Genomic DNA, 71208 nt, shown 5'->3' with positions numbered 1-71208 from the left:
ATTTCCTTCTAGCCAGCTTCTGCGGCTCCCTTCCCATTTCTGCGAGCTCGCACCTGCGGTGCCCACTCCGCAGGTGCGATTACACCAGCAGTCCTCAAACTTCAGCAGCTCTTCAACTTCAAACCTTGATCTTTTAACCACCCGAAATCAACCCGAGGCCCCCGGGACCTCAACCAAACATACCAAAAAGTCTTAAAATATCATACGAACTTAGTCGAGTCTTCAAATCACCTCAAACAACATCAAAAACATGAATCGTACCCCAATTCAAGCCTATGAACTTTGAAATTTCCAAATTCTACAAACGACGTTGAAACCTATCAAATCACGTCCGATTGACCTCAAAATTTGCGCACAAGTCATAAATGACACCGCAAACCTACTCCAACTTCCGAAAATCCAATCCGACCCGGATATCAAAATGTCCACCCCGGTCAAGCTTACCAAAAATTCAACTTTCGTCATTCCAAGCCTAATTCAACTACAAACCTCCAAATCACAATCCGAATACGGTCCTAAGTCTAGAATCCCCCAACGGAGCTAACGGAACCATCAAAATTCAAATCCGTAGTCGTTTACACATAATTTAACATCCGATTAACCTTTTCAACTTAAGTTTTCCCTTATGAGACTAAGTATCTCAATTCACTTCGAAATCTCTCTAGACCCGAACCAACTAACCCGGTAAGTCATATAACAACTGTAAAGCACAAAAGGAACAGTAAATGGGGGAACGGGACTACAACTCTCAAAATGATCGGCCGGGTCGTTACATCCTCTCCCTCTTAAACAAACATTCGTCCTCGAACGGGTCTAGAAACATACTTAGAGTCTCAAATAGGTGTGGATATCTGCTTCGCATCTCCCGCTTGGTCTCCCAAGTAGCCTCCTCGACTGGCTGACCTCTCCACTACACCTTCACTGAAGCTATATCTTTTGACCTCAACTTCCGAACCTGTCGATCCAAAATGGCCATCGGCTCCACATCATAAGTCAAATCACCATCCAGTTGCACCGTGCTGAAATCCAAAATATGAGACGGATCGCCGACATACTTCTAGAGCATAAAAACATGAAATGCTGGATGCACACTCAACAAGCTAGGTGGCAAGGAAAGCTCGTAAGCCACCTCTCCAATCCTCCACTGAGGAATCAAGTTGCCCTTCTTGCCAAATCTTATAACACTCTTCATGGGTGAAACATTCAGCATAACCTTCTCCCTAACCATGTAAGACACATCACGTACCTTCCTATCGGCATAGCTATTATGTCTAAATTGCGTCATGCGAAGCTACTCCTGAATCAATTTAACCTTGTCCAAAGCATCATGAACCAAGTCAGTACCCAATAGCCTAGCCTTACCCAGCTCAAACTAACCCACCGGAGATCTACACCGTATCCCATACAAAGCCTCATACGGAGCCATCTGAATGCTTGACTGGTAGCTGTTGTTGTAGGCAAACTCCGAGAGCGGCAGAGACTGATCCCAAGAACCCCAAAATCAATAACACAAGCGCATAGCATGTCCTCCAATATCTGAATAGTGCGCTCGGACTGCCCGTCCATTTAAGGGTAAAATGTTGTGCTCAACTAAACTTGAGTGCCCAACTCTCGTTGTACTGCTCTCCAGAATTGTGATGTAAACTGCGTTCCCCGATCTGAAATGATGGACACTGGCACACCATAAAGGCGAACAATCTCTCGGATGTAAATCTCAGCCAACCGCTCTGAAGAATAGGTAGTACTAACTGGAATAAAGTGCGCGGACTTGGTTAGTCGATCCACAATCACCCAAATAGCATCGAACTTTGTCGAAGTCCGTGGGAGCCCAACTACAAAATCCATGGTGATCCGCTCCCACTTCCACTCTGGAATCTCTAAGCTCTGAAGCAATCCACCCGGTCTCTGATGCTCATACTTCACCTGCTGACAGTTAAGGCATCAAGCTACAAACCCCACTATATCCTTCTTCATTCTCCTCCACCAATAGTGCTGCCTCAAGTCCTGTCACGGTACCCGGATGAATGGAATACCGCGAACTATGGGCCTCCTCAAGAATCAACTCTCGTAGCCCATCCACATTGGGCACACAAATCTGACCCCGCATCCTCAATACCCTATCATCCCCAATAGCCGTATCTTTGGCATCACCGTGTTGAAATGTGTCCTTAAGGGAAAGCAAATGGGGATCATCGTATTGGCGCTCTCTGATGCAATCATATAAGGAAGACCGAGAAACCAAACAAGCTAGAACCCGGATGGGCTCCGAAATATCCAATCTCATGAACTGGTTGGCCAATTCCTGAACGTCAACTGCAAGAGGTCTCTCTCCAATGGGAATGAATGCAAGACTACCCATACTCAACGCCTTTCTACTCAAGGCATCGGCCACCACATTGGCCTTCCTAGGATGATACAGAATGGTAATATCATAATCCTTTAGAAACTTCAACCATCTCTGCTACCTCAAATTTATATCCTTTTGTTTGAACAAGTGCTGGAGACTCCGATGATCCGTAAACACCTCACAAGACACACCATAGAGATAATGCCTCCAAATCTTCAATGCATGAACGATGGCAGTTAACTATAAATCATGAATAGAGTAGTTCTTCTCATGAGGATTCAATTGGCGCGAAGCATAAGCAATCACTATACCCTCCTGCATCAACACACACCCAATACCGATCCGAGAAGCATCACAATACACTGTATAAGAGCCTGAAGCTGTGGCAAAACTAGAACTGGAGTTGTGGTCAAGGCAGTCTTGAGCTTTTGAAAGCTCTCCTCACACTCATCCGACCATCTAAAAGGAGCACCCTTTTGGGTCAATTTGGTCAAGGGCGATGCAATAGACGAGAAACCCTCCACAAAAAGAACATAATAACCCGCCAAGCCGAAAAAGCTCTGAATCTTCGTTGCTGAGGACAGTCTGGGCTAACTCTGAACCGCCTCTATCTTCTTCGGATCCACCTGAATACCCTCACTAGATAGCACGTACCCCAAGAATGCCATTGAGCTAAGCCAAAACTCACACTTAGATAACTTAGCATAAAGTTTCTCCTCCCTCAACCGCTGCATGACAATCCTCAAATGTTGGGCATGCTCCTCCTGGCTACAAGAACACCAAGATATCATCAATGAACACTATGACAAACGAGTCAAGATAAGGCTGAAACACATTGTTCATCAAATGCATGAACGTTGTTGGGGTATTGGTCAGCCCAAAAGACATCACAAGGAACTCATAATGACCATAACGGGTCCTGAAGGTTGTCTTAAGAATATCCAAGTCCCGAATCTTCATCTAGTGATACCCCGACCTCAAATCAATCTTGGAAAACACCCTCGCTCCCTGAAGTTGGTCAAACATATCACCAATACGCTACAAAGGATACTTGTTCTTGATTGTAACTTTGTTCAATTGCCTATAATCAATGCACATCCTCATAGTACCATCCTTCTTCTTCACAAACAGAACTGGTGCACCCCAAGGCGACACACTAGGCCAAATAAACCTCTTATCAAGGAGTTCCTAAAGTTGCTCATTCAATTCCTTCAACTCAGCTGGTGCCATGCGATATGGTGGAATAGAAATAGGCTAAGTGCCCGGCACCAAGTCAATATCCCTGCCAGGCGGCATGCCCGTAAAGTTTGTAGGAAATACATCCGGAAACTCCCATACCATCAGAACAGAATCAATAGCGGGAGTATCAGCACTAACATCCCTCACAAAGTCCAAATAAGATAAACAAATCTTCCCAACCATTCGTTGGGCCTTCAAGTATGAAATCACTCTACTGGGAGCATAGTCTAGAGAACCTCTCCACTCAATCCTCGGCAACCCTGGCATCGCCAATGTAACAGTCTTAGCGTGACAATCTAGAACAGCATGACATGGAGACAATCAATTCATACCCAAGATCACGTCAAAATCAACCATACTAAGCAACAAGAGATCAACTCTAGTCTCTAGACTCACAATGGCCACTACACACGACCGATATACACGGTCCACAATAACAGTATTGCCCACCGGCGTAGAGACATTAACAGATGAAACTAAGGACTCATGGGGCATATCTAGATAATGAGCAAAATATGATGAGACATACAAATAAGTGAAACCAGGGTCAAATAATACAGAGGCATCCCTGTGTCAAACTGAGACAATACTTGTGATCAACGCATCTGAAGTAACAGCATCTGGTCTGGCAGGAATAGCATAGAATCAGGCATGACCGCCACCTGATCGGCCTCCCCCTCTAGGGCGACCACTAGCCGACTGAGCTCCACCACAAGCTGGATGGGCGGGTGGCAAAGTAGCAGGTGCTGAAGTCGTAGGCTGACTCCTCTACTGAGCTGGACCTCCCATAAGGCGGGGATAATACCTCTTGATGTGGCCTAGATCTCCACAGTCGAAACAACCTCTCTCTGTGAATGGAAGTGGGGACAGGAGGGAGCCCCGAGCACCAGAATACCCGCTAGAAGAACCCGGTGTTTATGAGCCCTGAACTGAAGAAGCAAGGGACTAACTCTGAGCTAGAAGGACACTGAGAGATGACTGACCCTGATGAGAAATGTATAAACCATGGTAGAAGATGCACCACGGTGAACTGGATGAGCCGTTTGAGCATGCCTATAAGGACGATACATTACGGTGAACTGTTCGAGCCGCCTGAGCATGCCTATAAGGATGACCCTTGCCGTGGCCTCCCGCTCAACCCGCTCCTGGCTGCGGACCATCTCTATCTGCCGAGCAATATCGACAACCTCATCAAAAGTAGCACCAGATACCATCTCCCTAGTCATAAGAAATCGATACTGATATGTGAGGCCATCGATGAACCTCATAGTCCTCTCCCTATCAGTGGGAACGAGCCAAACAGTGTGACGATCCAACTCAGAAAACCTCATCTCGTACTGTGTCACAGACATGCCATCCTGACGAAGCTGCTCAAACTGTATTTGCAGCTCCTCTCTGCGAGACTGTGGCACGAACTTCTCCAAGAAGAGAACGGAGAACTCATGCCATGTAAGTGGTGCTGCACCGACCAGTATGTGCCTCTCATAAGCCTCCCACCATCTGAAGGAAGCCCCAGAAAATTGAAAAGTAGTGAATAAGACCCCACTAGACTCCAGAATATCGGTCGTACGAAGAATCCACTGACACTTTTCCAAGAAACCCTGGGCATCCTCCGACTCTTCCCCACTGAAAGATGGAGGTTGGAGTCTCCTGAACCTCTCTAGTCTCTTCTGCTCATCCTTAGTCATAACGGGGGCTACCGGGGCCTAAGCAGCTGCAATCGGATGGGCTGGTAGTTCCCTCGGTATCTGAAGTCCCTGCACTATCTACTCTGGAGTATGGGCAACAGGGGTATGAGTACCTCCCCCGGACTGAGAAGTGGCAGGTGCGGCCTGAGCCGAAACCACCTGAGCAAGGCCAGTGCAAACTGTCAATATTTGGGCCAAAGCCTCCTGAAGGCCTGGTATCACAATGGGCACAGCTGGTGCCTGAGCTGGCCCCACTGGCTCAATTGTATCTAGTACCTGCTCCTAAGCTGGAACGACGGGTAGATCTATAGGTGATGCCCTAGTTATTGTACGAGTTGCCCTCCTGCCCCTACCACGGCCTCTACCGCGACCTCGGCCTCTCGCGGCCCTAGATGGTGGTACTAGTGGTTGTCCATCTTGCCCAGTAGTACGTGTCCTCACCATCTGTGAGAGAATAGAATAACAGAAGTTTAGTTGCCAGAATCAACAAATTAGCACGACAAGAATACAATAATGTGAATTTCCTAAGGGTTCGGCAGCCTCTCGAAGATAAGTACAGACGTCTCCGTACTGATCTGCAAGACTCTACTAAACCTGCTCATGATTCGTGAGACCTATATAACCTACGCTCTGATACCAACTTGTCACGACCCAAAACCAACTGTCGTGATGGCGCCTATCGTGGAACTAGGCAAGCCAACTACTCAACCAGTTCAACCAGATAAAAGCTTTGAAAATTATACGGAAACAGTTAATATTTAAGAAAAACCTTTTAAAACATAAATAAATCCACAACGCAATACAAATCTATCCCAAAATCGGGGTGTCACCGAGTACATGAGCATTTATACCAGGATACAGCCTACTACAATATTTGAGGAATAAGAACTGAAATACAAATAAAGATAATGAAGAAGAGTCAAGGCATGCGAAGGCCATGCAACTACCTCGATAGTCTTCGAGATCTTGACCCCTCACTCAGTAGCCGCCATAATCGGAAGCAACTGGATCTGCATACGAGGTGCAGGGTGTAGCGTAAGTACAACCAACTCAATAAGTAACAAATCCAAACTTTGGACTGAAAGGTAGTGACGAACTCAATCGGCACAGTTCAATAAGGAAATAACAGTGCAGAAACGTAGGCATGCTTTTAAGTTCAACAGATAAACTTAAACCAGTAAAAATAGATCAAATATGAAGGATTAGAAGAATATAACTTCTCTACTTCTACATGCCAATGCACATGTTGTATGTGACGTGCCATGTTGACGGCCTCATGTGCTCACACTCTCAAATGCCCAATCACTCAGTACTGTATATGGCCCATACGGCCTAGGGAAGATCTATCCCGGAATATATACATCATTGGCCATCAGTCGCCCGCCAATCCATCCCGTAGAGAAGATCCATCTCCAGGTATATAATGCTTCAGATAAGATCCATGTCCAGAGAAGATTCATCCCTCAATATAATCCACCACGCTCACTAGGGGTGTGTGCAGACTCCGGAGGGGCTCCTTCAGCCCAAGCGCTATCATAAATCAGTGAAACCGCTGCGGCGTGCAGCCCGATCCCATAAATGTCACTCATAATCAGGCCCTCGACCTCACTCAGTCATCAATCTCTCCAGTCTCTCTCTCACGGGATCACAATGTCATGATACTAGCCCGAAAATAATGATATAATGTATCAATAAATAACAATAGAGACTGAGATATGAAATGAATGAATATGACTGAGTACGAAATATCAATGAAATCAGTAAGACAAAAGCAAGAAACGACCATTATTTGCCCCAACAGTACCGGCATAAAGCCTAAACATGATATCTAGCATGAGTGACAGCTCAATTACTTTATCACATGATGAAAATACGGATATCAACAAAATAGAACCACTATAAATTGCCATGTAATCGACCAGGACATAATTCTCATGGTGCACGCTCGCACGCCCGTCACTTGGCATGTGCGTCACCTCATTACCAACCACATATTATATAATTCGGGGTTTCGAACCCTCAGAACCAAGTTTAGAAGTATTACTTACCTCAATACGGGAAGAACTCTACTCCAACATGCCTTTGCCTCGCAAATCGGCCACCAAATGACCTGAATCTAGCCACAAACAGTACAATACAATCAATATGGGCTAAAGGAATCAATTCTATAAGAAATTACGGAGCTACAACTCAAAATCCAAAATTTTCTCCAAATCGGCCCCGGGCCCACGTCTCGAAATCCAACAAAAGTCACAAAACCCAAAAGCCCATTCGACTACTTGTCTAGCCATACCAAATTTATCAAAATCCGACATCAAATCGCCACTCAAACCCCCAAAATTAACTTTCCAAATTCCTAGCCTCAAACCCCCAAATGTCACCCCAAAAACACACCAACTAGGTGGAAAATAAATGGAGAAATATAATTATTGAAGAAAAATGAACACAAAGAACTTACCTCAAGAATCCCCTTGAAAATCCTCTCAAAAACCTCCAAAATCCGAGCTCAAAATGTTAGAAATGGTGGAAATCTTGGAACCCTTATGTTTATATGTTCTGCCTAGTCAAACTATACCTGCGATTCCAAAATCCGCTTCTGCGGTCCCGCTTTTGCGGTGAAAACTCTGCACCTGCGGAGGTCACTTAACTTACCTGGGCTCGCACCTGCGCTCCAGGTCTCGCACCTGCGGAGGCGCTTTTGCCCCCCATGATCCGCTTTTGCGGAAACGGCCTACACCCCTCAACTCCTTCACGCTCCACTTCTGCGCCCTCTCTGTCGCATCTGCGGCCTCGCAAGTGTGGTAAAGACCTCGCACCTTCGACCTCTGCCAATTCCTTCCTAGCCCGCTTCTGCGGCTCCCTTCCCATTTCTGCGGGCTCGCACCTACGGTGCCCACTTCGCAGGTGCGATTACACCAGCAGTCCTTAAACTTCAGCAGCTCTTCAACTTTAAACCTTGACCTCTTAAGCACCCGAAATCAACCCGATGCCCCCGGGACCTCAACCAAACATACAAACAAGTCTTAAAACATCGTACGAACTTAGTCAAGTATTCAAATCATCTCAAACAACATCAAAAACATGAATCGCACCCTAATTCAAGCCTAATGAACTTTAAAATTTCTAAATTCTACAAACGACGTCGAAACCTATCAAACCACGTCTGATTAACCTCAAATTTTGCACACAAGTCACAAATGACACCACGAACCTACTCCAACTTCTAGAATTCCAATCCGACCCCGATATCAAAACGTCCACCCCCGGTCAAGCTTTCTAAAAATTCAACTTTCGTCATTCCAAGCCTATTTCAACTACAGACATCCAAATCACAATTCGGACGCGCTCCTAAGTCCAAAATCCCTCAACGGAGCTAACGGAACTATCAAAATTCAAATTTGTGGTCGTTTACACATAAGTCAACAACCCGTGAACTTTTCCAACTTAACTTTTTCCTTATGAGACTAAAAGTGTCTCAATTCACTCTGAAATCTCTCTCGACCCGAACCAACTAATCTGGTAAGTCATATAACTATTGTAAAGCACAAAGGGAGCAGTAAATGGGGGAAGGGGACTATAACTCTCAAAATGAGCGGTCAGATCGTTACAATAATATCAACCCACCTCAATATATCTGGTATCAGAGCACACGTGTGAGACAACATAGTTTTACTCAATATATATCAGTAGATATTATACAACATAGCTTTACTCGACATAGTTTTACCCACGTCAATATGCTTTATCAGTTGCTAGTTTGATAACTCAATTGCAATTTTGGTATAATATTTATGTGACTTTTTCTTCTTTTATTGACTTAGCTAAATAAGATCAACAATTGTCATTTTTATTAACTTATACTCTTTGTAAACTTTAATTTTATAACTCAAACATAACTTTCAATATAACATTAACGTAATTTTCAAAAAAATTATTTAAGGGTTGAGTGATTATGCGAGGGATCAAGATATCAACTACATAAATAGGTAGTAAAATGATTATGGACCCATGATGACGAAAAGTGAGTGATGTGTCGGGCTTGATAGGGGGATATGGAAAAAGAATCATAGTGAGTCATTTATTCTCAAAGCTGGTCGGGAATCGATAAGAAATCGAACGGGTATTGAAGCTTGGACTCAATTTGTCTGGGATAAAATCATTTCTACAATAATTAGTATTTTTGCGTGGAAGCTCTTATTTCTTATTAGTTGATACCTCAAGGGGACTTTAAGAATCAAAATGGAGTCATGAAGCTTTAATTACTGAATCGCTTCCCAATGGTCTGTTCCAAATTCGTTTAGATCTGATTATAAATTATGTTTAAATTGGGTTACACGCGTAACCGTGCGTACTTTAAAACTAGTAATTAATAAACTATGAGCATAGTTCAAACCATAAGGAGTGCTTTCAAATGGAACTATTTCTGAGTGTTGGCTCAATATAGGTAAGAATCGAAGTTTTATTACATTTTTAATGACAGTTATGTTAAACGATGGGGATAAAACTTACCTTTTCAAATATCTGAACATTTTTCAATAAAGTTGGAGCTTGCAATATCTTTTTATGATAGAATATAGAAGTCTTAGAGAACTACAAAGTGGATATAATTATATTTATATCTATTTATATTATTATATTATTATATGTATGAATACAATGTGGATTGACCAAAATATTCTTAATATTTTTTTGATGAAAACTTACAAAGCTAGAAAAGACAACTGGAAATAATACATGTTAGGATGAAGAGTTGTAGTACAACTTGGTATAAACTTAATCTCCAGAAAGATGGTATTTTCACTTCAGGTTATCTCAATTAATTTTTTTTTAATCTTGAATCTTGATCAAAGTACCTCCTCAACTTTTTCTTTTTAAATTTCATGTTTTAAATCTTTAGGGAATAAAGTATGTGTATATATCTATTAGTTTTTTCTTCTCTTTTTCTCTTTTTAATGGATATTTGCTGGTATTTTTTTATATTCTGATTGTAGTTATGAAATTCTAAATTATGGAGATATTATGTTTTTGAAATATTTGAGTGAAAATCACTTCTTTTGATTGTTCCAACTTCTTAATGTTGATAAGTCAACTGAGAACACGGGATTAATTCAGAATACTCAAATATGAAAATTATGGTAACTTTTTGTTCTAGACTGTTACATGGCGTTAATTTAATATACAATGTATTGGTTCTTGATATGTACTCTTATGTTCATTCTGATTTTTTTGGATAAAAATTTTGCTTCAGATTACTGAGCGTTCTTTTTGTTTGATTTTACTATTTTTTTTATATAAAAAAATTTAATTCTTGTGCTCAAATATAAAATTTGTTTTCTTCCTATTGTAGGATTTTTATTAATATATGAAGTTCGCTAGGATGATTATGAACAAGCTAATTTGGCCTCCAAAAACATTTATCAATGTTATGAGGCCGCGACTAGATATAAGTTAATACATTTTTATCTCACATAATCTCTATTTGAATTAATTTAAATGTGTCATTGGCTTCTTTACGAACTTTTTCTTTCCATAATATTCGAAAGAAGCAAATAAGAATCGAGAAACATCTGCTTAAATATCAAACATTTGAAGAAATTAGATTCCACAGGGATTTGACCTAGGCCAACGTGGAAGATATTACAATGTAATGGGATTTAAAATTAAAGGGTAAATCTAATTTGTTCGTTTTGGAGTTATCTTACTAAAATATTTTAAAACTTTATATTTATTAAGGGGTATACACGCAACAAGCAATCGAGACCAAAGACATTTTTGCGAATAAAAATTAAAGAAATATATGGTAAAATATTCAAGCATGAAATTGAGGAAGAAGAGGATGTAACATAAGTATTCTCGCAAGCCCTTCCGCCTACAAAGTGCATTTTTTATTGACATTTCTTTCTTTTTCTCTTTTTTCCCTTTTTATGTCATTTGTTCATTCAAACTTAATATCTTTCAAAAATAACAATGTTTAGAATTTTCATTTTCCATATTATATCTCTGTTACATTGGTTAAATCATAAAGAAAAAAAGAGAGATATTATCCAAAGAGTTCCAATGTATGCTATATAGTGAAATGTGCTAAATTATTTTTTTAAAATAGTTATTATCTTCAAATAGAAATTTTTCAATAATTGTTAAGGCTTCACGTGCGAGACACGTGAAATAGAGACTAGTACTATATTAAAGGCATAAAATTTAGGGGTGTACATAGGTCGGGTTGGTTTGGATTTTTTAATTATCAAATCAAACCAATGGTGTCGGGTTTTTAAATTTATAAACCAAACAAAATCAACAAAGTCGGATTTTTCAATCTCGATTTTTCTCGGGGTTTTCGGGTTTTTTCGGGGTTTTGGATTTTTTTCGGTAAAGTCTTCATGCATAAAATATGTAACTTGTGCTCCAAATATTTTTTAAGTCCTAGTAAAATACAACTATATAATGTATTTTTTAAGAAACTAACACAATAATATGAGATAAGTAATAGCATTATACTAAAATATTCAATAACAAAGATAACATAATAAAATTACATAAAATAAATATTGCTAATTAATAAGCCATAATGAAAATTAACATAATCTAAAAATACTACATAGGTCATGTTAAAATAAGTATAGCTAATAAGTACTTATATTAATTACATAACTAAGCACTAAAGAAAAAGATAAACTAAGTTATGCATTTTCATTATAAACCAATGTAAAACTAAAATAATTATCCAACACTATCATCATTCCTAGTATTGAATTGAATTTCTTTTGTTAGCATTAGTATTGATTTGAATTTTGTTTGAGTTACTACATTTATGGGCTTTAAAATTTATTTATCATTCAAGAATGTTAAGTCTAAACTTGAAATAATACGTTAAAAGATAAAAGTGTGAAAAAGTTTAAGAAATATTTATAAATTACATTACAATAAATATTTATATGTATAACATATTTTTAAAAATTATATAAATGTACTATCGGGTTGGTTTGGTTTCGGTTTGACTTTTTTTTATTTAAAATCAAACCAAACCAATTATGGTCGATTTTATCTTCCAATATCAAACCAAACCACATCGGGGATTTTTTCGGTTTGACTCGAATTATCGGTTTGGTGCGGTTTATCGGTTTTCTTTGTACAACCCTAAACTCTTAGTGAAATGTCGTTCGTCTTTTTACCCCGTAAAATCTGATTTCACATTCGATGAAATTAAAATTTAAGTTAATTTCCTAATATTTAAGATTTTAAAATCAACTAAAATTTTGGTCATTAAATATTTACTTATTGAACTAGATAAGAATTTTGAACTTTCAAATTAATTATAATATTATCTTATATAAATCAAATAATTAGGTTATAATAGTTTTTCTTTTTATTGTACATAGGCCTGCAAAGTAGGCGCGTACATATCCAGTTTCACCGTTAGTATTTGAGATAAGTTGATATTCAATTAATTCTTTCTTCATGCTCATTTTTTTCAAATATTCCTTTAATTAATTTTTTTTTGTGTGTTCATTTTTTCTCAAGAAATCTTTGGAAGATCTATTAGTTGAGTGGAATTCTTTGTCCCCGTTTTAGATGCATAGAGATTTGATATTATTAACAATACATATTAAATTAAACCGAAAAGGATTAAAATTGTACCTATACAATCGAATATTATTTAAAATTATCTTTTATTATACTAATTGGTCAATTAAATCCCTAACGTTATATTTTTGCTCAAATTTACCCCTAATTTAGACAGCTGACCACGTGTAATACCATAACTTAATTGATTCATCCCTAATTTTAAAACACCCGAATCTAAACAACCCGTTACTCGACTCTAAACCTCACCCCACTGACCAAAAAGTCCCATTCTTCATCTCTCTATCCGGAAAAACCAAAGAACCTCTTTAACCCCGAAAAATTGCTGTTCTTCCAATATTTCAACTTCAATGTTCTTCCACTTCTATGTTAGGTGGTGGTTTTGGGGCGGTTGTTGGTGGAGATGGCGGAGTTTCCATGAACGATGGTGACTGACGTGGCCGTCATTATCGGAGGTAAAACCCTTACTGCAGGTGCACCATCGGCGGCAAGCAAAAGTTCGATCACGGCCAGTCAAAGTCCATTCATGTGACGGTCAAACAAAAAACAAAGTAGAAACCAAACACTGGCGCCACAGAGAATCAGAAACGCGTCTGAAAATTGGAAGTTTGAAGATAGAAGACAGAGTAAAAAACTTTAGATTTTGTAAAAAAAAAAAAATTAGGGTTGAAAAATTAGGTTCTTCCAAGTTGTTGAATTGATTTCTGGTCATGTTGTCAATCAATCATCCAAAACTGTGAGCATACCAAAAGATGTAGGCGATTGAGAAGTGGAATTGACCTGGGCAATTGTTACTGCAGTTGGGTTTTGTCACTAACTATATCGTGAAAGTGGAACTGAAGTTTTGTCATTTTTGGTTTTGCGTGGGAAGCTTTTACAACCATTGTTCTACTTCTTTGGATCCATGTTGTTTAGTAGGAGTAGTTGAACGCCAATTATAATTATTCTCTTCTTCTTTCTATTTTGGTGTAATTGCAATGCGAAAGGAGATGTTCAGATGGGCCGGGGCGGTTTAGAGGGGATTCGGGTTTTTAAAGTGAAAATAGCGAGCATTTGCAAAGTCATTGAAAAGTAGTCTCTATTTTGGTGCAATACAGAAAGTTCCAACATAATATACTGGAGATTGGTGCACATGTGTATGAACTTCCAGCATATTACGCTGGAACTCCAGCACACGGAAAGTTCCAGCATAATATATTAGAGACTGGAGCACCTATGTATGAACTTTCAGCATATTATGCTGGAACTCCAGTATATTATGTTGGAAGTTCACATGTAAAAAATTCGAACTGGAATATTTTTCGGATTTTGAACAGTATTTTCGTTCAGATTTATCTTTACATAAAAAGTGATTAAATTTTGATTACTTTTTAAAATATGACTATTTTTCAATTACTACTTGTAAATTTAACTATTTTTTAATTTTACCCGTTTTTTAAATTAGGGATGGGTCAATTAAGTTCTGGAGTGACATGTGGCCGGCCGTCTAAATTAGGGGTAAATTTGGGCGAAAGTATAACGGTAAGGGTTCAATTGACCAAATAGTATAATGGAGGTTAATTTTAAATAATATTCGAATTTTGACCATTTTCCGTAAACTAAAAAAAAGCACGAACATATGTGAATTTGATAAAGCAATTTAAAGTTTCATTTAATGTTCACTTTCTTTAAAAGGAAAAATATGTCAGTTTATATAATTATATTCTTGAAAAATATACTTATGTTATTAAAAACCAGTCCATCTTTTGATTACCTATAATTTTTAACCCTTTTCTTTGGTTATTTTTATTTTATTTTTTACCATCTAAAAATTATGCATACTATGAAAATTTTAAACACCAACTCTTGTAAAATATTAGCTCAACATTAGTCATTTTTAGAGTTTATATTGTTACTTATTATTTTATTTTTTTTGTAAGAGTTATAGGCGAAAAGGTACCGTGGCAAAAGTTTTCTAATTTATTAATTTGTTTTCGGTATTGGAGCACAAAAATAACAATAATTATAACAAGATATATATTCCTATAAAACGTTGGGAACTTCCATGTGGTAGAAATTTATCCTTCATATCTACAAACATATTTTTATAAAGTTACACTTTTTTTTATAGTTCAAACACAACTTTTAATATTATTTATGTTATTTTAAAATAATTATTTTACTCATTGGCATGAGAAACACTCGTAAAGCGTTTACCCTGAGACTAGTACTGATAAATTAAGGAGCATCACTTATTTCTTGTTACTAAGTATCAAGAGATTCTTTTGGTTTGAAGACATGTTATGGTAGGATTAATTATGGTGGGATTAGTTATACTGTATTAGTTATCCTGATATTATTTTCTTATTGACAGTTTGATATGTTATATTAATCATGGGATTGTTAACTTATCCTAAGATTACTATTTCATCCTCTGAAGGCCATAAGTTATCCTAGTACTATTTTTAATTCTGGGATAACTTATCCCGAAATTAGTACCCAAACACAGGATAAGACAATATTAAATTTTTATTCCAAAAATATTTTTGCTTATCCATCTTACCAAACAACTCTTGCACATCTCAAAATTAATCTTGCGTACATGCATTGCCTTTGTTGGCCTCTTGAAAAAAGACAAATGAATTCATCTCTAAATTAATGAGCCGATGATTGTTAGAACAAAAGAGAGGTTTTTTCCCTTAGGTAATTATCTTTCATTTTTATCGCAGTATAATATTTTATTTGTCAAAATTAGAATATCTTTTAAATATTCCATTTGAAGTTGAAGATAATTTACGACTAGTCAACTACTCCATTAGACGTCCCACAGGTGTCTTGAAAAAGCAAATTTTTGCCCTAACGTGCAGCCTTGTAATCTAATAGTATATTAATATATGTGTCCTAAAATACTCCGAATATTAATTGACATGAAAACCTGAAAGATATAGCAATAACCTTTTTTATAATAGGTGTAAAAGAATTATATTATCGATCAATATTTATAAATTATACAATCAAATTACTTGAAAGATAAACGAAATTAATTGTCTGCATAACTTTTTACGACAGTATATTGACAGTGTAAAATGAATAATCACGGATACAATGTTTATTGTCCATTTACTTTACGAAAGAATAACTCTATTTTACACGCAATTTTTTTTAATTCAATTTCTTAAAAATTAAGAAATGAAAGGTAAGCAAATAAAGACATGGCGATACAAGACCAACCTAAAGAAGTAGATGAACTACTGCTTGCCGGATAACCGCGAGGTAACGGCCGAACCCCACTGTTTCCTCCAATATTTCTTCCACCGCCGCCGCTGCCACCACCGCCGCCTCCAGGACTTGTTCCTCTATTGTTTGAGCCACCACCTCCCTTTACTCCGCCACCACTACCTTTGGAACCGCCACCAGATTTTCCACTGCCACCACCGCCGCCACCTTTACCTCCACCGCCACTGCCACTGCCACCGCCACCTTTACCTCCACCGCCACTTCCACCGCCACCTCTTCCTCCTCCTCCTCCGCCGCCGCCGCCGCTTGGAGGAGCAACTGCTGATGTTAGGAGGAGAGAAATGATAGAAAGCACAAGGACAATCTTTACGAGGTTCCTCATTCTATTTCACGCAGATTTCTAGTAGTGTAATAATCACGTATTTTACTTAGGAGGAGGCTATTTGTGAGAGAAAGTTTGGACAAGTTTTGGCTTTCGTTCTTTGTTTTATAGTGTAAAAATGAAAAAAAAAAAAAATGGAATTTGACAAGTCTTGATCCTAATGCGATTGTAGTTATGTTCGACAAGTGCGTGGTTAGAAGAAAAAAATACTCCAAAAGATAGAATAAGGGTCTGGTCTTTTTACATATAGGATGATACAAGTAACTATAATATAAAATCGACATTTCTATTGCACGTTATAGTTTTGAAAATTCAAAACTGGCTAATCAATCATTCGAAAAGATTAAAAGAATAAAAATTTGTAAGTGGTCTTGAACAGGCTGGATTCACTGTTTTTTTGTATAGCCGATATACACAAGTATACACGCATTATACAAGGTTATAACTATATCAAATATTGATTATACATATGTGATATATTCGCCAACTAATTTTAGTTTCGCCAACTAATTGTAGTTTAAGAGGTTGGGAAGATCAAATCCCTCTAGGATAACCAAATTAGTCCAATTAATGATTTTTGACCATTTCTACATCGGGACTAATTCTAAATACAACAACAACAACAAACTCAGTAAATTCCCATAAGTGAGGTCTGGGGAGTATATTGTGTACGCATACCTTACTCCTACTCAAGGAGGACAGGTTATTTCCGATAGACCGTCGGCTAGAATAAAAAAATAAACTCTTTATTGCCTCACAGTAGACTTCTTCTAAACTTGACTCACATTTCCCTTATTAGGAGGAGTTCCCAATTCCCTTGAACACTCCTATTTTTCTTCAATCAGATTAAACAAAGTGCAAGAAAAATCAGACTTCAGTAGTCAACTTATACATAATTTGTTACCCTTTAATTTGCTGGTTTCCTCTGTTTCAACAATGGGCAGGCAGCTTTTGCTGTTTGCAAAGAATGCTACACACCACTTTAGAATATCAGTCTACACATACTTGAGAATGTCAGATACAGAATTGGTATAGTATTCTGGTTGGACTTGGAGTTCCTTGGATAAATCTTGAAAAGCTGATTCATTAACTACACCTGCAAATCATAGCAGCAAAGACAATATTTTTTTTACAAAGCTATTATTGAAAGTTACAAATTGGTAAAAAGGTCAAAATTGCCCCGTCCTATCCGAAATTGATCAACTTTGCCGGTTCCCCTCGGTTAGACTTCTGGTCTAGTATTACCCCTGCCGTAAGGAAAAAGTCTCGTTTTTGCCCCTAACCCCTACGGGAGCTCAAAGCTAAGAGTAATTTTAAACCATAGTAAAAAATTGACAGGTAAATTTGGACTTTTTTCTCGAAGAATTTGGACACGTGGAGTCTACTCATTTCATGTTGGAGCTACGTTAGCGACAAGAGATAATAAGAGATGATTTGGTAACGGTAAGGGTATGAACTATGAATTGACCAAAAGTGTATGAAGAGCAAAATTAAACAATATCATATAGTAAAGGGGTAAATTTTGGGCCTTTTCCTGAACAAATTTGAGGAAATTGAAAGCATTCATAGACCTGAAAAAACAAGGAGAGTTCTACACCCGGCGTTCTGTCCAAATAGAATATCAGTGTCCAATCTGTCGCCCACCATACACATCCTGGATGTAGTGATGTTATATCTGTTGAATGATAAATGGAACCAATTTAGAATGCAAATAATTTTGCAACTCTCAAACTCCCATGACATCTACTCAATGCTAGAGCTCTTCCAAACTCATCGTTCAACTACAATCTGTGTCACCAACCCAGAGGCCATCTATTCATAACTAGCTTTCTCAAATAGGTTAATTTACTAGGCTGCATAAAACTTACTTCTGCAATAGAAAGTCCATTAGAAAGGTCGACGGCTTCCCAACTACAATAGGCTCTTTTTGGGTTGCTCCGCATACTGCAGCAACCATACATCCCGCACCTACAGTCACAACCAAAAAGGATCTTTACAAAAGTAGCAAGCATTTGCAAGAACACTGAAATTGAAATCAATCTTTATTGATGGACACTAAAATGAAATTCACCAGGCCACTCTTGAAGATCAGTTAAATGTCCCGATGCATCACGGTTAGTCGCAATAAAGAGGCAACCAGGATTCTCACGGATGCAAAGAGCTCCATACCTACATGCAGCCACAACAATGCCATTTCAAGGATCACTTTAGCAAATGGCAAAGATGCCAGAGATGAATTTGTCTTTCAGCTTTGCTTGAAGTACCTCATTTGAAAACATATTTTCCAATTTTCAAAATTATTAGGAAACAGCATTCTTTCATACATTTACTTTACCAAACCCCTTCAATAACACAGACATCATATAAGAATCAGAAGCTACAATTCAAGTATATCAAAAAGGGAGGCCTAGAAAGAGACATACTGTAGCTTATAAAAGTTGATATATTGGTCAAGTCCAACAACAACAGCTCCAACCTGAAGATAGAAATAGCATTGTCTGTGCTCAGTAGACAATAATGGAAAAAGAAACCTGTATTAGTTATTGGAAAGGTGTACTTTACGCTCTTATCATGCTCAAAGAGGCAATTTGATTTCAGTTCAGGGTTCTTCTTTCCATCTGCCTGCAAGAATGTTCGAATTCAGCTGCAATGCCTAAAAATTATACTTCCTATCTAAAGGGTGTCTATACATATAACAGCACTTTAAAACTCCCAAAATATGTGATGTTCAATTATACTAAATTAAAGAAAGGGGAGAGAGGCTATTGCTGCACAAGTGCTCAGATGAAAAAAAGGATGAAGGGGAGAGAGATACAGAGAGTTAGAGTGACTACCAGATGTTTCAGACTTCCGATATGTTATTAGGCTAAATTATTATTGAAAATTTGATATCAATAAAACGTAATGGGAGGACGACAGCACCTAAATACCCCACAAGATGCTCTTCTAATCCCAACATTATCCAATTCCGTCACACTACTTACTAAGAATATGAGAGCACAGAGGATCACATACCGGGCCACCTAGTGCTGTAAAACCAGCTAGCTTCAGTTCTTCCAGTATGCCTTCCTCGCCTATTACATAAACCTGCCAAATCAAGTTCAGGTCTAACTTAGATGAGCCGGGACAATTAGTGAGGAGTTAGGCGATAATGAAGTCACAGTAGACTATGCTTCTGACAAGATGCTTTGGTATGACCTCAATGCGGAATGCTTTTCGGGAAATAAATGAAGATGTAAATAAGCTGCATAATCAAATTTTGGGCAATGACAAAACTTGTGAAATTTTTTTAACTCTGCCGCAACAACCCAGCATCTCCAATTACAAGAAAGAAGTTAATGCGAAAATTGGGAAATCTATTGAAATTTGAAAAGAAACAAGCAGACAAATTAATATTTTGGATTTTGAGATAGAAATGACAAGACCACAATCACGCACTATACAAGATACAACAAGAATTCCTATGCAACAATGAACTACAAAACTTAGAAACTCTCATTGTCTGACATATGTAGAAAGTGATCAAGTACAAAGGAAAAACTCTAGCACGTTGGCAACAAAATAGTGCATAACCCTTGGGATCTCAACTTCGCCACTTACTGGTGATGTTACAAGCAGGTTAATGGTGTTAGCTAACCCCATTGGACTCTTCCAGTGTAGTTTAGGAGATTTGGCTTAAAAGGTCTAGCTCATCAAAAAGTTTCAGATCATAAATCACAATGTCTTTTGCGGGTTCATTTCCCAAACATTTTGGTGTAAATAAAGAAATTATCATTATGAAGACGTAAGATCACTTCAAACATAAAATTATAAAGATGGTGGCACAAGTAAATGAATCCTTTAAAAAAATTTATCAGTGCATTCAAACTTTTTGTCCTTTTTTAAATATTTCGTCAAATTCAATAGGGGTAAAGATTCTTTTTAACAAGGTGAAATATTGGAAATTTGTATCCAGATTTGTTAATATCTATAATAAATCTATCCACTTATCTAGCTCTACTAGATTTCTAACTTTATTACCTTACATATTTCTTTCTCTTTTGGTTTAATTGCACTTTGTTTAGATGAACGAAATTACCTTTATTAAAAATTGAAGGAAATTACAAAGGTTTTCCATCCGATGGAACAAAGGTTATTGAGACTTCAACAGTAACATTAGGAATAACACTAATGCTTAGTTTGGAATCTGGTCTCTAAATTGTGGGAGGCAACAATATAGTTGTGTGCCACTTGGAGCCTCGTTAATGTTTTGCAACATATTTCAAACCATAAATACAAACCTTCAGTTAATCAGCAGAACAAATCTTTGATTTAAACAGTACCGCATGTAATTTGTATAGCAAGTGAAAGTGGATTTCAGAAAACTTTTATCCAGATCATCAACGTTTAACATTGCACAACTAGAATACTACTTACCATACATCAGATCAGCAAATTTCAAAGTGTCCCCTTCTGATCAGATATTTATTAGATATCTACCCATATACACTCAGGTGAATACTCATGATAACTAACCTTCTTTTCTCTTGGAAAATCATTGACTTTCAGATACATTGCTGCAGCAAATGAGGACGAGAATATCTCATCCTGCAGAAACAACGAAAATTTACTTCTACAAATTGACAGAAATGTAGTTTTGGTATTTGTAATACTAATAAAAACTAGAATTGTAAAACCTCATTAACAGGAATTCCAAGGGAATGGAACTTCTCAGCATATTTCTTTCTTGATTTTGTTGAGTTATTTGTTACAAATACCAGCTTCTTACCCTGCATATCAACAGCATCTCAATCTCAGTATACATCATACACAGTCAGTTATACAAGCATAAAAAATCCACATGAAAGTGCCAACTTTGCTGAGGGCATATGCATCTCAAGATAGACACATAGCTATTACATGAATACACATCCACACAAAAGCATATAACTTTTGGCTGTTGTGAATTTGCGTCTCAATTCATGCATATGCACACCCAGAGATGTGGATGGCCATGTCCACAAGAAAGCAGATAACTAGGCATTTTCCCTAATTATAGCACAACAATGTTTGCCTTAAAAGATAAACTATAGGAATGAAACCAGCATCGGATACAAGATTTTAACTTAATGAGTTCAACCATTAAAATTCCCGGCACTGAACTCACTATGCTTTTAAAATTATGGGTTCAGAATATTTACATTTTTGAAAATTGGCTGTTTTTCACATATAAATCTATGTTCTGTATCAAAAATACTAGTTTGATTGAACCCGTAGAACTAAGGTTCTTCCCCTACAGAATTAAATGGGTCCAAATAGATAGAGGATTCGTATATAGCAGATTTAAACATTGTTGTTTCATTATGGTGTTTCCAATCAGAGACGCATCCAAGATTTGAACTTTATGAGTTCGAGTTCAAAATTCTACCATAGTCCATTTGATTTTCTAGATTTGAAAATCTATAATTTCTACTTATTTAGTGGAAATCTATTATTTCTACTTATTTAATTTGAGCTAAAGTTACTTGTTCAAGTGGACCCATAACTTGTACCCTAAATCTGCCCTATTTCCAATAAACCCCGGGTCCCCATTAATCTTCCTCTTGTATCCTTTTATACAAAATTTCACAAAAAAAAAAAAAAAAAAAAAAAGGAAAATGAAGAGAATAATAATAAGGAATTGGAAATACAAGGGAGCGAAGCATGTCAAGTGTTTGGGGAACGCCATCAATCAATTTATCGCCTTTCCAAATTACACCTACAAAAGGGTGAGAAACAGAAATTTGTAAAAACAAGAATCTCTTTTAATACAAAATGACATAGTAATAGAATATATAAGGTGAGTGATTACCATCGCAGTCGAAGAGAAAGGCATCGACAGAATTGAGGAGCTGTTTAGCATTCTCAATAGACAGCTGCTGAGAACTTGATTTTGAAATTTCCCCGTTCATCATTCTTGTCTTTGATCAGAAAACCAGAACTCAGCTAATTAAATCCACTGCCACAAACTAATTAGAGGGGTTTGGCTAACGTTATAATTAGAAATTTTTAATTTATAATCTTTTGTATTTTAGTCATTTTAATAAAAGAATAACTTATTAGCACTTTTTAATCAAACAATCAACTGTTTATTATCAATTTCATCACTTTTATCCAAACGCGTAAATAATTATTTTAAAAATAAGTTTCAGAACTTAAAAAAAAAATTAGCACTACAAGCTTATTAGCTATTTAAAATCAGTTAATCCAAATACTATAGGTAGATTCACGTTCACTATCTCCCTCGTTTCCCTTTACCTTATCTTCCAATATATATTCTTTCGTCTCAATCTATGTGATGATATCTGATAAAAAAAAAATATGCTATTAAGTGATTATAAAAGCATATTATTAATGATTTATTTTCAAATATATAACAATAACAATCCAGTAAAATATAAAAAATTATTTGATTTAAGAATAGAAAATTAACTTAAATAGTTGTCTATTCTAATGCTTAAACTTGAAATAGTCGACGAATATATAATATATTATAATCCATGGACAATATATGTATAATTATATATAATCATTATAAAATCTACGGCAAAGGGTCAAATATACCTCTGTACTTTCGAAAATGGTTTAAGAATACTCCTCGTTATACTATTGGGTTATATATACACATGCAATCATACTTTGGTTCAAATATACCCCTCATTTAAACGGAGGGACACGTGTCATCGTCCTATTGTTCAATTCTAAATATCTCCTAATTAATTAAAAAGACTCATTACCCCTACCCGAAATTTTTTTATAAAAAAAAACTGCTTTCAAAAAACTGAAAAATATTTTCAAAAACAATATTTTTGTAAAAACACGAAGAAGAAAAAAACCTAAAAATCAATTTTCTAAAGCAACTAAAAACTGGAAAAAACTGAAATATTTTTAACTAAATATTGAAAAAAAAGAAAATATTTATTTATTCAGTTTTTACAAAAATATTGCTTTAGAAAATTTCTTTTTAGTTTTTTTCAGTTTTTACAAAAATATTGTTTTAGAAAATATTTTTCAGTTTTTTTAAAAGCAGTTTTTTTGTAAAAACTGGAAAAAAATATATTTTTATTTTTTTCAGTTTTTAGTAAAAACAAATTCAATTTTTTCAGTTTTTACAAAACAAAATTGCTTTAAAAAATTGATTTTCAGCTTTTTCAGTTTTGACAAAAATATTGTTTTAGAAAATATTTTCAGTTTTTTTAAAGTAGTTTTTTTTTTGTAAAAACTGGAAAAAAAAAATATGTATTTTTTTTTTAGTTTTTAGTAAAAAAAAAAATAGTTTTTCCAGTTTTTACAAATAAAAAAAAATTCGGGTATAGGTAATGGATCTTTTTAATTAATTAAGGGATATTTAGAATTGACCAACAGGACGATGACACGTGTCCCTCCGTTTAAATGAGGAGTATATTTGAACCCAAAGTATGACTGCAGGGGTATAGATAACCCAATAGTATGACAAGGGGTATTCTTAGACCATTTTTGAAAGTAGAAGAGTATATTTGGCCATTTACCGTATAATCTATGTATTCTGGCTAGAAAAAGTAAATAGTGAATTCTACCGGCTATTTGTGTAAACTAATAAAAGAGCATAATGTCAAGAGCCTCTGCCCTTTCTACCCTAAGCTTTCGCGAACAACTAGCCCCAGACTTTGGGTAAAAATTCAAAAATAGCCAGATTTACAAATGGTCATTCAAAAATAGTCACAGTTTCAAAAGTCATCAAAATTTAGCCACTTTTCATGTAAAGATAAATATGAACGAAAATACTATTCAAAATCCGGAAAATACTCCAGTATACTTTGCTAGAACTCTAGTATAATATATTGGAGTTCATACACAGGTGCACCGAACTCTAGTATATTATGCTGGACCGGTCTTTGTTGCAGCAAAATAGTAGTTATTTTTTAATGATTTGGCAAACGCCGGCTATTTTTGAATGACCGGTCCGAAAACTGGCTAACCCGTGCTATTTTAACTAGACTTTGACAGTCTTCTCTTTATAAATTTGGCCCATTTGACAAGTGGAAATGACCTTTTTTTCTTATAAATTTTACATGCTATAGCTAAATAATGCACCTTATTTATTATAAAGGCAAAATGACCTCCGGGCCACTTAAACTTGTACCCATTTGTCATCCCGATAAATTATAACGACCCGACTAGTCGTTCCGAGAGTTATAGCCTTATTTCCCCATTCCTGCATCTTTATGTGTTGTTCAGTGGTGTTGAGTTGTATCGAGTTGGTAGGTTTGGGTTCGGAGTAGTTTTGGAGTGAAATGAACACTCAGTCTCTTAGTTAGAAAGTTAATTAGAAAAATTAACTGGAAGTTGACTTATGAGTAAACGAATTCGGATGTGGATTTTTATGATTCGATTAGTTTCGTTTGGTGATTTTAGACTTAGGAGTGTATCCGGAATGTAATTTGAGGTCATTTGGACGTGGTTTGATAGGTTTCGGCGTCGTTGGCGAATTTTAGAAGTTTAGAAGTTCTTAGACTTGAATTCGATGTTGATTTGGTGTTTTGGTGTTGTTTAGGGTGTTCCGAAGGTCCGACTAAGTTCAGGTAGTGATATGTGACTTGTTGGAATTATTGGTTGAGGTCCCGAGGGCCTCGGGTGAGTTTTGGATAGGTTTGGGTTGTGTTGCACTCGTTTTTCTTATGTTTCGACGTCGTTTCTTCATGTATAAATGATATCATATTGAACAATTGAGCTCTGATTATGGTTAGATTTGGCATATTTTATAATTTTTATTGTGGAATTCGATTCGTTAGCCTATGTTGATGGTATTAATCTGATTATGGTTAGATTTGGAGCTTTTGGAGACCGAGTCCAGAGACGAGGGCATCCCGGAGTAGGATTTTACGTTGTTAAGGTAAGTAACAGTTTTAACTTTGGCTTTGAGGGTATAAACTCGGAGAATTTGATATCGTGTGACTGTTTGGAGGTGATACCCATGCTAGGTGACGGGCGTGTGGGTGTATACCTCGAGGGATTGAGACTTGATCCGTCCCGTGAGGCCTCATGGCCATCATCTGTTTTTACATAGTTACTTGTTGTTGAACTTGTATGTCTTCATGTTAGAGATCATGTTTAGGCTTTATTCATGCTCACATTATTTGTACTCAGTCATAGAAATTATTGTACATGTTTACCTCAGTCTCTATTATTTGCTAATATGCTGTGATACTTGATGTGGGTTGTGTTCCCTTATTTGTTGATGATGGTGAGGCTAGTGAGGTACATGATTGAGTGAGGCCGAGGGCCTGGTTGTGAGGATATTAATACCATAGCGCGTGAGTTGTCCGCGTAGCACGTGAGTTGACCGTGCGGGTCCAGGTATTGATACCATAGTGCGTGAGTTGACCGTGCGGATCCAGGTATTGATATGATGGCACGTGAGTTGTTCGTGCTTAGCGCTTGGGCTTTGGGAGCCCCTCCGGAGTCTGTACACACCCTCAGTGAGTGTTGAGTGTTGAGTGTTGAGTGCTGAGTGCGAGTGATGAGTGATGAAATGACACTGCTGTGAGGCTGTATTTATTTGTGTTGTTGCTGCATTTATATGTTAAACTTCTTTGTGGCATTTAATGAGTTATGGAATTTACCTGTTTATTTCTGTTTATTTTTAAATTGTGAAAATAAATAATTGGACTGTTTTACTTAGCTCGTCACTACTGCTCAGTTCCTTAGTTATTTCTGTTACTTGCTGAGGTGGTTGTACTCATACTACACCCTGCACTTTATGTGTAGATCCAGGTGAGTTAGAGCGCGGCGATCGTTGAGTTCAGGCCGGCTATCTGTGGAGATTGTAAGGTAGCTGCTAGCGTCCGCAAGCCCTTGTTACTCCTTTTGTCATTTCTTCTTTTGGATAGTTAGACAGTTTATATATCTTAGTTTATAGTTTTAGACGCTCATGACTTAGTGACACCCCGATGTTTGGGGCTCATTCCCGTATTTTTCTATATTATATTTAGAGTTGATTTAGTTTATAAAAATTTTAAATGTTGAAATATTTTATTAAATTCTTATATTCAGTTTAGTAGTAATATTTTGGGAAGTAGGCTTGCTTTGTAACACGATAGGCACCATCACGCCCATGGTTAGATTTTGGGTCGTGACATAGATAAACTTAGAACTTTTCCATTTAAGCACCTCAACTTAACTAAATGACTATAAATAAACACCCACGATCATGAGTGTTGTTCAGTCGCTGCTGACATGAATAAAATTTAATATTTTCTATTGCCGTGTCTTCCACATTATATTTTCTTGACACTTGTAAATTATGGATCCCGCTTTTTTCTTTTCTTAATAATTATTTTTTGTCAGATTCTTTGTAATTGTGTGCACTCCTTCTTCTTCTTTTTAGAACTCGGCGGAAACCTTCAAGTATCACTAAAAAAAATTCTGGCATCTGTCATTTTTTTTCACTCCACTACCTTACTCTTCTATATTTCGTCCCCTTCTCACTAACAAAGCAAGAACTATTAAAAAGAAAAATCTACAGATCTGACCTTCACCAAGCGTTGCTTCGAATGGGCAAATCAATAGTAGTTTGATCTTATCTACTAACGATTTGATTTATTTGAACTTTGACTTGAAGATCTGGTTGCAAGATTGATCGCCAAATAATTTTTTTCTTCATAAAAAAACTTGTCTCTGCAATTCTAAATGATTTGCACAGGTAAGAGATGAGATTGGGGTAAAGAGGTGGAAAATGGCTAATATTGATCTTATTTACTTGTCCATCAACCTTCTATTTTTTTCAGTAATTTTATTATCATCTCCATCTCCATCGATGTTCCACCCATTACAGTTATTCCTTCGCCTCCCATGGTAATTTTTTTATTATGGTAAAGGAATGATCTTTGGTTTCATTGGGTACTGCATGGTTAAAGGCACTTGTGGTGAAATGGAGATGACAAAAATGGTGGAGCAATGGCAAGAAGTGAAATTGGGAAAGAAAGAAAAGAAAGGAGAGAGGAGGCCGGCGGTGGGAAGCGGGAGGGAGAAAGTGGGTTGAGTTTTCTTTTCTCTTTGCTTTTTCTTTTCATTTGATTTATGATTTATTTATTTTAGTATTTTTTAATTAAAAAGTATTTCCACGCTCCTTTCTAGCGTGAGCATCACACACTACTACGACATCGGTTACCTTGTTGCCACATAAGTATGGTAACGGCCAGAGGTGTGTATTTATATGCATTTTATAGAGTTGAAGTATTTAAATGGGAAAGTTCTAAGTTCATCTACCGGGTTGACAAGCAGGTACAAGTTTAAGTGGCCCGGAAGTCTTTTTTCAGTATTATAAATTAAAACACTTTCAAAATATTATTATTTATAGCCATTTTTTATATTTTATCGCAAAATACAAATATATACAACTTTTTCCTCAAACCTCTCTCTTCTCCTTCGACTCTCTCTGTTTCTTGGTATCTCGAAGTAGGAAAGAAGATCTTGGTTGTCGAGTTTGATCTGCTGGAATGAAATAATTTTTCATTACAACCCTGGTAATAAAGCTAACTTGATAAATGTTGGTATGTCATTAAAAATCTCAATACAGCGAATACGGTGACATATATCCATGACAAACAATTATTAGCTACGGAATATAATTAGCTAAATTATAACTACGCTCAATAATAAGTCTCCAAACAATAGTTATTCATGAAAGTTCGTTTTTTTTCTTCGGTAATTGTCACAGATATTCGGCTGATAGTGGTGATGCACTCTCTTTTTTCTTTTCTTTTTTATACATTTTATTTTAATTTTAGTAGCACGTGTGGAGTAATATTAAAATAATACCTTATCCTGACCCCACGCTCAGAAGAAAAAGATTATTCTAAGTAGCCGTTTGGACATTAAAAAAAATGTGAGATTTGAAAAAGGGAAAAAAAAATTGAAGTTAAGTTGAAAAAAATATTTGAAAATCGAAATTGTGTTTGGACATGCATTTTACTTGAAAAAATATTGTAGTTTTGTGAGAGCTAAATATTGTTTACTTGAAAAAGAGGTGAAAATTAATTTTTCAAAATTGAAACTAAGTGGGCGTTTGGACATAAGAATTGTAAAATTCCAAAAAAAAGTGAAAAAAATTTCAAGTGAAAATGATATTTGAAAATTAGAGTTGTCTTTGGACATGAATATAATTTTGGGTTGTTTTTAAAGTTTTGTGAGTAATCTGAGTAAAAATTTTGAAAAATAGTTTTTTGGAGTTTTTCAAAATTTCGAAAAAATTCAAAATGCATCTTCAAGTAAAAATTGAAAATTTTATGAACAAACGCTGATTTCGCAAAAAAGTAAAAAAAAATTAAAAAAAAGAAAAAAATTCTTCTGTCCAAACGGACTAACTTTTTAAAACTCATCTTCAAAAGTTCAGTTAAATGTATAACCAAACAATGATTTGAAAATATTCTTTGGAAAAACAAATACTGTCCAAACGGCTCCTAAGTAAGTTTGGATTTATGTGAATACAATATGAGTCATAGGAGAATCCAATGTCTCAACAAAACAAAAATTGTTCATAAACCACACAATGAGACGACTATTGAGTAAAAGTTTGTTCTTTTTTTGCTGCTAATTTATTTCATATTGTTAATCTCCAGAACATCTAATATTTTATACTTGTAATTTATTAAACAAATTTTAAATTGTTTTATGGAAAAAACCTGTTGGAAGTATGCTTTCTATTTACGCTTATTTCCACCTTTTCCTTCAATTTAAGGTGGAATTCTCCAATTGCTTTGTTTTCTTATTGTTTAAAGATTCTTGGTAGCTAGTTCCTCTATAGGATCGAGGACGAACCATTGATGCAAATAATTACTAAATAATTGTGCTTATTTCAAGTAAATTGAGATTGACTATATAAATTCTCAAACTACGCTAATGTTATGCAAAATGAGAAGAAAAATAAAAAGTACTACGAGAAAATAAGAAGTAATTAATACTACTGGGATAGTGAAGAACCATTTGATGTTTTTCTAAAATATTGTCTTATCTTATAAAGTTTGGATTAATTATATCTAAGAACGCATAATGCAACTTATTTAATTACTGAGATTTTTGTGATTCTCTTTTCTTTTTTTTCGTATAGAAATCGTTTAGCCCCACTTGCATCTATTTATAAATAATTATTATTTATTGCTGCTTGATATATTTAACTGAATTAATTAGAGTTTATGCACTTCCATTATTATATTCAAATTCAGCTATTATACCCTTTCAACAACATCCCTTCTACTTTTAATTAATTTATCTTTAATCCAAATTATTACATTCTACAACTGGCCATTATTAATCTAAAAGTTGCCTTCTTATTTGATTTTCTTGCAACTGATAACTCTTGGCTGGGAAATTTAATGGATAGGTCAACATTGACATTTTATCTTCTTTTTAATGCATTATATTTTTATTCGTTTTAGCAGACTAAGCAGAAGGCAGAAAAAAGGCCATTATTTAAATGTAGTTTGTCTAAGTAAAAAAAAAATATTTTTATATTATCGGGTTACTTCAAAGCCATTTACATGTAAGTTTTACAATATTAAATTTAAAACTTAATAAAATAATTTAGTAGCCATAGAAATATTATGATTTGTTTAGACCAAAAAATTTCAAAGATTGTTTTATTTTTATATTCGTTTCCAATTAAACATCGTCACTTAAAATGAAAAAAAAATTCTTATCATATAAAAAATATTTATATAAGTTACCCTTGATCAAACCGTGAAAATAATCTCTCGCATAAATAAGGGGTAAAGCTGCGTACACTAAACCCTTGTGGTCCCACTCTTTCTCAAACCCGGACATAACGAGACATTAATACACCGGAGCAACCATCAAATCAAGTCAATGCAGTGGACCTCCTTATAGGACCCCAGTTTTCAATTTGGTGAAAAATGTGACCGGCACATTTATTTCCTTACATTTTTAGTACAAGCTTCTTGAATACTGTGTTAGGTGAACAATATCCTAATTAGACCCTAACATTCAAGAAATTAATGGAACTTTTTCTTTCTTAATCTCTCTATTTATTTCATTAATTGTTTAATTGTGATTATGAGGGTCAAAAGTGTCAAAGCCTACTAGACTAAACCAAAATCATTGGCAACCGTGTTTTTAGCTCTTTCACAAGTTAAAATGACCGTTTTTCTGCCATCTAACCAATAATAATAAAAGTTAAAAGAATATATTCTCTCCAGGATATTCGTTTTGCTCAAGGGACGAAGCTGCAATATTACGAATAGTTCGAATAAATTCAGTAACTTTTATTTAGATTTTGTATTTATATTAAAAAATATTATATATATATAAATATTTAAATATGATCAATCTATCACGTAGTTAAAACGAACCAAAATTTAATGATAAGTTCATAATTCATAAATTTTAAATTCTAACTTAACCTCTATTTTGCTTAACTTGTGAAGTTGTTTCCCCCCTTTTTCTTAATACAAAAGTACAAATAAGAAAAAAGATAATGTGGATGGGGTTGAATGAATGCACCTTAGATATGAAATAATTTAATTAGTAGTAACGCAAACAATGATATAGTAGTTCTTACATGGAAAGTTCCCCTTCAACTATGTTTGCAAAAGGAAAGTGTTCCTTAGCTTGAAGCTTATACTACTTAGTATGATTTTTTTATTATATATACCATAATCAAGATTCTTGTTTGACTTTGTGTTTTAAGTCGTCATTAATTAAAATAAGATCCACCATAGAATGGTTTCATTAACAAAAGCTCAATATCTAAACTTGCATTTGCTGCTTCTTGCCTCCATTATATTATATATATAGGTTAAACTAGAACCCGGTAACTTATAAGGATTAGAATTTCAAACCCATAAACTTCAAATTCTGGCTCCACCTTTGTTCGTAATTCTTCTTAAATACGTTCGATCGACAAAAGCTACATATTTAGCTAACAATGCAATCCTCATGGACCTACTTCATAAACCAATATACATTGGCTCCAAATTTGAGAAACCAGTGATAGTCGATCCACTTTCTGATGCTTGAGCGATGATCTCAAAGTAATGTAGTAGTATTTTCCATGTCTGTTAGATTACACTATGATTTGGGTAAATGAGAGGTAATTGTAGAACTAACAAAAGAATCAATACTAAAATGAATTAATGATTAAAAGTTTTTCCTTTTCTTTTTCTTGTAACTGCAAAATAGATAAAGTATAAAGTTGTTGTCTAAACAAAAAAAGCCTCCTTTTGGACGCAGTCCTCCACCAGAAACAGCCAAATTTCGTAGTGAAAGCAAAAGAAGAAGGCCTTTAAATGAGGCAAAAAGCTTAAACTATAACGTACAAGCTATTAAAAAGGTAGTTATCTTAATGGCTGCAATAATATTTTTGGAATACTTTGTTTATTTTAAGGAAGCTAGAAAAAGAATTAGTCAGCCTAAATTCATACGCGCAATTGCAACTCTTTCTTTTTTGTTATTAATTATTCTGATGATTCGGATCAACTTATGTGGCTTTTTGTTTTTTAAATGGATTTGCTACTTTTCATTAGTATAAGTATGAAATAATTCTGTCCAAAGCTTATAGCTTGTTTGCATGGTTATTATGCATCATATAGTATTGTACTATTATATTGTATCGTTTTGAATTGTACAATTTTGAAATAGGTTATATTATTTGTAATTGTTTCATGTTCTCATGCACCAACAATATGAATAAATTTGTAATATTATTAAAAAAAAGTAAGGTACGAGATAGAATTATTATATAAAAAGATAAGATAAATGATAAAATAAAAATATAATAATAAAGAAGAGCAAAATGAAAGAAAAAATAAAGTAATGATACAACCATCCCAAATTGGTCGTTCCATAAAGTGACACTTTTCGTCATTACGTAACAACGAATTTAATTATACGATACAATAAAATTTAAGTAACAATTAAAATAAATATTATATTTAATGTAATAATACGATATAATAACAACGTGAAATTCTCTATTACTAAGATGTTAAGCTTATAAGAAAAATTACTTAATTTTATAAAATCTATTATGATGAATTCAAAACCTCATAATTCTCTATTCACTTCATTGAATATGCGCAATTGCAACTTGAAAACAGCATTTTTAGAAAAGTCAGTTTACTTTTTTTTTTTCTTCTTTTATTATTTAGTCATCTCTCTCTCCCCCCTCTCTTCCACCTTCCATCCCTCCAATCTCCATCTTTCTCCTAAGAATCTAACATTTCTGTATCAGGGTCTCTTTCATATTAAACAGCCATTGCTATATTTTATTTTCTTGAGTTTTTTCATCTAAAAATCCAATCTTTGGTCCATTTCTGTATATGGGGGTATTCCCATATTTTGCCTTTGTAATATTTTCCTTTTAAATTTGATCCCTTTCATTGTATTTTCATATAAAAATCCAATCTTGGTCCTTTTCTCTTGTTTTTATTCTTCTTACTCTGGAAATTTGGAGCTTTTTTGACGAATTATAATACCATTTTGGTGTTTTTTGTAGTATAATATATATCAAAATTTATTACTTCTCAACACCCATTGACCTAGAAAAGTCAATTCTTATTAGTTTGCAGCCTTTTGCAAATGTTTTATAATAACCATTTTTTCTCTTTGGTTAATTGAACTCGTACCATTCTTGATCACACATTTGTATTCAATAAAAATTTGATCTTTCTTGTTTTTCAATCAGTTTCTTGTTAAAAATTTCAACTTTTGTTGGTGGGGTTATGTGATTTTTTTTTTTGGGGAAAAAATATGAAGCTTTTAGTAAGAGTAATTGAAGCAAAGAACATACCAGCAATGGACCCAAATGGATTTAGTGATCCATATGTGAAATTATCATTAGGAAAACAGAAGTTTAGAAGTAAAGTAGTGAAAAAATGTTTAAATCCTTCTTGGTGTGAGGAATTTGCTTTTAGAGTTGATGATTTGAAAGAGGAGCTTATTATTTCTGTTTTAGATGAAGATAAATATTTCAATGATGATTTTGTTGGACAAATTAAATTTCAAGTGTCTCAGGTTTTTGAAGCTAATGATAAATCACTTGGTACTGCTTGGTATACTTTGCAACCTAGGCATAAGAAGGCCAAAAATAGAGATTGTGGTAAGTTTTTTTACTTTTGTCTTTCTTTTTATTCTTGATGATTTTTTGAGTGTTTTTTTTTTTTGAATGTTTAAGCTGATTTTGGATAAGAAATGTTTCTTTATATGTTAGAATATATGATCTTTCTTTCCATTTTGATGATGGCTTATGTGGTTGGATACTGTGAGTTTTAGTCATGTTAGCAATTTTACTCTACATCCTATGCATTTCTAATAGTTGTTTAGCCTTTCAGAGATTTGTACATAAGTAGAAAACGATCAAAATATATAGAACTTCTAGTACGTTTTATTTATAATTTTATTATTATTTTGTATTTTGTATAATATTGGCCTCTGAGATGAGTTTAAAAGGAGTAACGTGGTCAGTGAGAATTCATATAGTCGACCTCAACTTGTTTGGGATTGATGCGTGGTTGTTGTTGTTTCAAGTATTCTTGGCCTTCTGTTGTATGATATTATCAAATGCTTCTTTCAACTAGTCCAGATATTTACAAATTACAGATATATACTCTTATGATTGGGCTGCGTCTGCCTGTACCATGACATCTTAAAGATGGAATATACCAGCTTTATTGAATGATCTTTGATCGAATTCAATGTATCAATGATAAATAGCATCTCTTTTGTGGTTTGCACAGGTCGGTTGAGGATTTAATTGTGTTCTTCCTTTCTAATAGGTCAGATTCTTCTCACAATATGTTTCTCGCAAAGCAGTACATTGGCGGACATGCAGTCCGCTGGTGATCATGGACCACCGTCGAAGAAGTTGCCTGATGTGCCAACTGAACCTCCATTTTTGTCTTCTAATGGCTCCTTGAGATCATCTTCTCCTCTGAGATCCGAAGAAGCAGCCTCTGCTAAGGAGGAAAAGCCTCAGGCGCAAACCTTTGCTGGTCGACTTGCTCAAATTTTCAACAAGAATGGGGATGCAGTATCCGCGACTAACGTGAAAGCTCCAGATATAACAGTGACACCTGAAAGTGCCAGTACAGTAGCTTCTGAGAATGCACAAGAGGAACAGTCCACATCGGGAAACTTTCAAGAACTAATTAAAAGCATGGAGGCAAGAGAACAAGGAAGCGAAATTTCAAACCTTCCTGGAGTAGTAGTCGATCAATTGTATGCTATTGCCCCGCATGAATTGAATTCATTCCTGTTTTCACCGGATTCAAACTTCTTTAAATCCTTAGCAGATATTCAGGGATCCACGGAGTTGCGTATTGGACCTTGGAAACTTGAAAATGGTGGTGAGAGTTTAAAAAGAGTGGTCACTTTTACTAAAGCTGCAAGTAGATTGGTCAAGGCTTTAAAAACTACAGAGGACCAAACGTATCTTAAAGCTGATGGGAAGTCTTTTGCTCTTTCAGCTATTGTGAGTACCCCGGATGCCCCATATGGAAGCACTTTCAGAACAGAATTGCTTTACAACATTACTCCTGGTCCTGAGTTGCCTTCGGGAGAGCAGTCTTCGAGGTTAGTAGTGTCGTGGCGTATGAATTTCTTGCAAAGCACTATGATGAAAGGCATGATAGAAAATGGTGCACGGCAAGGTATTAAGGAGAGCTTTGAGCAGTATGCAAACTTATTATCTCAGAATGTAAAGCCAGTTGACGCAAAGGACATAGGTTCAGAGAAAGAACAGGTTTTGGCATCTCTAGAAGTGGAGCACCAGTCCGATTGGAAGCTGGCTTTCCAGTATTTTGCTAATTTTACTGTAATATCAACCTTTTTCATTGGGATATATGTGTTTTTGCACATCTTGTTGGCAATGCCTAGCACAATACAGGGGCTTGAGTTTGTTGGCCTTGACTTACCAGATTCTATTGGTGAGGTAATTGTGTGTGGAGTGCTAGTACTTCAAGGAAAACGGGTACTGGAGCTGATATCACGCTTCATGCGAGCTAGGGTACAAAAAGGTATACTATTATTAGTTCCCTGTTTGGTTAAAGATGGTATGAAGAATCCATCAAAATTCAACATATATCATCCAGACATCAGAATTAGGTGTTTTCTCTCGGTTCCTCATTCTTAGCTGTCACAGCATGTTTGCTATGGATACCATGTGTGGTATACATTGTTTTTCCAAGGTTTTGATGTGTTGTATCGTTGATACTTTAACCAGGAAGCGACCATGGTGTCAAAGCACAAGGAGATGGCTGGCTGTTGACCGTTGCCTTGATTGAAGGAAACAATTTGGCAGCTGTTGACTCAAGTGGCTTCTCTGACCCATATGTGGTGTTCACATGCAATGGGAAAACTAGAACCAGCTCAATCAAGTTCCAAAAGTCTAATCCCACATGGAATGGTATATCTTTATCTTTTGGGGGTTCTATTGTCTTTATTTGAAGTTCTATAGTTGCCGTCATTTGAGCATTTATACAAGATCTTTTCCATTGGCTTTGATTAGTGGTTTGAACCTCGTTACATGCAGAAATATTTGAATTTGATGCAATGGATGAGCCGCCATCTGTTCTGGACGTAGAAGTGTTTGATTTTGATGGACCTTTTAGTGAAGCTACATCTCTTGGGCATGCTGAAATCAATTTTGTCAAAACTAATATAACAGATTTGTCTGATGTTTGGGTTCCTCTTCAAGGAAAGTTGGCTCAAGCCTGCCAGTCTAAGCTGCATTTAAGAGTTTTCTTGAATAATACAAAGGGTACCAATGTTGTCAAAGACTATCTGTCTAAGATGGAGAAGGAAGTTGGGAAGAAGGTAGATCATCTATTTCTGCAGTTAATGTTATATGGCCAATGGATCTCGTTAAATGTGGGGATTTAATTTTCTTTATGAGTCCTGCTGAACAGTGTCTGAATTATTTTTGTAGATAAAATTACGATCTCCTCAGACCAATTCAGCATTCCAAAAGCTTTTTGCGCTTCCACCTGAAGAATTTCTCATCAATGATTTTGCATGTCACTTGAAACGCAAGATGCCTCTCCAGGTAGCTAATGTTTATTGATTCTTTGTGTTGATAAATCATTGAATTTGCTGTTGAACAGTATCTTTAGTCTTTACTGTACTTCTGCATCAGTTGGTCGGGATTATTAATATTATCTTGTCAAAGTTGTAAATGAGTCTCCGCCAACTTTGTGAGCTATGATGCTTTCTTTATTAATGCACCTATTTGTAATTTCTTTTGGTTCAGGGCCGACTATTTTTGTCTGCAAGAATAATTGGGTTCCATTCTGATCTATTTGGACATAAGACCAAATTTTTTCTTCTTTGGGAAGATATTGAAGACATTCAAGTTGAGTCTCCTACTTTGGCGTCAATGGGTAGCCCGAATGTTATCATGACTTTAAAGCCCGGTAAAGGTTTTGATGCAAGGCATGGTGCCAAGACTCAAGATGAGCAAGGCAGGCTGAAGTTTCATTTCCACTCTTTTGTCTCTTTCAATGTGGCTCACAGGTGAGTGCGTCACCTCTTTATGAGCGGTTTGTCTATTTTGAACTAGTATTTCGTGTAGGAAACTTCAAGGAGAAAAAAAACTGTTGTCAGATAAAATGCTGGGTTTCTCATATGAGCAGCTTATAGTGATTACGAGGAAATTTAATTCTTTTGATCTATGTATCTAGGACTATCATGGCATTGTGGAAGGCAAGAGCTTTGAGTCCCGAGCAGAAGGTGCAGTTAGTTGAAGAAGAGTCCGAAGCTAAAGGCCTTCAAATGGCAGAAGAGGATGCGCTAAGCAGTGACTTCCAAGCTGCAGATGATGACTCTGAAGGAAAAAGCCTTCAATCGGAAGAGAGTGGATCATTCGTGGGTGTGGAGGATATAAATATGTCTGTAGTTTATTCCTCTGTACTTTCAGTTCCAGTGAGTATCCCCCCTGCCTTTCCTTTTGTTCAAGAGATTTTGGGTGTTAAATATATTTGATGGATTTTGGTTGAGATGGGATTACAGGCCTGCATGTAGCGGTGGTTAAATTGCTCACCTCTGTCAAAACCTGCCCCAATTATAGTTAGACTATCTGTTAATTGCTCAATAGTTATAGTCCGGCATCTGAGCATGTGAAATAGGAATTCTTAATTACGTTTTACATTTCTTGCTCAATATCTTGTTTTGGTTGTTTGCAGACGGACTTTTTCATGGAGTTATTCAGTGGTAATGAACTTGATCGTAAGATCATGGAGAAAGTCGGCTGTCTTAATTATTCTTTTAGTCCCTGGGAATCTGAGAAGCCTGATGTGTATCAGAGGCAACTTTATTATAAATTTGATAAGTGTATATCCCGTTATAGAGGTGAAGTTACAAGCACGCAGCAGAAGTCTCGCCTTTCTGATAAAAATGGTTGGCTCGTAGAGGAAGTCATGACTCTTCACGGAGTTCCACTGGGTGATTTTTTCAATGTAGGGACATTTGTGATATGTCATTTTTCTTTCCATTTAACATCTGCTCACAGTAGGCTAAGAGCTTCTTGTCTGTATATTGCAGCTTCACCTGAGATACCAGGTTGAGGTTGTCCCCTCAAGATCGACGAGATGCAACGTTCAGGTACATCTGGGAATTGCTTGGTTGAAATGCTCGAGACATCAGAAAAGGATCACGAAAAACATAGTTTCCAATCTGCAAGAGCGCCTATTAGTCATGTTCAGCGGAGTTGAGAAGGAATATCTCTCAAAATCTGATCCCGTCGTGATCTAGAGGGGTCCTTTGGCTTTTGCAAACCCTCGGAAGGACTAATTATCGCCAATGTACACAATCCCGGTTGATCCTCATCCACCAAATTTTCGCTGACACTGTTGTTGTATAATAGTTCATGAGTCACTAACACTGATAGGAAGAAGCAAAATGTGTAAAAAATACACTTTGGAGCTCAGTGTATGGTTGAAACATCAGGAATACGCGGCCAAGACATCGATCTCCCAGTCGCAACGTTTGGATACATGCTTAAATTTTTAGTATGATACTGACCTCAACTGGTTTGGAATTGTGGTGTAGTTATTGTATGGCATCTTACGTTCAAGTAGATTCGTGACCATAATTTTTTTGACATTAAACAACTTTCATTACTTCAAACTCCGCGATGAGGAGAAATTTTTTGTTATGTACATAATACTACTTATTGTAGGATTTGATAGTTCTTTGGATGTCAAATGTATTCTGCCATTTTGCCAAGTGAAAAACCATTCATGCCACTTATTTTCTTATGCTGTTTTGGTCTTTGATGGATTCTTTGGCTGTCATCATTTTTTTTCTCTTTTGGTGTCTGTCTGACTCTGTGTGTAGGGGTGTTCATAACCGAAAAATCGAACCAAACCGAAAAAAAAACCCGATACTTTTTAAGTTTGCTTTGGTTTTGACTTTTAAAACCGATCAGATTTGGTTTGGTTTTGGTTTTAATAAAAAAATAACCGAAAACCCCCGAACCAAACCGACTATAGAAGTATCTATTTAAAAAAAATTAAAAAAATAAAATATATATTATGGTACATATTAGTCGTTTGTATTTTTAGTCTAGTTCTTTGCTATTTAATAATCTAATTCTTTGCCTTTACATTTTAGTTTGATTGGTAGTTTTCTTTTGCTAAATACAAGAATTTATTTCACGTTAAAAATAATCGATTTTTAATTGAGTATTTAAATTATTCATCACTATTTAATTTAATTATCATCAATATATCTTGGTAAATAATAGATTTCTCAAAGAGCAATTGGTTTGATAGCGTTACGTTGAAAATGTAGTCGACGGGATATGTGTTTGGTAGTGTATGTCTCGTGTTTAAGAAAAAAACAAAAAAAAAATGACAAAAATCGAATCGATAAAAAACCAACTTAATTGGTTTGATTTGATTTGATTCTAATATTTGAATAACCGAAAATTTTTTATTTTGGTACTATGATGTCCGGTTAAGCACACACTTCAATCAATTGAAATGTGTACTTATAATACTTCTACAGACTTATGAGTCTTTACAAATTTAATAAATCTTGTACTTATTACCAAGCTTTTTATTATATCAATAAACTTTTTGTACCAAGCATGTTTTTATTTTATTTTGACAAAAAAAAATAAAAATAAAATCATACATTTTTTGTTTTTTTTTGTTTACTCTTTTGAATAAAATCTTACTGCCTCTGGTTCATTTTAAATGTTTTAAAATATTCATTAAAAAATCATTTAATAATATTAATCAAAAGGATTCTTTAATTATATTATGCTTTTATCTTTTCTAATTTAGAAAATCCTATAAATCATTTAGTGGAGTATTTGGTAAATTTGAAGGAAAAAAGAAAGTAATGCTTTCTTGGTTTCCTAAAATAATATAATAAATTAGTACTTATATTGGACAAAATTTGTTTAACTAAAACCACATTTATAATGATCTGAATGAAGTATAGTAAACAAGTCTAAATTATTCTTATCATATCTTCATATCTGCTAGTCTGCTACTAATTAAAAAAAAGTATTTGTCAATTTGTTTTGTTTTGTTTTGTTATTACATTGTATAAGTAGTGTAATTCGTATTTTAAGCAAAAATTTAATCCTCCTCAGAAAAAGAAAAAAAAAAAAAAAAGAGAAGAAAAGAGAACCGGTTGGGGTGGGTGGGTGGGTGTGTGGGGGGGGGGGGGGTCGCCCCTCTTTATCTCACGCCTCCATTGTTTTTTCTTCCAAATTCCTCAGACAGAGAAAAAAAACACAAGCATTGAACTAGTCCCTTCTCAATTCACCATATTTGCTTCGCCCATCGATCTGCAACTATAGCTTCAACTTCAACTATAATAAATTAACCCTAAATCTCATACACTTAACATTCTCTTTTTGTCAAGAGGTTAGTTAATCTTCGTCTTTCTTCTAATCTCATTTGCTAATAGTACTTATCTGCTTTTAATCTCTTGCAAATCTTACCCCCTGTTAGATTTTGTTAATTTCACGGATCCCATGCCCTAATAGTTAGCTCATATTATGATTCTGGTTTTATTAGATGCTTAAAATTGGTGTAGGACAGTAGTGTAGGAATTATTTTTTCTTTTCTGCACATAGTTTGAGCTTTAAACGATTACTGCCAGTGGTTGGTCTATAGGGTTGAGGTGCAATTTTATCTTATAACAACTAAGTTTTTAAATGTGTTTAGCAGAATTATTAGATAACAATTGCTGGAAAGTACAATTTTTTTCCTTTTTATCACACATAAAGTTTTATGTTACGTTATTGCGTAGGCCGTAGTGGTCAATGAAGTGGGAGGAAAACCATGAGGTCTTAGGTTTAATTCCTAGTGGAAGCAAAAAGCACTAGGTGATATTTTTCCATTTACTTGAGCCTTAGTGCGCAAAGTTACTCGGTACATGTGCTAGTGAGAGGTAGCAAGTATCTGGTGGAATAGTTCAGGTGCGCGCAAGCTGGCCTAGACACCACCGTCAATTTTTTTTATGTTATTGTACGCAGGGTTGTGGAATAGAGGCAGATGCAGCCTTTGTATACTGGCTTCAACTTAATCCAGTATTGTCGACACATAACATAAATATGTATGTGAAAAACCGCTAAATTTCAACATATTTTAAATTTTGAATTCATAATTCAGAAGTACGTTAATTCAGTCTAGGGACGTTAAAGTTGAAGCCATAACGTTTAAATCCTGAATCCGATTCTTTTGGGGAAATCATAATAACTCCCTTTCTAGTAATATGAGAGGAAACGAATCTTGTGACATCAGTTTTAACATATAATAAACCAAGGTAGGTATAGGGAGCGTTTATCAGAAGAAAGATACAAGTGAGAGAACAAAACCATAATAGAATTTACTCCAAAAGAAAAAAGAATTAGAGGTCGTCCAGGTCGTCCACTTATTGAATAAAAATTATAAGTAAAACAACTGCATTTGTCTTCTTAATTTTCTTGTATATTTTATGAACTTCTACAATGGATTGAATAGAAAAGTTCATACATATATTTGTGGATGGATTCTAAAGAGTGTCGTAGGTACTCTTCTCTTTTCTTTTTGCTTTATGTTGGTTGAACCTTTGCTTTGGATGCAGTGTTACATAATCTGAGATGAAACCGAGTTCATAGAATTCTGAGCTAATGTAGGGCTGAGAAGGGTCCATGCTTGAGATCTTATTCGACTGAGGAAGAGCTTGTAGTTTGAGCTGAAGGTAGAGACAGAATGTATGGTAGATCAGGGCTTGATCGATTTAAGAAAGCTCAGTCATTGGAGCCATTTCAGGTGTCTGCGAATTCAGCTGCTAAACCAGCATTGCAGCCTACTACAAAGGCGGTTACACATCCTTTTCCAGCATATGCACAATCCACAACATCTCATCAACAAACTCAATACGTAAATCCACAACCTGCTTTGCAGAAATCCGTGGCGGCAGATGCAACCGCTTCTACAGTGCCAACTCATCATGTCACTCATGGAGGGGGACAATCAACTTGGCAGCCTCCTGATTGGGCTATTGAGCCACGTCCAGGAGTTTATTATCTTGAGGTGATCAAGGATGGTGAGGTACTCGATCGAATTAATTTGGATAAGCGAAGGCATATCTTTGGACGGCAGTTTCATACTTGTGATTTTGTCCTTGATCATCAGTCAGTCTCACGCCAGCATGCTGCTGTGATTCCTCACAAAAATGGAAGGTGTGACACATGATCCTGCTTTTTCTTATCTAGTTTTGAACATGTTCTTTTCTTGTTTTGTGGCTAGCTTGTTAAGAGAAGGAGAAAGTAATGGAGTATTAAACTAGAATACCACATAAGAAGAATATAACTCTATGATGATGTACTCGGAATATGTTGTGCAATTCATGTTTATGCATTTTTTTTTTCTTTTCTTCTCTTTTTCTTTTTGTGTGGAGAAAAGGTAAGTTCATGTTTATGCATTTCTTCCTCGAGTCAAAATGAGTAAGTAAAAGACTTAAGCAAGCTTAGGCATAAGGGCCATGGTTCCCTCACTAATAAATCTCTAATGATGTCTTTATGTTGACTTCAACATTTAAATGTTCTTGCCTAACATTCTTACTGAAGCTATTATAACTTTTTTGCCTTGTAGGCAATGGATGTTTCTTACTTTCCTACTTCTAGCTGATGTTTTACCCATTGGTACTTAAAAACTTTAAGCTCTTCTTCATATAAAGGCTATTAGTTGTATAAAGTTGCATATTTTTGAAGATTTACAAATATTACCCCATACAGACTGAAGAAAAGAGAAACTGTGGTTTTATTAGAGATTGCTCAAGATTATTTCGAAATCTATTGTAAGTTTGTATTTAAGTGTAAAATTTGGGACATCAAGAATGTCATTATCTGTAAATATCATCTATCAAGATCATCCAATTCTCATGAATTAGACCATCTGACCCCATTTAGATTTCAGTAATAAAGGTGATAGTTTGACTGCAAGTGTTTTTTAAGCAAAACTTTCTCGGTTACCAATCGAAAAAGATGATAGTTTGACCGCATACTGTTAAAGTCACTTGTCTGTGGTGAGAATTGTTATCAGTACAATGATTTGCAGTATTCAGTTCATCTCCTGCACATCTTTCGACGTAGAAAAATGCTCTTTCTTGGGCACGAGATTGCCTTCCCTTAGATGTAGAATGGGCTCTTCTTACCTCTTGCAGTTTGACCTGCTTATATACTTTATTACATTGACTGCACGTCTTTAGACATAGAATGTGCCCCTTTTTGGAAACCATACTGCATATCCTTAGATGTAAAGCTGCTCTTCTTAGCTCATGTCGGTTGAACTAGTTATATTTTTTCTCTGCAGCATTTATGTGATTGATTTAGGATCTGCACATGGAACATTTGTAGCAAATGAGAGGCTAACAAAGGATTCCCCTGTCGAACTTGAGGCCGGACAATCTTTGAAGTTTGCTGCATCAACAAGGACTTACATCTTGAGAAAGAACAATGATGCTCTCTTCCCTCCTCCACGACAACCTGCAGAAATAGATTTACCGCCACCTCCAGATCCTTCAGATGAGGAAGCTGTTTTGGCTTATAACACCTTTTTAAACCGCTATGGGCTTATGAGGCCTGATTCATTGTCAAAATCAACAGTATCAACTAGTGGGGAGGATGTCAACTATTCATCTGACAGGCGCGCGAAAAGAATTAGGAGAACAAGTGTGTCATTTAAAGATCAGGTTGGAGGAGAGCTAGTTGAAGTTGTTGGTATTTCGGATGGAGCAGATGTGGAGACAGAACCTGGTCCATTGGGTGTGAAAGAAGGAAGTCTTGTCGGAAAATATGAGTCCCTAATAGAAACTACAGTGATACCGAAAGGGAAAGAACAGTCCTCTGTAAAGGATGCCACCGTTACCCAAACAGGTGTAACGGACAAACTTAAACAGGTATTGAACAAGGTGAAAAATCCGCCAAAGGGTGGAATTTACGACGATCTTTATGGAGAATCAGCTCCTGCTAAAGTGGGATCTTGGGCATATTCTGATTCCAGTCAGACAGCTTCTACTAACGACGCTAAAGGAGACTCCCCTTGTTCTTTACGCAGAATCTCTGGACATATCTCAAGCAATGTAGACGACGATACCGATGATTTGTTTGGATAGTAAATGCATTGCTGCATGAGGTGTCTCTAGTAGATTGAATGATGTTATAGTCTTTATGTTGTTATTCTTATTCTTCCTTTTCCTGGCATGCACCAACAAGATTCAATTTTGAACTGAGTCTTAACCTGTTAGAGCACTGAATCTGTGACTTGAGATTAATGGAAAAAAGTGTATGTTATCTTTTCCCATTTTCATTTTGTGCAAAACAAAAGGTCATAATGCTAATGTGGTGCTTTTTGTTGTATGATCAGTAAATACAAAATTTATTAGGAACTATTAAAACTTGATCTTGGGCTGTGTTGCTCTAGTGGGAGAGTGATTTGCTGAAAGCATTCTTTCAAGACACAAGCAATTCTTGCAAAATTACTAGCCTGTTTGGCCAAGCTTCTTCCAAGGCCAAATGTGCTTTTTTCCCCCAAAAATATATTTTCCCCCAACTTAAGGTGTTTGATCAAGCTTTTTTGTGAAAAAAAATGTTCTTGGGAAGAAGCAGAAGCATTTTCTGAAAAGCAGAAAAAGGTAGCTTCAACATAGAAGTTTCTGAGAAGCAGAAAAAGGTAGTTTTAACATAGAAGTAGAAGCAATTTTGACTTGTCCTCTTACCAACAATATCCTTAACAAAATATAGTATATATAAAAATAACCTTACTTATTTTAGACCTAATACTTAGGATATTAATGTATAAGTGTTTCTTCTTATTTTTAGGATAGCTTTCTAATATATAGTGACTTCAGGGGTGAGTGCTTTTATATTTGTTGAATGATTTTTTAATATTTAAATCATTCTAAAAGAATTAAATACTTTTTAATTTTATTTTTATATTCTACTTAAATAAAATAAAAAGATTCAATTATTATTTTTAACGATAAATTTTTGAGATTATTTATTTACTTATAATATTAACTATTAAGTAAATCTATTCATGTGCTTATTCGTAGTTTGATACTTAAAAATACTTTTTGAAAAGTTTGGCTAAACATAAATTATTGCTCAAAAGTGCTTTTCAGATTGATTAGCCAAACACAAAGTGATTCTCTTCAAAAAAGTACTTTTCAAAATAAGCTAATTTTTACCGCTTGGCCAAACAGGCTATAAATCCAACAACAATTTGTTTTCAAAAACCAAACCAAACCAAAAAGAAACCAAAGCTTTTCCTAGTCTGAATGCCACATAACATCAATATTAAATCAAGAAAACGGTCAATTTGTTTTGCAAGTGACTCTATTTTATACACTGAATATACAATAGAATAAGGAATAAAATAGCGAATAAGGTAGCGAACCAACTAAGAGAAGCAACCAGAACTCAGAGGTATGTTGGTAATACATTATCTTCGTGTCAAAGCTCTCTTTTTTACAGTTTTAGTGTAATCTAACCGCTAGAATTTGTTAAATATTTGACAGAGACCAAAAGTGCTCATTTTTGTCAAACTTATCAGGCTCAAAATTACTCAAGAGTATATTTAAGGGATCATTTTATATCTACCACAAAAATAAGGAACCATTTTGTCATTTTCTGGATTTTTCGTTAACTAAACCATGATATAGGGAAAATACAAAAACTTAACCATGATTAATTGATAAAAAGCTTACAAATTTGGGTATAATTATGCTCATTGTATGAGTTTTTGATCCATATTGTCCCTTATCTTTGATGGTAGGTCTATTTTGGTCCCTCAAATATAATCCTGAGCATATTTAGTCCCTCAAGTATGCTAAAGTGGTGCATATTTAGTCGCACTGACACAATATGTTCAAAAACTAACGGTACTACCTAACTCTGATTCATGAAGGCAATCTTCTGCTCTGAAGCAAAATGTTTCCTCTCATTTTATTAAATAACGCAAATTATCACTTTAATTCCTCATTTTTAGATAATATCTTCTAAAATTTTGACCTTGAAAATATCCCCTTATGTGCCAGTTTCAATGAAAAAATGACAATGTATAACTGCTGTAAAAATAATAACCGAAAAAATATATAAAATTTGTATATATATATATATCTAGAGCTGATAAATTTAAGATTTTAATGTTGAAACTTTTGCTTTTAAAAATTTCGGTTGATTTTTCCAAAAATAAAAGTTAAAATTTGAAAAAAAATAGAGCTGCCAAGATCACTTCTAGGCATATTATTGAAGCAAATGAATAACCAGGTTGTATTATCACTTTTAGCCTGTGTCAGAAACTATTTACATCTGGTAGCCGAAAAAAGTATATAAAATTTGTATAATTTTTGTATATTAACATATATATATATATACACACACACACACACACATTTTTTTCAGCTATTATTTATACCGCGGCTAAAAGTGGATATTTTCAAGTTCAAAATTTTAGAAGACATTATCTAAAATAAGGATGGCACAGAAGGGGATATTTTCATGGTCAAAATTTTAGAAGACATTATCTAATAATGAGGAATTAAAGTGATAATTTGAGTTATCCAATAAAAGAAGAGGAAATATTTTGATTGCAGAAGATTTGCTTCATGAATCAGAGTTGGGTAATACCATTAGTTTTGAACACATTGTGTCATTGAGACTAAAGGTGCTCCACTTTAATATACTTAAGGTGCTAAATATGCTCAGGGCTGTATTTGAGGGACCAAAATAGACCTACCCTACAAAATAAGCCACCATATTGGCCAAAAACTCCTCATTGTACTACACGCTGCTCCACTCTTTCGTGCCTTCACACTTTCTATTAAAAGTTTCACTTTCTCCGGCCAAATTCCACTATCTTTTGTTCTTTCCCAGGTAAATTTAATTTTATTTTTTTCCATATAATTTCGCTATAGAGCTGAATAAATTGATCTTTTATTGGATTTTTTTACACTTTCAGTTTAACGATAAATCCACATTTTTTGTAGTATATACTTTGCATGTCATTTGATAATCAAGGTGTAATTTGTTGTTTGGTTTTAAGTGTTTATTATGGTTTTGTGACAGTGAACATTAAGAATGGCGGAAAAAGGAGGAAAAGGGTTTTCTCTACCAAAAAATGGAAAGTCTGCCCTCAAATCTCCTGGTAAAACAATTCGCATTTTTCTTCTTTCTTCTTTTTGCTGTGACTTGTTCCTGGTTCTAGTAATTATTAGGGCGGAGTTGCTCAGACAGTGTATTTGTGTTTAAAAATTCATTAAATATGTACAAATATTAAATTTAGAACCCAGTTATTAGCGCTTGAAGTTGTCGTTCTGAAATCTAGAACCTATATAGTTGAAATCTTGGCTCCGCCATGTTTAATTTATACATGCCTTCTACTAGGGGCAGATTGAGGTTGAAGAAAGTCCTTGAAAAATTACACTGTGCAAATAGAGCAAAAAGAAAAAAAGACATCGAAACCCCTTGACATAAGGAAAAATTCTAGTAAATTGGCAAAAGGGGTTCAAAAATTGCTTTAAGTCATAGGTTATTATTATTTTTTAAATCCCTTGTATAAACGACTGTATTCGACGGTTCTGGTGATTATACATGCCTTCCAATGTAACAATTACCCAGTAGCTTTTGCTTAAATCTTATTTGTATTAAGAAACTCATTAAATATGGATTGAATTATGTGAACCAATTAACAAAGATGAGCTGTGGGTTCAGCGGCAAGTTAAGAACCCACAAACTTCAAATCCTGGTTGCGCCTCTGTGTAACATAGACCCCTATCGGTGATTTTTGAGTTCTAAGTCTTGGCTTATTTGGACCGTGACTGTTAAACAGGTCTTTAAAACAGTAAAATTAATGTGACTTGTGATAGCCAATGAGATGCTTAATTCTGGAGTCAAAGGAATCTCTCACATGATAATGGAGAATTAAGCTCTAGGATCCACATGATAGCAGTAGCACTGGATATATGGAAAATCAATTAGAGAATCATATGCTCTAGGACCCAACAGATAGTTCTCAAATGCTTGTGTTTCACTGGCTGATTAGTGCAATTTTTCTGTTTGATGGATCGAGAACTTAAGTAGAAAGATTTAGTACAAGATATGGATGGGAAGAGGTACTCACTAGAATTTGTTAGCAAAAGAAAGAAGAACACTAGTTACACTTATCATTCTAATTCCTTAGTGAAACAGTCTGAGCGCAGTTGAAAGATCTGTGTGTTTCGTTTATATTTAACTTGGTACATTGACTTTGAAAATCTTTGCATTTTTAATCTCTCAATGCATCTTTGACCTCTTTGGTTTTGAAGCACGCACGTCTTTGACTTCTTTTCTGTAGCTTCCAAAGGGAAGGATGATATCTCAGCGAAATCAAAAAGAGGAAGGAAAGTTCAGTTTGATTCTGAAGGTTAGGTTGGTTCCTGGTGTCTTATGGATTTCACTTCACCTGTTTAAACAGCAAAAAAGAAAAAGAAAAAAAAGATTATTGTTTTGAATATGCTTGTAATTCAATCATTTTTCTGGGAAATCTGCTACTTGAATATTACTGATGCTGCTCAATGTCTATCATTGAATAGGATCACTGGATACCAATTTCACAAAATCGAATGGAAAAGCTGATCAACCATCTTCCAAAGGTTAGACTTTCATATGCTTTCCATGGATGCATCAGTAGAAGTGTGAAATATGGTGCTCTTTTCTTGTCTATATTATACTCCTATCTTTGTGATTTTGATCATGTTCTGTTTGTGATTGGCCTTATTGATGGGAATATGCTGGAATTGTTCTCTTCCTGATATGCATATTGTCATTGCCTAGGTGTTTCCGGCAAAGGCGGTAAAGGAGAGAAAGCTGGCAGTGGTAGTAAAAGTCAAACAGCAAAAGCACCTGGTCCTTTGGAGCTTAGAGTTGAACAAGGTTTTCCTTCAGTTCTGATTCTCTTTTCCAGCTTGAACATGAAAATATAATTTTCTTGTCAGATACTTGTTAATGGAAAATTTTGGTGTCAGTTGTTATTTCATTTATGATTTTCTACCTTTTCTACCTTTTTCCAATTATAGACTTATTCTTTTTGCTCTTGCTCCTTTGCCTTCAGAATTTTTTAATACTGCTCCATCTACCCCAAATCGGACCACCTTTTTTTTGGCCTAGTCCCTTAATATCGATCTCTTTCTTAAGGAAAGTGTTACAGCATATTATGTGATGCAGGAAAGGTTATAGTAGATCTACACTTTCAATTTTATATAACCTCTCTTGGCTATCCCTATTGAATGAAAAAGTAGTGTGCCCCTGCAACATGTTCCTCCAATCAACATTAAAAGTGCATATCGAGTCTCATGTTAATAATTATACAAAGTCAAAAGCAGAATTAAATTTGCAAAGGAGACCCCACTTATTTTATTAGGAAAGTATCATGTGAATGTTTGTGGATTTACCAAAGAATTGCTGCTTACTGCCCATGAGTTTCATTAGCATTTTGGATTCAGTGAAGAATGAATATCGATTTGTCATATGCATCCAGAATTTGGAAGGAAAAGAAAATACTATCTCCGTTCAAATTTATGTGAACCTATTTGACTGGGCACGGAGTTTAAGAAAGAAATGAAGAGTTTTAAAACTTGTGGTCCTGAACAAGCCATAACATTTGTGTAGCTATATTTCTTTTGAAACTTGTGTGTTAAACATGAGAGTGTTTCTGTAGCTATAAAAGCTTCTCACTGAGGGTAGAATTGCAAGTTTAAGTTACATTGTTCCAAATTTAGAGAGAGGTCATTCTTTTTGGAACAGACTAAAAAGGAAGTAGGTTCACATAAACTTGAACGGAGGGGGGTATGTACTTGTCGAAGAAAAAATAAAACAAAAAAGGATAGATGTGCTTGATGCAAGCAAGTTGAATTTGATTGCTAAATCTCTTGATTTACGTTAATTAACCAACACTTTGGGCATCTTAAGCTAGTTTTACAGGAACTTCTGCTGATTTGGCTGAATTTTCAAGGATTTAATATCGGAGAAACTTGTGTTTTAATTTTTTGGGAAATTCTGTGATAATACTGTAATGAATAGACCTTGAATCAATACTTAGAACCTGCACTAGTGGGAGGTAGCAGGTACCCGGTGGAATAGTCGACGATCGCACGGGCTGGCCCGAACATCACCGTTATTAAAAAAATAGACCTTGAATCTACTATCTGATATCTTATCTGAAAATAATGCTCCACACAGTATGTTGAGATTCTTCTTTAGATGAAGTTGAGATTTGGACCTTAGTCTGGGACTCTGGTGTTGCTTTGCTAGTTCTGTGTCTATTGCATTTGCTGAATCAAGTGGTAAATGGCTTAAGATATGAGTAGACTACTTAAGTGTCGATTCTGTTCTAATTTTCCTTCTAAGAATCTCTTGATTTATATTCAGAACTTCCGGACAATACGGCATGCCTGATGGACTGTGAAGCTGCTGATATTTTGCAAGGAATCCAAGAGCAAATGGTGGTATTGTCTGAAGATCCAGCTATAAAACTACCTATGTAAGGGAGTGCATGTTTGTTCTGCTGCCTTTTTTTTTCTTGTCAGGAATAGATCTACTTTTCTTCTCTCTGTCGCTTCTTGTGGAAGGACAAGACGAGAATTTACCTGCCTAACAGTTTGAACTTGTTTGCTACCAGTTCATTTGACAGGGGATTGGCCTATGCACAAAGGAACAGGCTTTACGATAATCCCGAGATTGTCAAACAAATACTCAAGTATCCTTGTCCTTTTATTATTAAAAAAGAAAAAAGAACCTTTGTATGGCATGTTATAATTGTCTCTTGAAAATTTTCTAGTGCTGGTTTTCATTTAACTCAGATCAGACCTCTAAAGGAGCATGGTGTTTCCGATGGGGAGGTATCAAATCTAGACCTGTTAATACTTGATTTTCTACATGTGAGGCAATGTTTTCATATTTCAATTGTTGTATGGATGCAGCTCTGCATGATTGCCAACTTTGCCGTGGAATCTGTTGAAGAAGTATTTGCTCTTGTTCCCTCACTTAAGGTATGGACTGTACTGTTCTGAATCATATTCTGGATGTTGATTTTGTTTTAAAGACATGCTACCCAAAGCTTTGTCAGTTCCAATCTGACATTTCAAGACTCCATCCTCCTCCTTTTTCGGATTTGGCTGATAATAATGAATACATATGGGTGTTGAGGTTGCTTTCAACTGCTGCTATTGATTGAATTTTAAGTTTGACTAGACAAGGACCATAATAGCTATAATTAAGATTCTTAAAGAACCTTCTATCTTGGTACTAACAATAGATGAGAATGACACTATAAATACGCACACACAGTAATATGGTTCATGCTCATTTCTACATAGACAGCTGAGTGATATGAGTGGATAATTACTGCTGCAAGACTGTTAGTTTCACTAACACTAAAAATAAAAATAAAATAAAAAAAGAGGAAAAGGAATTATTGCTTTTGGTCTCAATATCTGTTTCAGTGTCGAGCTTTTTGTACAATGGTTGCGTCATTGGTTGCACAGCCAATTTGTAGGTGTTCGATAGCATTGACTGCTATATCTTTCAAGGTTCTTGGCAACTATTTGCATATTGTGCTCTGTTTATATCATTTTGTTTAGTTCGTGTACTTAGCATTGCATTAAGATGGTCTTTCTAATGCTGCTGCGAAATATTCTAGACTAAAAAGAGCAAGCTGAGAATTCCCCTCAAGAATGTCTTGGGTGAACTAGCCAAACTTAGAAGGCCAGCGTAAAGGGGGCTCAAAACGAGCATTATATGGTAATGTCATCATTTTACTTCGATTTATATTGTGCAAATAAGAATTTCAACTTCCAGAAGATGATTTTATTCCAAGGCAGTTCCCTATAGCTGTAATGTTGCTAAATGCAGGTATGTTTGTGGTCAGGTATCTGTACAGGGTTCTGCATTATCGCTAAAGGGCATGTCCGACAGTTTAGGCGACCAGCAACAGAAGTTTTCTTTCTTATTTTACCTGTCATTTGTTCTGGTTATTAGCTAGGATTTTCAGCGGCAGTGTAAATCTGTTGATCGCGTCGTTCTTCTCTTCTGATTCCCAAAAGAAAATGCCCTCTAATTGAATGACTCTTTCCTGCCAAGAAACAACAAACGGATGAAAAAAGTAAAAGTTGTGTTTCCTAGTAGCTATTGAAAACATTGCCAAAACTTGATGCAGAAACCCCCCCCAAAAAAGACTTGATTTTAGCTATATTGTTGTGCTAATGCATAAGATTTTGGTGAGATAACTGAATCTGAGGCCATGAATGATTGAAGAATGAAGAAGTTTACAAAGTCGATTTTTATTTTGTTAGTTAATAATTCTGTCCAATTTTATCGGTTTATATGAGAAATTGAAAATTGAGAATATGATCAAGTGATTATTTATTTTAAAAACATAAATTAGAACGACGAGAAGAGAATTTAAACTAAGAGATATATCACTAGAGGAAAAGTTCAAGTAGAAAGGGTTCAAACCTTCAAAATGATTCATGTTTTGGAAACTCTCATTCAACTAAATATTACTCAGCAAGAATTTAATTAAATTTAATTAATCATGGAGAATAATCTCTAAAAACATAGATTATGCATTCAATGTGACAAACGAAATTCCTTCAATAAATCATCATATAATGAAGCACGAATTTAATAACCCCGAATATATGTTTAATCCCTAATATAAGTGTTATAGTATTTCCACATTTATTGTATTTGAGTAGGAAAATAATGTAGAATATTCAATTGTTAAACTTATGTAAAAAAGCTCTCTTCTTATCTAGTCTCTCAGTTTTCTCCCACCTTTTATCTTGTTTCACAATTTTCTCGTTTCTTCTCTTCGTTTCACATCAGTAATTTGTCTGTAACTTCTTCAATATGTTTTTTCATGTGGAATCTTCATAATTTTTATGTAGATCGTGAACATAAATGCATTCTTAAGACCTGAATATTAGTATTTAGATCAATACATTTACATTGCAAAACTCGCATCGCTTAATTAAGCTCCTAATTAGAGCATCTAAATGAATTAGATCTAAAACATTCAAGGTGACCCAAAATCAAAATGTCATTTAGGAGATGCTACAGCTTACAAATAGGAGCGGCAAACGGGCGGCTTGGGTCGGATATGGTTCATGTCAAAACGGGTAACGAAAAAATGGATAAATTATCCATTGGTTATCCATTTTCTAAATGGATAATATGATTTTTATCCATATTTGACCCGTTTTTAAAAAGTTCATTATCCAAAGGTTACTGTGTTCACGGGAACCGTAACTATTGAACTGAATCTACCCCTGTTCTTAACCATTTTGCCACCACTACTTACAAACAAAAGTCTAAAGACTCCAAAATGTTTTCAAAGAGCTAGCAAATTGTTTATGAAGTCTTTGAAAAACATCCAATTCTCTGTTTTTTTTACTTTCGAGATTGAAGAATCATAGGCATCAATGCATAAGCTCAACACACTTCAGGATCCTAAATCGTGAGCCGAGGAGCCGAGCGACGTGCCAGCGATAGTAATTCATGAGTGCCAACACCTAGTTGTGCTGTCAGTAAGAAGGCAGCCGACGCCTTTCGAAATACTTTTAATTTCTAGTTTGCTATTTTTTATTGCAGCTAGAGCGCTTGACTAATAAAATATAAAGGGCCTTTCTTGCTTGTTTAGTAAAGTCAAGTTTTTGGCCTTATCTTGTAGGTTACGACAACGTCGAGTTGATGGCAGAGAAAGACTCGGCATTCAGGCGAGTTTTCATAGGCACCATTGTAAAGACGTGAAACTATAAATTGGATTCAGTTCTAAAATTGCCGCTATAACAAACAAAAAGGAAAAGAAAAAAAATAAAAAATTCAGTGAGTTGTATGAATCTTATTTTGCTAAAAAGTGTTTAATAATCTATTGTTGTGAATCAAACATCTTTTAATTTTTTTTCCAACTAAATATGAAAAAAAATTGAGAGGTATCTCAGTGTGCATCTTTTTTTTCTTCCTTTTATGTTGAGATAGAAGGTAAGCCCTGGCGTAACTGCTGACATGTGACACGTGTCCTATTCCAACACACAATCACTTTTTGCAACTAATTAAGGAGAAGAAGAGATAAAAAATTAAAACGAATGATTTGTTTTAGAAAACATGAGGATTGATTTTAAGTGCTTCGCTTCATAATAGTAAAATAATTATTGACAAGTTTTCGATGGTGGTGTATTAACATTTGCATTCGTCTTTTATGTCATTTATTTCCGATACACCAACTACCGAACCCACTAGTAATATTATATATTTATATTATATATTTTAGGCCTGCATGATTTTAATACGCGTCATTGAAATTTAAGATTTATAACATCTCACCCGTTTTCTATTGATGTGGAATCACTAGCGATATAGTTTTGCACAGAGAAGGTAAATTCTTTTTAGGTTCCAAAGGAAACAATAATCAACAACAAATGGGACGAAATTTTATATGAATGGGCAAGTTTTTCTAAATATAAGTTACATAATTTCTACGTCTTTGTATAAATCATCAAGATTGGTACATAAATTGTACACAGAATACTCAAACTACTTTTTCTTCTGAAATAACTTTTAATACCACTATAGAACCTACCCTATGCAGTATAATTTCATTTTTAATAGCAGCTAGCTATTAGTTTCAAAAGATTGGAACTCTTAACCCCTCCACCCCGACACACACAACACAGTATAATACTACAAGTGAAGTCCGGGGAGGGTAGTGTGTACGCACACCTTAACCCCCCACCACCCAAAAAATAAAACCAAACCTCCAATCACATCAAGAATAACCAAGCATCCCAAAGAATAATCAACACTGAGATCCAATTGTTGTGCAACATAAAACCTGAGGAAGTAGTATGATCACTAACCCCAACAAGAAATCTGCACTCGCCAATCGAAGGATTCAAGAAAGTAACCATCCCGAGCCCATCAAAATCACAGCTCCGCGGATTCTGCTTTTGCAGTTGATAGTAACTGTTGAATGCATATGATATATTACCCTTTGCTCCAATTCCGTAACATGATCCTCCATAATTAAGCGTCGTGCAATCCGCATAACTACAAGCAATTTTGAAGTGGTTGGCCGCTTCAGCAAGATTTTTGTAAGGGTTTGCAACACACCACCTATATGGGAGATACTGAACATCCTTTGCGTTCTTTAATGGACCATTTCCGAGGTTCAATGGATATTTCGACTGGCCATCGAAAGAGAAAATGCCCCAGTGTCTCTCAAAGTTACCCGGAAGAACACTTTTTGCACCTTCATCGAAAAGACTGAAAAGATAAACGTCCATAGGGGGAACCCCTGGCCTAAGAGGAGTTCCTTTGTTGCTAAGAACATGTTTCGCAAGGCCTTGGTTGAAGACCCTTGCAGCTGTAAGATTAGCACTGATGGCGCCATCCGTAGGCCAACCTACCTCTCCTATAACTATAGGCATTTGACTGTATCCGATTTTTGCGAGGGCTGCTATTAACGTGTCCAAATTTCCATCAAACGCGTTAGAGTAGACATTAGGCCCGTCGGTCACAGCATGTGTTGTCCCTTCAAAAAAAGCATAATCTTGAGGGAAGTCTGAGTTTCCATATAGGCTGAGGAATGGATAAATATTTACCACAAATGGTGAACCGTTAGAGTTGAGAAATGAGACGAGCTGGGTAATGATTTGGGTCAATTCGGGTCGGAAGGTTCCTTGTGAAGGAAGGGAAGACTCGTAGGCATCGGCATTGCATGGTACTACCAGCTTTACATTCCTAGCAAGATTTGCTTTGGCCAAAGACTGTTGCAAATTCGTCATAGCAGGGACGACGTATGATTGGTATTGACCAGAATAACTTGTAAGAAAAGGCTCATTACCAACTGCAACATACCTGTGTTGATGTATAGCTGTCATTAGCCAAAGAGAGAAAGAAAATGAGAAGAAAAAATTGAATGACATGATATATGCTGAAGTCACGAGAAAAAAAAAGATGCAGTACTATTATAGCTTTGAACTTGTCTAACAAAGAATGCTGCACTGCTCAAGTGTCCTTCGCTGCATTGGCAATACACAACTTAACATAGGGTCGACTACTAAAAAAGGGCAGCCCGGTACACAAAGCATCTCGCGTTCACGCAGGGCCCGGGGAAGGGCCGCACCCCAAGAGGTGTAATATAGGCAGCCTACCCTGATGAAAGCATCAGTGGCTGATTCCGCGGCTTGAACCCATGACCTATAGGTCATACATAGACAACTTTATAGGGTCGACTATTGTTGAAGGAAATTTGTACCAAAAGTATGAGCCAAATGGAGGAGCAGCGTTTATAACCTCTAAATGCACTTTGTTGGGAAGTAGAGCTAGAATTCTTTCCAGCAAACTTTTACATTATTTCAAGAACATGGTACACACTCATGCTGGCATATACTAAGTTCGGGTAAAGGAACATATAAAACAAACGACAAGAAATAAAACAATGATGTTAAAACAGGGGGAGTTTAAGGAAAGAGTGAAAGAAAAACATAACATGTCTGTAAAGCTGATTTTTGTCCAGCTGAGACCTACCAAACCATTTTATATACTTATAGCATTAGCGCACCTTAGACTTGTAAAACCAAAAAAAAAATACAGCACACCAGAATCTTAAAATTAATCTTGAGATGCTCCGAATCGATACAGTATTTGAAATGACTAAAGATTATCAATAGGGAAACAGAAGAAAGTCCAAGTTGTCATTTACTCATTGGGTAAATCTCAAGTCACATCTAGATTCATCTGAACCTACTTATATTTATATCCAAACTTCTCTAAAATTTGCAGCAACATGAGAAGCTAAATTACATTCATTTATAGCACTATACCATAATGAAGGCTATCGAATCCTCCTATTTACTTTACTTGAGAAGAACTGCTACTATTAATTGGTATCTAGTCTGATTTCGGGTGTAAGTTCCACCACTTGCCATAAACCTAGTGGATCAATTAATGTTGAACTGCACTCAGAGGCGGATACAGAATTTAAACTCTATGGGTTCATCTTTTAAGGTTTTTAGCATTGAACCCATTATAGTTTTAAAGTTACGGGTTCATATTTACTGTTTTTGCAATCTTAATGAATTTTACATACAAATTTTTACTCCGTGGCGCAAGTTATGTGTTCAATTGAACCCGTCATTAATACACTACATACGCTGCTGACTGCACCAAGGAGGACCAAGCGACCAGAGGTTTAGACTATACCACTGTAACTCAATAGATGCATCTTACTCTAGTTAAACAATCTAAATAAGAAGTACCTTGTTGATTCTAGAAATTTTCTTCTCTTTTTGGAGAAAAAAGAAAATTAGTAACTGAAAATTTGATTTCTCAACCATCACAGATGCAAGGAAGGATTACCTACGCGATCAAATGTTAACAATACATGTAGTCAAGAAGGTGCTCAATGAATCATTCTATTGGCGCTGGAACGCAAAAGGGTGTCAGCGATTCCACAAAAGATCATTAAGGTCAATACAAGCTAACTAGCGCTCGTTTGTATTGTTTAAAGCTAAAGGCAAATGAAATACCAGCAGTGCCAAACATGCCTTGTTGTTTATTACGTAAAAAGATGTATTTCTTTCTCTCCATCCCTCCATATTGTTAGTTTAGATCATAGTATGTGAGAAACGTTATGTCTGTTAGCATAAGAAACTACATAGTGAAGGGCTAAAATTCTGATTACTCAAGTCCAAGGTGATTTTTGCTGGTGCATGTTAATACAAACAGAAATTGTGTTGAGGGAAACCGGGTTGTTGACTTAAACGACATTATAAGAGACGACACATACTGAATAAACATCTACCTGGATCTTTAACAGAACATTGCAAGAAGTAACACATAATAAACATCTTCTATAGCTTAATGTAAGAACTTCAAGACAGAATCCAAAAGAAAACCAAAGTAGAGTGAACAGCAATGGTTCAAATATTTGAAGAAATCGACACCCTTCATTTTCTCTATCAGCTAACAAACAGAGGTAAAGACAAGATTCGGCATAGCATAGGCAATACACGGAAAAGATTGGCAAACACTACAACAGCAACAACAACAAGAAGGACAACTACACCACCTCCGTCCAAATAAGTTATGGTCGGCTATATGAATCCCCATTGATCATGTTTATCCAATTAAATTCATCAGGCCAACAATATGTAAAATAAAAATAGAACTAAAAAGTACAAGAAGTTCTCTATATTTTTAACTGGCATTAAACATCTATACTTGGGCTAAAAGCGTCCTACGAAGCATACTAGCATAACTAATACATAATCCCAGAAAGACAAAAACACTAGGTGATTTTTTCTCATCTGCCTAAGCCTCGATATAGTTACCAGGTACGTGTGCTGGTAGGAGTTACCAGGTACCATGGAGCACGCAAGTTGGACCAATATCCGGTGCATTAAGCTCCCGCTATGCGCGGGCTCCATGGAGTCTATTGAAAGTATTAGACCTGCATTTCTGCAAGAGTCTATTTTCACAGCGCGAACCGATAATTACCAGGTACCTGTGCTGGTAGGAGTTACCAGGTACCATGGAGCACGCAAGTTGGACCAATATCCGGTGCATTAAGATTGAAAGTATTAGACCTGCATTTCTGCAAGAGTTTGTTTTCACAGCGCGAACCGTGAAATCCTAGTCCCATTGAGGTAACTTTACCAATTGCGTAAAGGCTCGTTGGACCAATACCACAGTCATAAAAAAACATAAGCTCATATAATCCTCCTAAGATTGGCAAAAAGCATATAGCAGCTGAAAAAAAAATCTGAAGCAAGCAAGGGAAAAGGCAATTGAAAGAGCAAAAGTACAAAAGGAAAAGAACTTAGAAGTTACCTGATATTAACACCGCCTTTAACCATATATCTGGAGACATTTTGAGAGACCCACAAATCAGAAGCAGCAACAGATGAGCTAAGAAGGGCTAACATATCATTTGGTATCCCAACCATAACTTCAAGCCCACTTCCCATTAGACCTTTCATTACATCTGGGTCTGCATCAAATAATTTAACTTTCTGTATTTTGTTATCTTTGAGAAGATCTACTACAGTGGAAGGTGACATCCTGTGCAAAGATATTGTGCCCCAATTAACTCCAATATCAGATTCCACTACTTGAATTAATAACAACACTGTCACAGCTACCAAACAGACAAGGGTAGTCTGTTTTTCAGCCATTTTTTTGTGACTCAGTACCAACTTAGTTTTAGGCTACAAATTTTATTGAGCCGCACTTGTTTTTGTTGTTGTGATAGGGAAGTGGGATCTAAGGTGAAATGTTCAAGAGGAATTATTAGAAATACCTTCAAAAAATGGATGCTTACTTGTATACTTGTCAGTTAATTTGTGGGTGTATTAGTTATTGATTGTAGATGTTAACATGGTAATGTCGGTTTAGTGTAGCGTAGTGGCATTGTAGGGGCCAGATAACTTTTTGACTAATTAGAAGACAAATAGCTGATACTGTAATTCAGTAGAGAAAATGCACTACAAGATAAATATAAGTAATACTCCCTCCTATTCAATTTGTTGATACTATTTCTTTATTAGTAATTCCTTATATTAGTAATTCCTTATAAAACACAATGTCATCCTTTTATAATTTAATTTTTATCACTAAGGACATGATATGAAGTTGTAAAAGTCGAGAATTATGGTAGAATGTTAGTAGGTAGTAGAGCTTTCTTTCTGTCCTTTCCAGTAGTTTCAATATTACTCGTATTTTGTCGTATTCTTGGATGTTAATGTTGCTTCAGTAGACCCTTCGAGGTTGCCCAATTGGTTTGGAGGGTGGTCATGGGATCGAATCCTCACTCAATGGCTTCTGGGTTGAGCTTGTGCGGTTTATATACCCTGTGTGGTTTGCAGGCTATTACACAGGGGAGGTTTACCCAGTGCGCACAAAGTGCTCACCCGAAGGGCAGAGACTGTGACAGAGGTTGTAGCGGCTGCGAGTTTCCCCTCTTACCAAAAAGAAATGTTGCTTCGGTTTTGTTACTATGTTGCTGTTGTTACTGATTTTTTATAACTCTTTTATTACTATATCTCTGTTGCTTTAATGTTGCGACCATGATGGCTTGACCCGAATGTCTACCTAACAGTCTATTTGCCTGCACAAAATAGGGTCAAGACTGCATACATATTATTCTTATATCCCATTTGTGATATTTCACTGAATTTTTTATCGTATGGTGAAATAAATAACATCTTTTTATTCTTAATTAGAATTCTAGAACTTTAGTTATTCTGCTAGGGTATATATTATCTTTAATAAACCTTATACCACGTGAATCTAATTATTATTATTATTGTTAACATTGTAATATCGGTTTATTTAGGCAGTGGCGAAGTGTAGTGGTGGCATTATAGGGGCCAGATATATTTTTTGATTGAAGTTCAGTTTTGCTTCCGTAATTGAGGAAATGAAATTGCCCTAAAAGACAAATGTCAGTAAATACTAAATAGTAGTAGTGTTCATAAAGAAAAAACCAAAAAAAGAAAAGAAAACAGTCCAAAATACACAATGTCAATGCACCCTTGTCATAACCTCCATCTCTACGTTTAAGTCGGTATAGTTATATTATACTTCGTTTTTTAATGTGTCTTAGGATTTGCCATAAAATTTTAAAATATAAAAAAATAAATTGTATTATCTTACGGTTATTTCGTTTGAAGACAAGTTAAGTTGAGATTAATTATGTTGAGATTAATTATGCTGAAATTAATTATACCGAAATTAATTATACTCGGACTAGTTATTCATATTATTTCTTATTGAATGTTTGGTATGTTGTATTAATCCTGGAATTACCAATGTTACTACTTTATTATGGGATAATTTATCCTGAGATTAATATTTCACCCTCTAGCAGGTATAAATTATGTCGATACTATTTTTAATCATGAGATATAATAACCAAACAAGGGACAAGGCAATACTAAATTTTTATCCCATGATTATATTTGCTTAGCCATCATACCAAAACCCCTTAATCTTTTAGATTTTATGATTTTAAACCTACAATGTCATTCGTATAAGGAAATACAATTATCAATAAAATGTAAATACTAAAATTAATAATCTATTAAATATATCAACTAATATTATTTTTGAAACCGACTAAATAAAAAGGCATTAATTGAAATGGTAGAAGTATATAAATTGGAGCATAGTAAAAAGGGCTAAATATACCCTTCTATTTTCGAATATTGTCTACATTTAACATCCGTTATACTATCCAGCCAAATTCACCCCTACCGTTTTATTATATAGCCAAATTTACCCTTATTATCGGTAAACATTTAAAAATGTCACGATCCGAAATTCGCACCTTCGGGATCGTGATGACGCCTAACATTTCACTTGCTAGACAAGCCAACGTTAGAACAATCTTCACCATTTTTAAACAAATTAAATTAAACGGAAGTCAATTACTGAAATAAAGTGTGGAAGACCATAACTACTAAATCATCACAATACATCCCCGAATCTGGTGTCACAAGTGCACGAGCTATTAGAATAAAATTCAAGTTGTTTGAAAGATAATACACAACTAAGATAAGATAGAAGGGTATTTCAGAATTGCGGACGCTGTGTAGTTATACCTCAAGTCTCCTCTGACTAGCTGAATCTGAGCAAGTCTATGGTACGCCGTTGAAACTAACTCCAAATCTGCACAAAAAGTGCAGAGTATAGTATGAGTACAACCGACCCCATGTACTTCGTAAGTGTCGAGCCTAACCTCGACGAAGTAGTGACGAGGCTATGACAAGACACATACGTAAATAACCTGTATAAGTATATACAAATACGAAGCAACAATAACACAATAAATAACAATTTATAAATTTGGGAGGGAACATGCGAAGGGGATGATATAATAATATCAGCAGGAGAAGTGTCATGTAGGAGCCAATTAATTCATCAACAATAAAACGAGCAGTTGATAATATAAAAATGGCACGGCACCACTCTATGTGCTTTTACTCTCATTCTTCCCATAAATTGATAAATAAATAATAAGATTGGCACGACATCACCCTCCGTGCTTTAACTCTCTTTCTTACCATGAATTGATAAATAAATAATAATAATTGGCATGGCATCACCCTTCGTGCTTTTACTCTATTTGAAAATGGCACGGCATCACGATTCGTAATAATTTCACGAATAATGATCAAATAATCAATAATAAACTTAAGATGAAATATTTTAATTAAATAGGCAATTAATCAAAATGAACAAATTTCTCCCGATTACTAGTCACAAATAATTCAATATACTCAACACGATTCGTAGGAATTAATTCCACGTGAAATTGTTAATTTTCTGAATTAAATTCCGAAATTCATCTAAAAAAATTAACAGTGGGGCCCACGTCTCGAATCTCGGAAAATTTCACTAAATCCGAACACCCGTTCCGAGACGAGTCCAACCATATAAAATTATCAAATTCCGATGTCAAATGGACCTTCAAATCCTAGATTTTCATTTTTCAAAAGTTTTACAAAAATTCTAATTTATTCCATCTAAATCCGAAATAAATGATGAACATAGACATGGATTTATGAAATATCATCAATATATGATAAGGAGCACTTACCAATCCGAAATCGTGAAGAACTCCTTCAATTCGCCCAAAAACCGAGGATTTAGAACTCAAACAAATTTGCGAAATGACTGATTTTTCGATCCTTATGTTTATGTCAATTTTTCGCTTTTGCGACGAAATTACCGCATCTCCGGCGTCGCTTTTGCGAAGAAGCGCTGGCCAGGTGAAGCCTCGCATTTGCGGAGGCATTTTCGCTTCTGCGATGCCAAATGCGCATCTGCGCTGCCTTCCGCTTTTGCGAAGAAATGTACGCTTCTACGGACTCGCATAAGCACCCAGTTTTTCGCTTATGCGGCTTCTTGCCCAACTCCTCTACTTCCGCTTCTGCGGAGCCGTTTCTGCGGCTAAGGCTTCGCAGAAGTGAACACAACATAAGCAGCAAATTCCAAAATTTGATCCGATTTCGATCCGAATCACACTCGGGGTACTCGGGACCCCGTCCGAATATATCAACAAGTCCCGTAACATAATACGAACTTACTCGTGGTCTCAAATCACGTCAAACAATGTCGAAATTATAATTCACAGCTCGATTTAAAAAATTTTACATAAAAAAATTATAAAAAATTATATGGACTGCACACGCAAGTCGAGAAAAGTTGAATAGTCTCCATTTGAGGTCTTAGAATACATAAATAAATATTAAATTTAAAGATAACCTTTCGGGTCATCAAAAAAAATTACCCCTCGATCTGTTAAGTAATCCAAAATCTCCCAATTATTTTTTTATTTAAATCACTTGTTGTTCTTCTTACTCCACTATTTTCAAAAATTACTTTTGATGTGAATGCTATAGTCTAAAGTTACTAGACTATACAAATTATTCTTAAATATTTTTAATTACCAATGCACCCACTTCTCTTCTTTTAGTAATGGGTTTGGAATTGATTTAAAATTTTATTTATTTTTCAATCATATACACACTGTAGAATTCAATGGGTCTATTTATTGTGTATTATATGCAACTGAACATCATGTATGTACATGTATATTTAAATATATTTTGTCATTGTCTTGTTAGTATAAAGTTCGATCGACTAACTTAACAATGCACAATGTGTAGGCATTTGATTAAAGCAAAGTTGAATTCGACAATGTAAAATCTCCGATGAATTTCAACTTCAATCACTAATACTTGCAAAGTCTCTATACATTTGGTGCAACGAATTCATTATTTGGGATGTTGTAAATACTTTTAGAATTTAGACAAGCTACCTAATTTAGATTTTTCAATTTACTATACTTTATTTATTAACAGTTGTATTATTTAATATTTTTTTCTCTTATTTTTTTTTCTCCAATTCAGAAAGCAAGTAAATGCCAATTATTTTAGAAAATAGTAGACCAAGAAAAAGAATCAGTAACTTAATTAAAATGATTTAGGAGACTCTGGGTCACCTGATGGACTGAGAGGTAATTTTTTAAAGTTTGCTGATTGTAGGGATAAATTTGGTCTGATAGTATAACAGTAAGGGTAAATATGACCCGATAGTATATCGGAGGTTAAATATAAATAATATCTGAATGTAGAAGTATATATTTGGCTCTTTTCCCTTTAAGCACTTGCCAATTAATCCTAATATATATTGCCAATTAATCCTAATATATATTGTGGAACTTCATTTTTGTTCATCTTTTTTATCCTATTTAGTACGACAGGTGGAATTATCAACCGCTATTAGTTGCAGTGAATATCCTTTTTGTTTCCATTAGCAAGCTTTTAATAATAATAAAGCTAAGAGTTACTAGTAGGTATGGTGATATTGACAGTGGTTAAAGGCGAATCCAGAATTTAAAAATGACGGGATACTAACTTGGAATAAAAATTTGACAAAATGCTAGAGTTGGAATCAAATCGTCAATACAATTGTCTAAAATTTGAATCTTAGTGTGTAAATCAAATATATATCATTTAAAATACATACACGTATATAGATATATTTTTTCCGAAGTTATCGGGGACCGATGACCCTCTACCCAAGGGTTGATGTTGAGCTTTATTTTCGCTATTTATTATATTTAGAAAAAGCTTTCAGCATGTAATGAGTATAATTTTGTAAAATTTAATTACAGTATTTGGTATTTGAAAGACTAATTCGATTAATTTAAATTTATATGTTATAGAATTATTAAATTAGGATACACCGTTTATCATGAATTTCTTCATTTTCGAAACTGGAATTAATTTGAAATATTTCTGCATATTGTGTACGGAGACGCGGTTACCGACTCTCACATAGTCACATGGTGCCCATTGAAAGAAGCCTCGAGTTGTGCTTCCATTAATATAATAATTTTGTAAAAGGATGTTTGATTTGTTTTCTTATTAGATTAGGATTCCCAACCACTAATTTACTAATCTCAAATTTTCTCACTATTACCTGGGAAAATATTTCTCGTATATTCAAATAAAAGTAAAATATTGTTTATACAGTTTGAAGATAACGTAAAAATAGAGAAGCATTTAACTTTTGAACTTTTTGAAACGTAAAATGAGTCGAGAATAGTTGTACTAAGAATTGCTATAGCAAAAAAAAGTTTGCATTTTATGAAAGGGGAGCACTAAGGAAACAAAAGTGGAATTATTTGCTTTTCTCCTCTAACAAAGGTTGAGTTGAGTTGGCTATGCTAGATCTGATCTTCACCACTGTAAAATCATGAAAATTTGACGGGATATTAATCATCTTTTGTATCTCCCAAATGACTATTTAGTTCTTATTTAGGTATAGATAAAATTGACTAACTTACCCGCAAGACTGGCCGAATTTGTTGAGCAGGAGATTCCCAAATAGAAGGTCTCAAGTTCGAAACGTAAAAATAGTACGGGCTAGTCAGTTTTCGAACTTGATAATTGAAAAATAATCAACGTTTACAAAGTCATTGAAAAATAGCCACTATTTTGCTACAACACGGAAAGTTCCACCATAATATACTGAAGATTGGTGCACCTGTATATGAACTTCCAACATATTATGCTGAAACTCCAACACACGGAAAGTTTCAGCATAATATACTGGAGATTGAAGCACATGTGTATGAACTTCCAGCATATTATGCTAGACCAGTATATTATGCTGGAAGTCCAGTATATTATGCTGGAATATTTTCCGAATTTTGAATAATGTTTTCATTCAGATTTATCGGCTAAATTTCGGTTACTTTTAAAACTGTGACCATTTTTCAATTATCACTTGTGAATCTGACCGTTTTTAAATTTCACCAGTTTGAAACCTCTATATTTTCTCGTGGGACGAGTGATTTGCCTAATGAGGTTTACCTTTTCAATGTGATTTGCAAACTATTATATTAGAACGAGATTTACCCCGACCTCATCCAAAGAGTAAGGGCGGCGGATTCCTTAGTTACGAAAAAAATTGACTTAACTATTTTATCAATGGAGGTTTTAGTCACTGATCATTTACTTAGCTCCTACTCTACTAACACAATAATTTCCAATTTTGTCAAAATCTATCCTTCAATCAAATCAGACATTGCACCTATTACAAGCTTCATTTGATATCATCAATCATCATATCAATGTATCCCACATGCCACCAACCGCAATTAAATTTCCAAAGCTTAGCAAAATAAAGAAACTCATAAAAAGGAACAAAGGAGAGGACTTGTGGTATAACTAGTAGCTTGCTTGATTACCCATCAATAGATTATTATTCTTATATTTTATACTTATGCACCTTCTTACTTTTAAATTACATAGACAAAGGAACCCAACCCAAAAAGAAAAAGAAAGAGACAAAGAACTAGGGGTTTGGAAAATAAATTATCCCGAAATTAGTTATCTCACTCTTCTATACACAACAATTTCGAGATAACTAATCTCAAGATTAATTATTCTACGATTTTATTCCAACCAAATATGAGATAAACTCATCTTAAATTTAATCCCAAAATTAATCATTTCTTATCCTTCATGCTAGGATTCGTTTGGTATAATGATGGAATATCCGAGGATATCACATATCCCATTAGATTAATCATCCCACTTCCTCTATAGGATGACTAATCATAACATTTTAGTATAAAAATTATCCTCAGAATAGCTAAAATAAACTTAATTCCAAACAATATCCCAAAATTATTATTCTTATTTCATGTACCAAACAACTCCTAAGTGCATTATTCCTATGACGAAACAAAATTATCCATACTTATGCCGGTGGAAAATAACACGCATCCCATAGAATAATCAGGTGTGTGCAAGTATACTCGGACACTACCGTTATAAAAAGAAAAAGAACAAGAAAGCAGCGGACAAAGAGTGTGTCCAAATAGATCATTGAAGTATAAAAATTGTCCCAAGTATTAGATGCTACAGCAGAAGCCTTCCAAAGGCTTCAACTTCTGATAAAATCAGGCTGATTACTAACCGATCTGAACCATGACCATTTATGATCTTTGGTGTCAACTTTGTTCTTTGCCTTTGCAACCTCATCTACTGGAATATATGCATAGTTTCCATTTATAGGTCCACAAACAAATCCAGTATACCCTGCCATAACTCCATGAATCGTCGAGTGCGCGAGCAGAGTGCAGTACGAATTATCCGTTGCATTTGCAGGAACCGCGCGTATCATATACGTAGGATCAATGTATTTTATAGTGAACAACTCGTTCGGATGATCCCCGTTCCACCAGTTCTTGAGTTCTGACTTCAACCACCCTCCTACATCCAAGAAAACCGGGTTGCCCGACTCATCCTTCTCTGATTTCTGGGATTCTGTCCTCGGAATTATATCTTGTCCTGCACCCTCTGCAACCACTAACACTGCGTGCCCCGTCTCCTTTAGTCGAGCCTCAAGAAATTTCAGCAACCCTCCTTTACCTGTTGAAACAATATAATTAACTAAGTAATAAAAAAAATGCTCTCTCTAACGGCTTAACCTCTTATCCGTTAACCTTTTAGATAAGATTGGTCACACAATTCAACATGATCAGAGCGCGCAAGCCACAGATTCTAGGTACCAAAAAAGTAAAATAAATATATGAGATGTCAGCACAAGTCAACATTACTTGAATGTAATGAGATGGTTACACAATTCAACATTACCTTCCAAGTAGAAGTCGATCTCGGGAATCAAACAACAATCTACGTCACGACTACTTAACGTTGCATGTAATGCAATATGACCAGTACTGCGACCCATAAGTTTAACCAGCCCTATACCATTTACTGCACTCTCAGCTTCTACATGAGCTGCATTAATCGCTTGTTGCGCCATCTCCACTGCGGTTTGAAACCCGAATGATCTGTCTATAATGCCAACATCATTGTCAACTGTTTTGGGAATCCCGACCACTGAGATATATAATTTTCGTCGTTTTACTTCCTCGAATATCTTCACTGCTCCGCGCATCGTACCGTCTCCTCCTATGATGTAAACCTGCTCAATCATATATTCACAAAGACAAATAATTCAATGAGCACCATATGCACTTAGTATCTTAATTAAGAGTTGCAACATTAATCTGAAAGCTAAGCTATGTTGGGCGGGCTCTCCAAAATACTTTCACACCCGTGCCGGATGCTCCAAAAAAGACTCTCCAAAAGGAGGATCCCACACACACCCATCTACATTCTCGGAAAGTCTGAGCAACATAGTTTGAAAGTGAAAAATACGCCCGCGCTTGATCAGCATTTTCTATATATATACTCCCCTCTACCATATGCATCATCACTAGCAGTTAGCCAATCTAGCAATAAATAGAGAGTAAACGTCCCAATAAAAATTCAGATGTATATACATCAAACTTGTAGGAGGTAGCTCAAATATATAATTGCACCAATCCTGAAGAATAACCAACCATACCACATACACCAACTTATTTACATATTGCCTCGTTTTAGCTATCTAAATCCATATCAGATATCATATTGTCCAGGATTACTTTATGAGAAGCTCATACATATATTTGTTTGGGAAATTTGTTCGTTGATATTACTTTAGAACAGGGGTACCCAACTGCAAATAGTTCTTGTTTAGTTTTGTACAACTTTTGAACAACTTTAAGATAACAGCACAAATGGTGTAGTTTTCTACAACCTTTGAGCAATTTGGTGATAACAGCACCAGTGGTCTAGTGGTAGAATAGTACCCTGCCACGGTACAGACCCGGGTTCGATTCCCGGCTGGTGCAAAACATTTTTACCCAAATTCATTGGGATTTTGTCTAGATTCTTTTGAAATGTACCTTTAGAAAGTTCAAAACCATTTTTTCCTCTGATAATAAAATTAAGCTTTAATATGCTCACAAATTTAATTCGTCTTAATACTTCGTACAAATAATTCATATGACACCATCTTTTTCTCGATGATATGCAATTGACTATTGGTGTTGTTAAAGCAAAAAGAGAATCAATTTGACGAAAATTAATGCCGCTTAAATAGGATAAAAACATTTTTTTATGTGTATATGAAATTTTGAACCCTTTAGACTTTTTTGGATTGTTTTGAAACCACTTATCACAATTCTTGGCTCCGCCACAGATAACAAATTATGAGCAAATTATATATAGCAAGAATAAAAATTAAACCTGATTAAAGCCATGATCTTGAATAGCATTGACAATCTTATTCAAATCAAAACCACCCCTAGATGTCTCAAGCACAGTACCACCTCTCTTATGCCAATCATCAACCATTTTAGGATTCAGTAAAACCGGATCATAAGTATAAAATCCGCGATAACCCGCTTTGATACCAAAAATCTCTCTAACTCCATACATTTCCCATAACCCAACCACTAATTCCCTAATAACAGTATTCAAACCAGGACACAAACCACCACACGTTACAATTGCGGCTTTTACAGTGCTTGGGTTGAACAAGATTTGCTTGCGCGGGCCAGCTCTGTGGTAAGCTAAAGAAGGTGTAGGAGATGGGAAATTTCCAGAAAGATCAATGATGATGTTGCGTAGGACGATATCAGCTGGGGTTAGGTAAAAACCAGGAACTGTACGGTAAAATGGGTTTTTGTCAAGTGGATTAGTGTATTTTTGGATAGTATTCAAGTAATCTGTGATGTGAGTTAAGTGCTGGAGTTGAATATTTGAGATGGAAATTGAAGATGAATTAGCCATAATCAGAGAGCAAAAATTAGCAAGATAATGGGCAGTAGAACTAAGAAGAAAGTTAAGAGGAGAGGGATATGAACGTGGCGGGATATATAGGGAAAGAGAGAGTAGTAGAGTTACGTACGTGGTGGTTTTGGAAGCTCTTTGCATGACACGTCTCAATGGTTGAATATTGACGTTCAAGGAAGAACATATAGAATGGGTTTTTTCACTTTGGTACCCTTACTTTAGGGAAATGTTCTTAATGGTCCATATCTGTAATCAGGGGCTGGTTGTATAGTAATGGCTGGGTGTGGAAATAGTTATTGGTGGTGTTCGAAGGTGAAGGTGGATGCTATTGTAAGGTGGCTAGTAATGATGTAACGGTTGTATAGTAGGCGGTTTAAGGAAAACCGCCGCAATAACTTTCTGGCGAACGTAATTACAATATTTTTGGAAACCGTCACTATTGTATGTAGCGGCGATTTTAAACCGCCGTAATAACACAGTTTTTTGTACTAGGCTTGCAATGGAGGTAGTTGGTGATAAACATGATTAATGATGGTGATAGTTGATAGTAATAACTGATAATATAGGTGGTTAGTGATGGTAACAATGGTGGCTAGTGATAGATGTGATTGGTGCTAGTAATGTACTACAAGAAGAAGCGGTGAATTTAAAATTTTAAGTTTGCACTTCTTTTAGCATAAAATTGCTACCAACCACCTAATATAAATGCAAGACTTGTTTGAACACAGTAGTTAAAAAAGCTAATGAGAAAATCACTATTAATATTCTCAAGAAAAACAAGTAATTACCTTGACTGGACGGCGGATAGGGACAAAGAGAATACGTTTGTCGGTTGCTGCTTTTGGTTGGATAAAGAGAAGGGCTGGACGCTGATTTTTTTCCTCTTTCTTTTTCACAAAAAATTAAATATAATTGATCTTTCTTTGTCACACAAAATTAGATAAATGTAAAAGACTAAAAGGAAATTTAAAAACTAAATGGGAAAATAAAAAAAATAAAAAGAGAAAAAGAAGAAGAAGAAGGAAGAATCTATATTGGAAAATAAAAAGGGAAAATTTAGAACAATAGAAATCTCTAAATTGAAACTAAGGATCGAGTTCTCAATTTGGGTAATATATAAAAGGCAAAATTTTTGCAAGTTATCCCTTTTTGTATCAATTATTTAGTAAATTACATTATCTTTTTTTTTGGACCTTTTAGATCAAAGTTTAGAAATTCTTTTTGACCAAACTGATAAAAAATCTAATGAGAAAACAGTAGACTACGGTTTAAAATTATGTAAGTTATCGCAAACGTTATAGTAAACTGAAATACATGAGAAACATTAGACTCAAGTCTAACGTTGTTTAGAGAGGACAATTTTCCAATTGCTATCTTTACACAACTTTTTAAAATAGGGACAAAATCTTAACCGTAGAATGAAAATTGAACATTTGCGTAAATCCGCTAACATTAGGATAGGGGAGGGTTTTATAGCAGAATCTGAAATAATATGG

General features: G+C 35.3%; 6 protein-coding genes and 1 non-coding gene across 8 annotated transcripts; 4 read left to right on the top strand and 3 right to left on the bottom strand.

Annotated features, from left to right (window-relative positions):
- Positions 1-17265: 17265 nt before the first annotated feature.
- Positions 17266-22453, bottom strand: LOC107822134 (phosphoglycolate phosphatase 2). Its single transcript, XM_016648636.2, has 11 exons — positions 22284-22453; positions 22123-22190; positions 21130-21222; positions 20969-21040; positions 19469-19540; positions 19016-19075; positions 18877-18929; positions 18525-18622; positions 18322-18421; positions 18025-18128; positions 17266-17549 (listed from the first exon to the last, which is right to left on the bottom strand). Exons 1-11 carry the CDS (start codon positions 22384-22386, stop codon positions 17449-17451), a joined length of 924 nt encoding a protein of 307 aa, XP_016504122.1. The 5' UTR covers positions 22387-22453; the 3' UTR covers positions 17266-17448.
- A 10130-nt stretch (positions 22454-32583) lies between these two features.
- On the top strand, positions 32584-38712 carry LOC107822133 (C2 and GRAM domain-containing protein At1g03370). The gene is made up of 9 exons (XM_016648635.2): positions 32584-33563; positions 34240-35478; positions 35685-35867; positions 35994-36277; positions 36390-36506; positions 36711-36973; positions 37141-37381; positions 37642-37914; positions 38000-38712. Exons 1-9 carry the CDS (start codon positions 33215-33217, stop codon positions 38207-38209), a joined length of 3159 nt encoding a protein of 1052 aa, XP_016504121.1. The 5' UTR covers positions 32584-33214; the 3' UTR covers positions 38210-38712.
- Positions 38713-40179: 1467 nt separating this feature from the next.
- Positions 40180-44265, top strand: LOC107822132 (protein phosphatase 1 regulatory inhibitor subunit PPP1R8 homolog). The gene is made up of 3 exons (XM_016648634.2): positions 40180-40338; positions 41543-42143; positions 43276-44265. Exons 2-3 carry the CDS (start codon positions 41671-41673, stop codon positions 44075-44077), a joined length of 1275 nt encoding a protein of 424 aa, XP_016504120.1. The 5' UTR covers positions 40180-40338; positions 41543-41670; the 3' UTR covers positions 44078-44265.
- Positions 44266-46701: 2436 nt separating this feature from the next.
- Positions 46702-52269, top strand: LOC107822131 (DNA-directed RNA polymerases IV and V subunit 4). 2 transcript variants are annotated; one of them, XM_016648631.2, is made up of 11 exons: positions 46702-46838; positions 47031-47109; positions 48298-48366; positions 48536-48595; positions 48777-48875; positions 50370-50481; positions 50620-50697; positions 50806-50839; positions 50921-50989; positions 51640-51740; positions 51868-52269. In XM_016648631.2, exons 2-10 carry the CDS (start codon positions 47043-47045, stop codon positions 51712-51714), a joined length of 663 nt encoding a protein of 220 aa, XP_016504117.2. In that variant the 5' UTR covers positions 46702-46838; positions 47031-47042; the 3' UTR covers positions 51715-51740; positions 51868-52269. The 2 variants fall into 2 exon arrangements, with proteins under 2 accessions (XP_016504117.2, XP_016504118.2); XM_016648632.2 differs by having other exon boundaries at positions 51852-51990.
- A 2139-nt stretch (positions 52270-54408) lies between these two features.
- On the bottom strand, positions 54409-59371 carry LOC107822130 (glucan endo-1,3-beta-glucosidase 5). Its single transcript, XM_016648630.2, has 2 exons — positions 58833-59371; positions 54409-55856 (listed from the first exon to the last, which is right to left on the bottom strand). The coding sequence occupies exons 1-2, from the start codon at positions 59174-59176 to the stop codon at positions 54761-54763; spliced, it is 1440 nt and encodes a 479-aa protein (XP_016504116.1). The 5' UTR covers positions 59177-59371; the 3' UTR covers positions 54409-54760.
- A 7347-nt stretch (positions 59372-66718) lies between these two features.
- Positions 66719-69918, bottom strand: LOC107822128 (ATP-dependent 6-phosphofructokinase 2-like). The gene is made up of 3 exons (XM_016648629.2): positions 69164-69918; positions 67679-68012; positions 66719-67453 (listed from the first exon to the last, which is right to left on the bottom strand). The coding sequence occupies exons 1-3, from the start codon at positions 69851-69853 to the stop codon at positions 66966-66968; spliced, it is 1512 nt and encodes a 503-aa protein (XP_016504115.1). The 5' UTR covers positions 69854-69918; the 3' UTR covers positions 66719-66965.
- Positions 68696-68766, top strand: TRNAG-GCC (transfer RNA glycine (anticodon GCC)). The gene has a single exon. It is a non-coding gene; the product is annotated as a tRNA-Gly (tRNA).
- Positions 69919-71208: the final 1290 nt, after the last annotated feature.

The sequence above is a fragment of the Nicotiana tabacum genome, chromosome 23, assembly GCF_000715075.1.
Source record: "Nicotiana tabacum cultivar K326 chromosome 23, ASM71507v2, whole genome shotgun sequence".
Lineage (NCBI taxonomy): Eukaryota > Viridiplantae > Streptophyta > Magnoliopsida > Solanales > Solanaceae > Nicotiana > Nicotiana tabacum.
Note: the sequence above shows the minus strand (reverse complement) of the source record. Positions and strands in the feature narration are given on the sequence as shown.

What these genes read in the sequence shown, in the direction of transcription:
- LOC107822134 (XM_016648636.2), bottom strand. Translation starts at nt 22,386, where the DNA reads ATGATGAACGGGGAAATTTCAAAATCAAGTTCTCAGCAGCTGTCTATT. An exon ending in CTTTCTCTTCGACTGCGATG is followed by an intron (nt 22,191 to 22,283) that starts GTAATCACTCAC and finishes ACCCTTTTGTAG; the next exon opens with GTGTAATTTGGAAAGGCGAT. An exon ending in TTGACATGCTTCGCTCCCTT is followed by an intron (nt 21,223 to 22,122) that starts GTATTTCCAATT and finishes GTTGATATGCAG; the next exon opens with GGTAAGAAGCTGGTATTTGT.
- LOC107822133 (XM_016648635.2), top strand. Translation starts at nt 33,215, where the DNA reads ATGAAGCTTTTAGTAAGAGTAATTGAAGCAAAGAACATACCAGCAATG. An exon ending in GGCCAAAAATAGAGATTGTG is followed by an intron (nt 33,564 to 34,239) that starts GTAAGTTTTTTT and finishes CCTTTCTAATAG; the next exon opens with GTCAGATTCTTCTCACAATA. An exon ending in CCTCTGTACTTTCAGTTCCA is followed by an intron (nt 37,382 to 37,641) that starts GTGAGTATCCCC and finishes GGTTGTTTGCAG; the next exon opens with ACGGACTTTTTCATGGAGTT.
- LOC107822132 (XM_016648634.2), top strand. Translation starts at nt 41,671, where the DNA reads ATGTATGGTAGATCAGGGCTTGATCGATTTAAGAAAGCTCAGTCATTG. An exon ending in ATTCCTCACAAAAATGGAAG is followed by an intron (nt 42,144 to 43,275) that starts GTGTGACACATG and finishes TTTTCTCTGCAG; the next exon opens with CATTTATGTGATTGATTTAG.
- LOC107822131 (XM_016648631.2), top strand. Translation starts at nt 47,043, where the DNA reads ATGGCGGAAAAAGGAGGAAAAGGGTTTTCTCTACCAAAAAATGGAAAG. An exon ending in ATGGTGTTTCCGATGGGGAG is followed by an intron (nt 50,840 to 50,920) that starts GTATCAAATCTA and finishes GTATGGATGCAG; the next exon opens with CTCTGCATGATTGCCAACTT. An exon ending in CTCTTGTTCCCTCACTTAAG is followed by an intron (nt 50,990 to 51,639) that starts GTATGGACTGTA and finishes GAAATATTCTAG; the next exon opens with ACTAAAAAGAGCAAGCTGAG.
- LOC107822130 (XM_016648630.2), bottom strand. Translation starts at nt 59,176, where the DNA reads ATGGCTGAAAAACAGACTACCCTTGTCTGTTTGGTAGCTGTGACAGTG. An exon ending in AAAGGCGGTGTTAATATCAG is followed by an intron (nt 55,857 to 58,832) that starts GTAACTTCTAAG and finishes ACATCAACACAG; the next exon opens with GTATGTTGCAGTTGGTAATG.
- LOC107822128 (XM_016648629.2), bottom strand. Translation starts at nt 69,853, where the DNA reads ATGCAAAGAGCTTCCAAAACCACCACGTACGTAACTCTACTACTCTCT. An exon ending in AAGATCATGGCTTTAATCAG is followed by an intron (nt 68,013 to 69,163) that starts GTTTAATTTTTA and finishes ATGATTGAGCAG; the next exon opens with GTTTACATCATAGGAGGAGA. An exon ending in GATCGACTTCTACTTGGAAG is followed by an intron (nt 67,454 to 67,678) that starts GTAATGTTGAAT and finishes TTGTTTCAACAG; the next exon opens with GTAAAGGAGGGTTGCTGAAA.